This window comes from Ranitomeya variabilis, chromosome 4 (genome assembly GCF_051348905.1).
Source record: "Ranitomeya variabilis isolate aRanVar5 chromosome 4, aRanVar5.hap1, whole genome shotgun sequence".
NCBI classification, from domain to species: Eukaryota; Metazoa; Chordata; class Amphibia; order Anura; family Dendrobatidae; genus Ranitomeya; species Ranitomeya variabilis.
Genome location: NC_135235.1, coordinates 276,662,336 through 276,734,424, shown reverse-complemented (window position 1 = coordinate 276,734,424; position 72,089 = coordinate 276,662,336).

Below are 72,089 nucleotides of genomic sequence, written 5' to 3'. Positions count from 1 at the left end.
TCAACACCCTCCAAAATGGATGCAAGTATTATTAATGCTAGCATTAAATATTTACATTGTGTTGATCCGAAGAAGCTCGTTCTTCAAAGCCGAGCCTGGCGCATTGTTTCTTAACGGGTTCAGTCTTGATGGGTTTAATAATTTAAAATACTGCAAGAGATATTTACTGCAGCTCTGATATATGAGAGTCATAGACTCAGACTCGTGGATGCGTGCTTCCTTCCTGGATTGCCTGTTTAGTCAGTACCGCAGCATGTGTACGCTTTCTGCCAGCAGTAATGATTGACCGACAAATGTCCTTCCTTACCCTTTCTCATGTCCTGGGACGAGTGCTACAAAATATCTGTGTTTATAAAAAAAACATAATTTTGTGATACTATGTCAAAATATTTGTATTCTATAAATGATTTTATAAACACTAGAGTTGACCTAAAGTCTTTCTGTGCTGGCTTTCCCCTAATGCTTTGCAGCTGTCACATGGTATAGCACAGCCAATCAGAAGGGACTTTCATATCCTGTATAAAAGCCCAGACAGGGAATGCAGCGGCGATTTTGTAAAGAATCTGGATAGTGAGAGGACTACACTGCTCATAGCTCAGCAATAGAGATAGGGAGAAAAAGCTATAAAACACTGAGCAAATATTACCAATATTGTGTAACAGGGTGGCAGTGAAAACAGATATTATTTGTTTAACCACAAACACATATGTTGAAGTGCATGACATTTCTGTTTAAACCATGAGACTCCAGACAGGATGGTGTGCTAGTGTGGGCTCAGTCCATATATAATGAAAATCCAAACAACTAGGCACTCATGTAGATGTAAGATAGCTGAAAATGTATTTTAAATCTAAAAATGAGTGTACAACATTTCGATCATTGACTCTGACCTTCATCAGGTACGAAAATGATTTTTGCAGAGAGATGTGTATCAAGCTGTGATGAGAGAAGCGTGGCGGCTGTAGGAAAACCAATAAACATGGAAGGATTGCCTTGTCATACATGGTAATGCCGTAGCCATCACCGCTCTAGCTGGGACTCGCGGATGGCAGTCTGCCCGGGGGTGACCTATTAAGCTTGGTTCATAGAACAAGGCTCCATAGGTTGTACTATAGAATCAGTGGATGTTGTGGGAACGCCATGGACTACGTTAGAGATGCGGGATTAATAAATTGGTCAACGAGGGTCTGTCTCTTGTCTTTATTTATTTAATTCTCTCTTTTTATGTCTTTCAGGATACCATTTGTGGACTACGTCAGAATCCTCTGACTACTTCGGAACACCATGACTTTTTTTTAATTATTATTAATAAATTGGTGAACCAGGGAATTGGGGAGTTTTTTTTTCTATAATATTTTGCTTGTTTTTTTTTATTTTAACTAAATGAGTTAGTAATGGGGGTGTCTGAGTGTCTGATAGACGCCTCCCCATTACTAACCCATGTGCTTGATGCCAGCTGATACTACACAGCTGATATCCACCCAAAAAACTATTACACTGATTGCCAATGCACCAGGGCAATCGGGAAGAGCAAGCAAAGTGACAAAATTGGCAAAACTGCGGGCTGGTATTTTAAGGTAGGAAAGGGGCCAATATCCATGGACCTTACCAGCCTCATAATATCAGCCCCCAGCTGTCTGCTTTACCTTGGCTCATTATCAAAAATAGGAGGGACCCCACATCATTTTTTTTACATTTATTTATTTACTAATACGCTTTTAATAACACGTATTTAACACGTGCTGGCAGGGGGTTGCATAATTTCACGCTCCCATCAGGGCTCATGAAGTGATTGAGAGGAGCGAATGGATTGCCATGACAGCTGGAAGTCTGCTGAAGACCCCTGTGCCTGTCATTACTATCTTCCTGTGAAAGCCAACCAATGGCTGGTGTTCATACGAGATCGCGATTTTAGCTATACATAGCACAAAGGATCGCATGATCGCAGCTTCAAGCCCTAGAAGCGGACTAATAAATACAGTAAAAAGTGAAGAAAAAAGGTTTTAAGAGTATGAAAAAAGTAAAAAACCCACAAAAAAAAATAGAATCACCCCCTTTAGACCCATTAAAAATAAAACAATTAAAAAAATAAAAATACACATATTTGGTACAGCTGCATTCGTAAAAAGTACGATCTATCAAAATATAAAATAAATTACTGTATTTTTCAGACTATAAGACAGACTTTTTTCCTCCAGAAATGTAGAGGAAAATGGGGGGTGCGTCTTATAGTCTGGATGTACGGTGGGGTACGGTGTATAGTCTGGCTGTGGGGAGGTGAGGGAACTGCATCAGCAGAGCAGTGGATCACAGGAGGCTGGAGCTGGTGGCTGCAGCTAACTCCTGTTCCCGCTGCTAAAGAGAAATGAATATTCACTGCATTCCATGCCCATGGGTGTAGAGAGCAATGAATATTCATTTCTCTTTAATAATATTATCTTGGTATGATTTCCTTCAAACCCGGTCCTGGTATGCATGGCCCCATCCTTATAATTGGCCCCCACCCCCATCCCCATCCTGGTATGCATGGCCCCATCAGAAAACATTTTAAAAAACAAACCATTATACTTACCTACTCGGCGCCCCTTTGCAGCGTCCTGCTCCAGTGCCATCAACTGCTTTATGCTTGTAAGCAGCGCATGGCAGGGACATGAAGTGCTTCTCACAAATAGAGGACAGCTGCGGGAATACTCGCTGGGACTGCGCGCGCAAAGAGCAGTGAGAATTCATTACTCTTCAGTAGCGTGTAATGTCAGCCACCAGCTTTCTGCTGCTGGCGGTCACGTTTGCCACTACTTAAGTGAAATGAATATTCATGAATGGGGCCCTGCATACCAGGATAGGGATGGGACCATGCATATTAGGACGAGATAGGGGCCCTGCACATCAGGATAAGGGATGGGGCCATGCATACCAGGACAGGGATGAGGAGCCATGCATACTAGTACGAGATGGGGGGGCCCTGCATACCAGGATGGGGATGGGCCCTGCATACTAGTATAGGGATGAGGGCAATCATTCCTGCCAGTATAGGGATGAGGAATCCATGTATACCAGGATAGGGATGAGGGATCCATGCATATCAGGATAGGGATGAAGGATCAATGCATACCAGGATAGGGATGAGAGGAAGCCATGCATACCAGGGTAGGGATGAGGGGGCCATATATACCAGGATAGGGGATATTAAGTACAGAATTGACCACATTTTTTGCTTCAATTTTTTTCCCTAATTTACTCCTCTAAAACCTAGGTGCGTCTTATGGTCCGGTGAGTCTTATAGTCCGAAAAATACGCTAATTTGATTGGTAAACGATGCAGAGAAAAAAATATAAAAGCCAAAAATACTTTTTTTGGCCACCACAACATTGCCATAAAATGGAATGGTGATCACAACATCATATCTTCCTCTCAATGATTATCAGTAGAAACGTAAAATCAGGGTGAAAATGAATAAGCCCTCACGCAGCCCCATATTCTGAAAAATGAAAATGTCATGGGTCTCAGAAAATGGCAACACAAGCAAAAAAATGTTTTCCTTACAATTTTTTTTTAAAAAATGTCACCACTTAAATAAAAAAAAAACTATACATGTTTGGTGTCTGCGTACTCATACTGACCTGGAGAATTATATTACCAGGTCAGTTTTACCATATAGCGTACATGGTAAATAAATAAAAAACCATAACAATTGTGGAATTGCACTTTTTTTTTTTTTTCAATTTTAACGCACTTGGATTTTTTTCCTGCTTTCTAATGCATCACATGATAAAATAAATGGTGTCATTCAAAAGCACAACTCGCCCCCCCAAAAAAACAAGCCCTCATATGGCTATGAGGACTGAAAAATATAAAAGTTATGGCTCTTGGAGGAAAACGAAAAAATGGAAATCGCAAGGTCGTGTAGGAGTTAAATAAGAAGTCATCTTAAGAGGTCCTTGTCGATTGTCGTTCAACCTCTCATCATAATTAAGATTTGAAGAAATCGGCTCCTTGTCCACAAGCCTTTGCATAAGTATTTGATCGAGAAAACTCTGCTCATTTTTAAGGTCTTTGAAAAATATCAAATGTAAAACATTTCGACAGGATCTGCCATGAATGACTTTAAAGGAAACATCCCTGAACTGTAAGCCTTACTGCACATAGAGAATGCTTTTTTTTAAATTATATTGTATATTATATAACCTACATTTATGGAGACACTTAAAAACTTTTATGGCATTTAATAAGAAATATCTCTGCTAAACTGGAAGGAGAGTAAGATGTGTTTAGCCCCACTCCAACGCTTCTGCATCCTTTATCAAGCTGATAGAGCGGCGTTTATGGAAATTGTGTTTTCCCAAAGATAAACTATTTGCCAGTGTGTTTCCTCCTGATAAAGTATATTCTGCACGATAACTGTAAGTAATGGGACTACATTATCACCCACTCCAGTTGTCTTAATGTCCAGTTCAATGACAAAATTAATATCACTTTGTTTTGCTTGTTAATGGATCTGCCTTTGAATTCACTAAGTTACTAGATGCAAGAATCTCAGCTTCAGATAAACTTCAGGTGCAGAATGGATCGATACTTAAAGGTAAGGTACCGCGTTTGTAGATCATTAATAAATCACTGTAATGTAGCATAACATGCTGCTATAACCAAGTTTTAAATGCATGTGAAACAGATTTTGTGTGTAATATGTGTTTAAAGAAGGAACTGGAGGCTGACATCTTGGTTTTGCAGCAGTAGCAGGGCACTAACAGTGTCATTTTACAGCACCCCATGGACATAGGAGATAATAGACCGGCGCTGACCCTATCTTTAACATTGGAGAGGCGTTAGCAGTGAGCTGGGCATGCCTCTGTGGGCTGCACAATTCACTGCTGTAGGTGTGACTAGCAGCCATTTTATTATAGCCCAGTGCTCTCTGCCCAGCTCCACTAAAGGTACCTTCACACGAAGCGACGCTGCAGCGATAGCGACAACGATGTCGATCGCTGCAGCGTCGCTGTTTGGTCGCTGGAGAGCTGTCACACAGACCGCTCTCCAGCGATCAACTATGCCGAGGTCCCCTGGTAACCAGGGTAAACATCGGGTAACTAAGCGCAGGGCCGCGCTTAGTAACCCGATGTTTACCCTGGTTACCAGCGTAAAATCTAAAAAAACCAAACAGCACATACTTACATTCACGTCCCCCTGCGTCCACTTCCTGACTGACTGAGCGCCGTACAGTGAGAGCAGAGCGGTGACGTCACCGCTGTGCTGCTTTCACTTTCACTTTGCGGCGCTGAGTCAGAGGAGGAAGCAGACTGCAGGGGACGCAATGTGAGTATGTGCTGTTTGTTTTTTTTACATTTTACGCTAGTAACCAGGGTAAACATCGGGTAACTAAGCGCGGCCCTGCGCTTAGTAACCCGATGTTTACCCTGGTTACCAGTGTAAAATATCGCTGGTATCGTTGCTTTTGCTTTCAAACACAACGATACACAGCGATCGGACGACCAAATAAAGTTCTGGACTTTATTCAGCGACCAGCGACATCACAGCAGGATCCTGATCGCTGCTGCGTGTCAAACGAAACGATATCGCTAGCGAGGACGCTGCAACGTCACGGATTGCTAGCGATATCGTTATAATGTCGTTTCGTGTGAAGGTACCTTTACTCTCTATCACAGGAGCTCCATTCACTCCATTAAGCTGCATTCCCAGCCTGCAGATAGAGGTGACGCCTGACACCTCTCTGCCATACAATGCATCTCTCCCCTCCCTCCACAATGCCTGGCCATTCACTGCAGACCTGGAGCTCCTTCTTATCTTACTGAGGGATGAGTCACAGACAGCTCTGCACAGACAATGCTGCTCCATACATACACACCACATAAACTAAGGGTACTGTCACACAGCGCAATTTTGATCGCTACGACGGTACGATTTGTGACGTTCTAGCGATATCGTTACGATATCGCAGTGTCTGACACGCAGCAGCGATCAGGGACCCTGCTGAGAATCGTACGTCGTAGCAGATCGTTTGGAACTTTCTTTCGTCGCTTGATCACCCACTGACATCGCTGGATCGTTGTGTGTGACAGCGATCCAGCGATGTGTTCGCTTGTAACCAGGGTAAACATCGGGTTACTAAGCGCAGGGCCGCGCTTAGTAACCCGATGTTTACCCTGGTTACCAGCGTAAACGTAAAAAAAACAAACAGTACATACTCACATTCCGGTGTCTGTCCTCCGGCGTCTCAGCTTCTCTGCACTGTGAGCGCCAGCCAGCCGGAAAGCGAGCACAGCGGTGACGTCTGACGTCACTGCTCTGCTTTCCGGCTATGGTGCTTACACAGTGCAGAGAAGCTGAGACGCCGGGGGACAGACACCGGAATGTGAGTATGTACTGTTTGTTTTTTTTACGTTTACGCCGGTAACCAGGGTAAACATCGGGTTACTAAGCGCGGCCCTGCGCTTAGTAACCCGATGTTTACCCTGGTTACCCGGGGACTTCGGCATCGCTCCAGCGCCGTGATTGCAACATGTGACCCCAGTCTACGACACTGGAGCGATAATCATACGATCGCTGCGACGTCACGGATCGTGCCGTCGTAGCGATCAAAATGGCACTGTGTGACAGTACCCTAACTGTGCTTCTGATGCAGTAAAGGCCCCGTCACACATAGCGATTTACCAACGATCACGACCAGCGATACGACCTGGCCGTGATCGTTGGTAAGTCGCTGTGTGGTCGCTGGGGAGCTGTCACACAGACAGCTCTCTCCAGCGACCAACGATCAGGGGAACGACTTCGGCATCGTTGAAACTGTCTTCAACGATGCCGAAGTCCCCCTGCAGCACCCGGGTAACCAGGGTAAACATCGGGTTACTAAGCGCAGGGCCGCTTACAAACAGTACATACTCACCATCTGATGTCCGTCAGGTCCCTTGCCGTCTGCTTCCCGCTCTGACTGAGTGCCGCCGTACAGTGAGAGCACAGCACAGCAGTGACGTCACCTCTGCGCTCTGCTCTCACTGTACGGCGGCACTCAGTCAGAGCAGGAAGCAGACGGCAAGGGACCTGACGGACATCAGATGGTGAGTATGTACTGTTTGTTTTTTTTTACATTTACGCTGGTAACCAGGGTAAACATCGGGTTACTAAGCGCGGCCCTGCGCTTAGTAACCCGATGTTTACCCTGGCTACCAGTGAAGACATCGCTGGATCGGTGTCACACACACCGATTCAGCGATGTCAGCGGGACCTCAACGACCAAAAAACGGCCCAGGCCATTCCGACACGACCAGCGATCTCACAGCAGGGGCCTGGTGGCTGGTACGTGTCACACATAGATCGCTACTGAGGTCGCTGTTGCGTCACAAAACTTGTGACTCAGCAGCGATCTCGCTAGCGATCTCGGTAAGTGAGACGGGGCCTTAACTGCTGGTGATAGCAGATCACAGGGCAGTCACACACAAAATGGCTCTGCCCTGTGATGCTGCTCTTCATTCTGCCCCAGGGATGTTAGACCACCCAAAAGGGGAGGGAAATGCTGATGTCAGCAGTTACTGCCCAGATTTTCCAGCTAACAGTAAAGCTGGTAAGTCTCACTATAGCTGCTTGAGGTCTAAAACGGAAAATGCTCCCCCTAGTGGTCAATATATATATTTGTAAGAAAATATATAATATTTTTCATATAGAAATGTTTGCAAACAGTGCAAACATTGCATTAATACATTTTATTTACTATTTTAAGCTTAATTTCACAAAAAAACAAACTACAAGAAAACTGGTGGCACCTTCCCTTTAAAACCACCTTGGTGCATGATTCTGTGTAATGAGACAAGCTGGATTTTGCCTAATTAAAGGGTAAGAGCTATGAAACACATTGAGCTAATTCCTCCACTAAAACCATGCTTATCCATGACCAAGCGCATAGGTACCCTGCGTCTGCTATAGAGCCCAGTGGCGTAACAAAGAGGAAGCTGTGCTCGGGGATCGCAGTCCTGGATGCAATTTCTTAGGGAATAAAAAGAAAGTAACAGTTGGGTCAATAGCTCCAAAGATGAAGATAAATATGGAAGGTAGACACTCAATGTTGAATATAGGTGGGTTCTCCATAGTAGAGTAAATTCCAAAGATGTGAAGAAAATATGACTTCCAATTGCAGGAGATAACATATACCATATTTTTTTATATTGGTACATGTCTGCATGTAGGCCGTTTCAATTTGTGGACCTTGGAAGTGCCATGATATTTTTTTCACAACTAGTGCCAAAGATGGCAGTGCACATGCCCCAGACTTCTGGGCAGGCTCTCTAGGCTTGTGGGCGGGCCCCACTTTGAAGTTTATTAGCGTTGACATGCGCTACTCTGCGATCTCTGACGTACCCGATTTATCTCGGACGCTACAGCATTATATGCAGCAGTATTCAAGCACCTACCTTGGATCTTCACAGCCCTCTCCTTTTACAGACAATAGAAGAATACCGCCATTTTTGCGGTTTGACACATAGCCTCCATGTGTTTGATTCCGTCTACACAGGTAGGCACAGTGTCAACCGTGACTTTAATTTATTTGATCTTTCCTTTTATACACACTATGTTCACATAGCATTGGGTGCCCAGTACTATATAGCGCATGTTTATTGGCTTCATTTCTATGATGTAAAAAAAGTTGGATTTTTTGGTTGACCTCTGACCTGCCAGTCTCCACTCAGGAGGTCCTAAGATGTTCTAGTATTGTGACCAGCAATATATGTCTCAGTGCAGGGACATCACATCATTGTACTACCTATGCCAGCACGGTCTGATAAAGAAATGGATGGCTTGGATTAGGGGAGTATATAATTTTTTTTTCCTGTGAGTGGCCCAATATAGCATTATTAATTTTGATGGGGGCACTCACGGGGCAGAATACATTTTAATGAGGACACTTTGAGGGCATTAGCTGACTTAATGGTGGTGCCTAGGGTCATTATTGCTTGGATAGGAGGAACGATGATCACCTTGTTCCAGGTGCTAGCAGCCCATACTATACCATTAATGGAACGTCTGGAGATAGGGGGCCAAGTTGAAGGTTCACCACTTCACTAGTTTTACCATATGTTCCCATTCCTTAAAGCAGTGTTTCCCAATTCTAGTCCTCAAGAGCCATGAACAGGTCATGTTTTCATTATTTTCTTAGTATTGCACAGATGATAGAAGTATTGCCTGTGTAGGTGATGCAATTATCAACTGTGTAATACTAAGGAAATACTGAAAACATGACCTGTCGATGGCTCTTGAGGACCAGAGTTGGGGAACACTTCCATAGAGTAAGAAATAGTAGATAACAAAGGAAGGAACTATGGAATTTTGGGACAAACAAGCCAGATAGATGGTGTCCCCCAGTACCAAATGGAGATATAAATGTCTGATAGGTTGGAGTGCATTTTGCCACCCATTTGTTAGCCTAGTTCTAATAAGTTTTAAATGTGTCTCTTATTGGTTTTATCGGTAGACCCAAATTTACCTCAGTACTTTTCTGCCAACCTTATAATGTCCTCAATGTCATCCACATTTACCCCTAAACCTTGAGGTGTTGCCAATCACTAAAGTTGATGCCAATTGATTTTCAAGATCTAGTCCTTCGGCCACATCAGTAATCAGTGGCAGCTTGATGGAAGCCCTGAGAACCACCTCCTACATTCCAGTATCCACAGTTCTTTTGATTAGGCGACCTGGCATGAAGTCATTGGTGCAGTGTGATGCACATGTGAAGTCACACAAGCTCAGCTAATCAACAGAAGAGGCTTGGATATCGGGACGTAGGACATAGTCCTCAGGACTCCCGTTCAGCGCTCTCAGATTACAGATGTGTCTAATGGACTGGTGCTGCAGAATGATTTCCACCAACTCTACCGTTCTCCTGCATCTGCACTTCTGCAATGTGTGTTTCTTTAACTACAGGCTAACTTACTGTATTTTTAGTCCATCTGAACCCTTTCTGTTTTTTTTGCCAGAATAAGGAATGACTAACACCAGACACCGGCACAATTTATAGTTTTCTCTTTTGAACAAGTTAAAAGTCTATTGGGTATAATCAATGTGATAACATGACCAAATACTATGTGCAAAAAACACTATAGTATTAAAAATGTATATGATCATGAGTTCCTAAAAGAAAAGCAACGAATAATGAAATAATGAATGGCCTCTTGTGGATTAATTAAACAAAGAATCTTTTATGAACATTGCAGAGAAATCGTGCTATTAAAAGAATTTTCGCAAGACAAACACAGAGTTCATTACACTAAGTGCTCCCCAATTTCAATATACTCTGTGCAGCAATTCAATAGTTACTCCCATGCCATGTCAGCATGGACAGAATTCGGGGAATGTAATATGTAGTCAAATTTGAACCAAACATCTGACATAAAGCTATCTTGTCTGAACGATGTCTTATTTACATATTACTAGTGATGAGCGAACGTGCTGGGATAAGGTGTTATCCTCCATGCTCATGTGCTGAGTGTCTTTGGCATGCTCGAATAATATGTTCTAGTCCCCACGGATGCATGTCTCGTCGCTGTTCGACAGCCGCAACACATGCATGAATTGCCAAACAAACTTGCAATCCCTCCCTGAGGGAGCTCCTCAGCTGCCCTTGGTGGTGGCCAGAAATGTATGTTTTGGGTGAATGAAGGCAAGACATTTTGATATCTGAGTAACCTAGGCATTCACTTTAGTTACTTTTGTGGCCTTTCTGTTTCTTTAATTTGTACCTGTAGAGGACAAGTAGAATTGATTAATCTAAGGGTATGTGCACACGTCAGGATTTCTTGCAGAAATTTCCTGAAGAAAACCGGAAATTTTCTGCAAGAAATCCACATTTTTTTTTTTGCGTTTTTTTCCCGTTTTTTTCCCTTTTTTTTAGCATTTTGCAAGCGAAATTAGCTTGCAGAATGCTAATGTTTTCCAAGCGATCTGTAGCATCGCTTGGAAAAGTGACTGACAGGTTGGTCACACTTGTCAAACATAGTGTTTGACAAGTGTGACCAACTTTTTACTATAGATGCTGCCTAGGCAGCATCAATAGTAAAAGATAGAATGTTTAAAAATAATAAAAAAAAAAAAAAAATGGTTATACTCACCTGCAGACAGCCGATCTCCTCAGCGGCGTCCGTTCCTATAGATGGTGTGTGTGTGCAGGACCTTCGATGACCTCGCGGTCACATGAGCGGTCACATGAGCGGTCACGCGACCAATCACAAGACCGCGACATCATCGCAGGTCCTTCACACACACCATCTATAAGAACGGAAGCGGCAGTGTGCACCGATGAGAGGAGGGAAGACTCCGGGGCCATCAGAGGGTGAGTATATGACTATTTTTTATTTTAATTCTTTTTTTACCAATTATATGATGTCCAGTCCGTGGAGGAGAGTCTCCTCTCCTCCACCCTGGGTATCAACCGCACATGATCTGCTTACTTCCCGCATGGTGGGCACAGCCACATGCGGAAAGTAAGTAAATCAATGCATTCCTAGTTGTGCGGAATCCCCGCAATTCCGCAAATTTAATGAACATGTTGCTTTTTTTTCCGCGATGCGATTTTTTCGCGGAAACAAAATCCAACATTTGCACAAGAAATGCGGAAAACACTGTAAATAATAGGAGGCATATGTAAGCATTTTTTTCGCGTTTTTATCACGTTTTTATAGCGAAAAAACGCGAAAAAAAACGCAAAAAATACTGAACGTGTGCACATGGCCTAAAGGTAATTTTCCTTTTAGCTGTGAAAAGTTGAAATAAAGACATGTCCACACTTACCTTTCTTGAATTTGATTAAAGAGTTTTTCCAGGACAAATTTATCTTTTTACTTTGGGCCTAAAAACTTACAGGAAAGTAGTTGCTAACAACCTGCCTGTTCTGCCCACCACCGATCTCTGTTGGCTCAGAGCAGTCACGGATCTCTGCTGCCAGTGATTCTGCGGATTCCAATGATATCACATCAAAAGATCAGTGGCTCCTCTTCTGCTCTGCTCTTTTGATGTGGCGTCATTGCTGATGTCATGCTGATTGACGGCCAGCTCCCTGCTGCCTATCTGCTGGGAGCTGACCAATTTTCATGATGTCAGCAGTCATGCCCCATCGACTGAGCAACTCAGAAGAGAGAGATACTCTTTTGACATGGAGCAGCAGAATTACCGGCAGGAGCAGTCTGTGTTCACTCCGAAGAAGCGCCAGATAGAAGAAGCAAGTAGTTAGCGGCTACATGCATGTTAGTTCTTAAGTAGTGTTGAGTGAACGTGCTCGGATAAGGAGTTATCTGAGCACACCCAGGTGCTAACAGAGTAACTTCAGCATGCTCAAATACTATGTTTGAGTCGCCACTGCTGGTTGACAGCTGCAACACATGCAGGGATTGCCTAGCAAACAAGCTGCGAGACATGCAGACTTGAACATATTATTTCAGCATGCCAAAGCTACTCTGTTAGCACTTGAGCATGCTCCAATAACATCTTATCCAAGCACATTTGCTCAACACAATAATCTTAAGCCCATAGTAAAAGAAAAAAAATAACCGGAAAACCCCTTAAAGGTGTCATGCCGTTCTGTCTATTTCTTGTTTACGGCATGATAATGCATATGTTTGCTTTAACCCTTTACTCTTTTCCCCCTAATTTGAGCTGGGATACTGTTGGCTGTTACCTGGATGGAGCCTTCTCATTTATCTGCTCTGCTGCGCAGCCATACATGGTGGTTAGGTCTTTTCTGCTGTAGGACCATCCGCATGTGCGGTCCCTGGTTGCTGCTGTGAAGCTGTCCGCGGGTTGTGAGGCCATTTGCAGCTGGTGCATGACTTTCCACGTGGGTCAGTGCATGCAGTTTCAGTCAGGTGCCCTGAGCCTCAGATCCTGCACTGATGGTGCTGTAATGGTTTCTGTTTGTGCTTAGGGCGTGCGCGGCCACACCTCCCCTGCTTTTATCAGGGTGAGGGTGTGTACTTCAAATGCTGTCCCCAGCCAATTGCTGAGGGACAGCTCCTATATAAAATTCCACTGCCCTATGGGCGGGGCCTGAGCTACTCACAAAGCTCCTGAACTTTGCTATGTGTGTTTGTGTTTCTGCACCTCTCCTGTCTATGTTTTGGTACCAAAGTCCTTGCCTTGATTCCTGTTTTGTCCTGTTCTGGCGCCTGTCCTGGAGGCGGTATATTCAGGCCCGAATCCTTGATCCTGTACCTTTCCTGTACCTGAACCTGTCTGAACTGTGTATGCTGTGATTATGTTCCTGGAATCCCTCTGCATCTAGAGCCTCACTCACAGTGACTTTGAGTCTGTTGAAGCCGGTGTTTCTGCTGAGCATCTACTACTCTGTGCTCTGACTACCATGCGGTTTTAACCCCATCTGGCTCACATCCAGTACGGTGGTGCTTGCACCATCATGCTTGAGTTCCTTCCTAGGTCCGATGCCCGGAGTCTGACGACCGCAGTCTGGAACCTAATGACCGCTGCCTGGAGCTTGGAGCCTGATGACTGGTGGTGCCTGTAGGTCGTGTCGGATGTCCGGAACCAAACGACTTCTGTCTAATGTCTGCCGGTGACCCTGGGTCCAGATGTCCTGATGTCCTGTCTGTACCCTGATGTCCTGCCTGTGTCCTGATGACCTTATGGACCCTGATGTTCTCGTGTGTCCTGATGTCTTACCTGCATTCTGATGACCTTGTGTTCCCTGATGTCCTGATGTCCCTCCTGTGTTCGATGTCCTGATGTAACTGATGACCTGGGCTGCCACGCCAGTGTCCCAGCTGATGACCTGGGCTGCCACGCCAGTGTCCCAGATGTCTATCCAGTATTCCTGTGTCCTTATGCCCTGCCTGTGTCCTGATGTCCTGAGGTCTTTCCTGAGTCCTGATGTCCTGATGTCCTCGTGTACCCTGATGTCCTGCCTGGGTCCTGATGTCCCGCCTATGTGTGCCTCGGTGATCCGTTGGTGCCTTGGGGTCCACTGGGTGGTACCCTTGTGGAGGTGTGGAATCGGGAGCCTGACATCGTCATGTTTTGTTTATGTACTGTGTGACTTTACTTTAGTAAACTTTACTTTCTCTATAATATAATAATCTTTATTTTTATATAGCGCTAACATATTCCGCAGCGCTTTACAGTTTGCACACATTATCATCACTGTCCCTGATGGGGCTCACAATCTAAATTCCCTATCAGTATGTTTTTCTATACCTGAAGTTGTGCGGTGTAATCAAGTCCTACATGTCTCGTTCCTTGTCCACATGCTCAGCTGCCACAGAACCCCGGTCTCTGCCCTCCCCTAGTTCGGGTAGGCCCGGGTCCCTATCTGCGGTTTAAAGGGTCCGTATTTCATCCCCGGGGACGCACGCCCTAAGGCTTCTGAGGTTGGTCGGCTTGGGGGCGTCTATGGGCTGGGCCGCATCAGGCGGCTGCAGCTGACCGTGACAGGACTTCAATTTTTCAATATATGAAGTTAAGGTGTTTTTAAAAAAAAAACAATGTCCCCGGGCACAATTATTTTAATCATTCTCCCCTTATCCATGCTGAGTTTCCGCTGCTGCTGTTGTCTGCAACCCTGACATTATGTCGAGAGTGCTGCAGCCAATCACTAAGTTTAGCGGCTCTGAGCAGCTTGTGCTATGTACGCAAGTAGAGCCACTTAGTTCAGTGATTGGCTGCAGCTCTGCGGACAATAACAGGCACCCGGAACTGTAGCATTGGCTCAGCGTTTGCCCCAGGAAGAGTGAGTAGAGCATTTTTATTTTTTTTAAACTGCACCTGTGTATAAGGGTTTTCTGAAAATAATGTAATATGGTATAGGGACATGCTACTAAAATACTTGACAAGCTAAAATTCACATGGCAGCCACACATAGACACATATAGCATAAACATCTCCCAGTAGATTATTGCAAAATCATGTTTTGTTTCCACAGCTTGTCATTTCGCGATGCCCAACTCGAGATATGTTCGGCCAAGCGAAAACAGACATTTATCATTTGCATGAGCTTCTTGACATTTTATTCCTTACTGGTCTATGGGTCATCATGTAACATAGACATAGACTGTACATTCGCCTTGATAACTGAGCGCCCCCGATACATGTAAATTATAGCGGAGAGGCCGGCATGACTTGAGTTGACCAGAGGTTCACTGACTTCTTTGTCTTTGCTGTTGTTTGTCATCTAAAAGTAGTGTTTATTGATGTCACCAAACACAGTAATTTGCATCGGTATTATAATCACAGCGTTACTTCCCAAAGAAAACCCATAAAATCTGCTAAAAAATAAGACAAACCGACAGTAGGTGGCTTTGACAGCGGCAACATAAAGTGCACAAATTATTTGCCGTGAATACATAAAACATACTAATAGCAGGAGACAGCTAGGTACAACTATTGCAAAAGATATTCGGAGCTTGGAGGGTTAATACCACTAAAAGCTAGATATGATATCATTTTTAGGACAGGTAGAATAGATGAGAAATACAGTGACCACTTTACAGTCCGTTCTCTAATAATATATAATTATAGCACTTATCGGCACTCTCATACTGAAATGTCTACTTATTGATTCCTTTTGTAGAGATGGCATACATTTTAGAGTACAGAGCTTTCAATTAAAAACATCTGCTTGATGCCATCGAGGATGGCTGTATGTAACACCCTTAGGACTAATTCCAGGGAGGAAAGAACATAGCCTGCCATTAAATTGCTGCTCTAATTTCTGAGAGTGCTCCCTTTGATATCTGAATATACAGCGATTGTTCAAGTAAAACAACAGCCTCCTCCTAGATGCTCCTCGTTGCTCACACGCGCAAGTTTTAGAACCGTTTCCTATAGAGATAATTCCATCTTTTAAATTTCAAAATCATCAGCTTTGCCAATTTTTGCAAAAATAATTGGATTTGTCATCAATCACGAATACTCCAATTGCCCTGTTACGACATGGGTTACACACTGAGGTCTATTGCGACTGCATTCAACCCCTTTAATACAAACGTAGCCTTTAGACTCACCAGGTGAGGTGGGTTCTCCAAGCCCAACATCTGGTTGGGTACACGGGCCATGGACGTTGGCGCAGCAGATAAACGGGGCAAAGGGCGTACATAGAAATCATGGAGCCCCATAGCAGAAGTTCTAATTGCCTCTACCCAACCAAAAAAAAAAATAATATTTGGCGTAGTCACAGAAGAGCATATGTCACAATTTTGCATACCTTACAAAGTAACTTTCCTACTAATGAAGCCCTAGATTCCCCTTTCATTTCAACCATAAATTATGATGCCAACAAAAATGCCATACAAACACTGTATGATTTCCCTACAATCAATACTTTCACAGTACCCTGCAAGCGCACTGTATGATGACCCTACTGTACCCTACCTCAACTCCCCGGCAAAGTATAGTGCACCAGACAGTATGATCCACCAACTGTGTCCCCCTACACAGCCCTTCATGCAGAATAATGGGCCTACATATAAAGTAATGGCTCCACACCTCACCACACTGTTTTATTGCCTCCATTAGCCCTCCAAACAGTAAAATTGTCCCAACACAGTATGATGGACCCCACACAAACCTTCACACTATATAATTGCTTGCATACAGTATAATGGCACCCACAAAACCCTCTATAAAGTATAAGGGCTCCCACATAGCCCTCCAAACATTATAATGGCCTCCACATAGCCCTTCATATAGTATAATGGGCCCCATAGTCCTCCATAAAGAATACTGCATCTCATAATCCTCCACATAGCAACCTGCATTCAGATGTCAGACAACGAGGATGAATGATGGAGGAGGGATCGTCAGCTGATGCTCCCTCTTTCATCAATACTTTCAACTGTGTTGGCATCCAGGATGCCGATACAGATGAACGTGCGATGGCCGGCAGGGAGGCCCGGTGCTGGAGCTGATGAGCATTTTAGCTGCACATAGCAGGGCTGAAATCCTGCTATGTGTAGCAGAAGCAATCAGAAGATCGAGGATTCTAGTTTCCCATGAAGCCTGTGAAAAATAAAAAAAAGTTTTAAAAAATATTAAAACAATTAAAAATACATAAATGTATAAATAACCCCCCCATTCAAAATAAAACAATAAAAAAATACACATATGTGGTATCGCCGAGTTCAGAATTGCCGGGTCTATCAATATATAAAAATAATTTTTTCCGATCAGTAAACGGCATAGTGATAAAAAATAAAAATGCCAAAATTATGTTTTTTTCGTCTCCATAACATTGCATTAAAAATTAAAATGTAATTAGAGGGAGATCAAAAGATCATATCTACACCAAAATGGTATCAATAAAAATGTCAGATCGGCATGCAAAAAAATAAGCCCTCCCCCAGCCCCAGATCATGAAAAATTGAGACGTTAAAACGGAGATTTTTTTTGAGAAAATTTAGATTTTTTTTCACCACTTAAATAAAAAAGAACCTATGCATATTTGGTATCTACAAACTCGTAATGACCTGGAGAATCATAATGGCAGGTCAGTTATAGCATTTAGTGGACATGCTAAACAAAACAATTGTGGAATTGCACATTTTTGCAATTTCACCACACTTGGAATTTTTTTCCCGTTTTCCAGTACAATACCAAAACTTTGTGATTTTTCTGCAAAGTTAAAAAAGTTATAAGTTAGTGTTACCTAAATGAGAACATCTGATGTTGGTTCCTGGATTTCACTGTATAAAACAATGTCTTTTGATGGTCCTACTAATTATTACTTCTTTATCTAGATTGTTAAACCTTTTCTATTGTTGAACGTGTTTGAAATGTCAAGCCCTGCAAGAAGTTAGATCCATGCTTCGCTTCTCATGTGCTTCTCCACAGCCCCATCACTAATTCTATTTACTCTACTCGTAATGGCAGAGCAAATATATCTAAAATAATAAGGATGTGACAATTTTCCCCATTATACCATTTGCCGGATCAGCTGCACACGATTCTCAGCCTGTACACACAATGACATTGCTCTGAAATAAATCAATTAGGGTCGAGCTGCAGCAGGCCGAGCCTGTAAGCTGTGAAGTGGTTAGTGCACCAATCAATAAGGTGGAACGTATTCAAGAAACTGTGACAAGACTGGGAGGTCCAGAGGTGATCATGACCGATTATAATGCACTGTTAATCATTCTCCTTGGTGTCAATGCTTTACACTAGGGCAAATTGCCTGGAAGAAGATGTTGTTAGCCAGAGAAGCGAGGATCTTAGAAACCGCCATGGGAGGCCTGCAAGAAAAGAAAACGACAGCCCCGTGCTCTAAATTAAAGTCCTAACAGAAGGAAAGTACTAATAGTGTTGTGAATTGTTTGACTTTTACCACTTTGCCATATGATAAGTATCATTATTACCATTGGAAAATTAATTATTAGTCAGAACTTTTCATCCAAATTCTCAAAATGTGTTTAGAACCATCAACCATCATGTTGACCCAATATTTCTTTATTTTTCTTTATTTTACTCACATAGCTCCATTGATTCCACAGAAATTGTCGGCACTGTCCCCGATGAGGCTCTAGATTCCCTATCAGTATGTCTTTGGCATGTGAGAGGAAACTGGGCAATTCAGAGGAAGCCCACGCAAATACGGGGAGAACATTCAAAGTCCTTAGAGATGTTGTCCTTGGTGGGATTTGAACCCAGGACCCCAGAGCTACAAGGCTGCAGTGCCAACTACTGAGCCACCACATAACTGTCAATATCTCTTTATTAAGAGCTTATGTACTATGGTCGCAGCCCATAAGGTTGGTATGTGGCCCGTGGAGAGAGGGGGACAAGATTGGCATCATAGACAGACCAGAGCTTTTACTGGAATAGGTAGGGTGTAGTGATGCACATGTGGAAAAAAGGGAATCCAGCTCCAAGAGATAAAATCACTTAACTTTAATAGTATATTCATATAATAAAGAAATAGGCTAAAAGACATACAAAAGCAGGATATACCAGAAGGAGAGTGCCTGTATAAACTGTACGCGTCTCGAACACACAAGTGCTCTTAGCCTCAGTTAGCTCTGACCAGGCATAGCATCAATTCATACAAAGACATAACAGGTGTCGAAAGAAAAAAAAAACACCACCTTCAACAAATATATGAGACAATGAAATAAATGTTAAAAACTGGAATTTGTCAAGCTAATGTCGATGAAACAAAGAACAGTCAATAATGCAACATGATTTCTTTTTTAAGATTTAAACCTGATGGAACATGTGTATTTAACAAATATATCCAAAATGGTTCTTTATCGCGTAATTTCATCTCTCTGTCCCCACCCCGTGGATCTATATTAATTTGTTCTATTGCGAAAACTTGAAGGAACGTGGTTTGTCTATTGTGAACGGTAACAAAATGAATTGATAAATTAGAAATATTACGTGTAGTTGGTTGTGAAATGTCATATAAATGTTCTCTTATTCTATTTTTTAATTTGCGAATAGTGGAACCGACATATTGGATTTTACATTCTGATCACTCAATAATGCAGACCACATGGTCAGAATTGCAATTCAAAATTTTTGTAATTTTGTAGATTTTTTTCATCTGAAAAAGTCGAAGTTTTTTTAGAATGGAACATGTTTTACATGGATGGAAATTGTCCACACTTGTAAAAACCTGTCATGGTCAACCAATGAGATGGTTTGGAATTCCTGTTTGGATTGTAAAAGCTTGCAGACAAATAACTCCCTAACGTCGGTGCACGTCTAGCCACTATGTTAATGCCATTTTTTAACCCTAGAACGCATACCCATAGAATTCTACACATTCACGCACCTGGGGCCTTTTAGGCCTGTTTACAATTATCATGGAATAACTCAAATAAAAATACTTTTCAAAATTTATTTTACAATTGCAAGGTAAGGATGCATTCCAGCTAGCGCTGCGGTCCGCCAGAAGGGGATCCGTAATGGATCTGACCTCCTGGTGACCCCAGCTAAGGCTGGCGGAATCCGAGAGTTACCAGGAGGTCAGATCCATTATGGATCCCCTTCTGGCGAACCCCAGCGCTACTGGGAACACAGCCTAAGATGTTTATATTTCAAAACATAATTATGTGCATAAAACAACAAAAAAGTAAGTAAACGGGCACGCCAAATATAGGCATTCTATATGCAATTTTTTTATGAAAACATTTTTTGGTTGTAGCAAACTTGGTGCAGGAATATTTATTTGTAACTTTACATATTCCCCCCACAATTCTCGCATATTATTTTTTCGGCTGAATGTTCCTTGCATACATTTTGTCCGCAAGTAGAGCAGAAACGCTCCGATTTTCTTTCCTTCTTTGCTGGACAAATATAGCAGCGCTTTCTTTTTTTTTCTCTTTGCTCTGGATGTTCCAGAAAGCGTATTCCACATCAGATCATTGCCTCCGTAATTTGCCTTGATAAGCAAATCTGTGTATCACATGTAATCCTAGTACAGGCCTAAAAGGCCCCAGGTGCGTGAATATGGGGTAGTCCCAAAAAAAGGTTGTTATACCGAAATGTCTGTAACATAAAAATATATGAATAACTGGAAATTACTAACAACTATATACCTGAGGAATACCTAGATTTTCAAAATTCTAACTAAAGTACTTTTACAGAAAATAGAAAACAAGTAACCTGGCAGGCCTGCGAGGCCCCAGGTATGCGTTCTAGGGTTAAAATACTGTCCATAGCATCATAATTTCTGAGAATATTCAAATTGCGATGTATAATATTTGAAATGGCTTTAGGCCGGCGTCACACTCAGCGTATGAAAATACGGTCCATATTTTACGGCCGTAATATGCAGAAATGTTCCAAAAATAGTGATCCGTATGTCATCCGTAGGCAAGGTGTGTCAACGTATTTTGCGCATGGCATCCTCCGTATGTAATCCGTATGGCATCCGTACTGCAATATTCTCTCGCAGGCTTGCAAAACCGACATCTAATGGATTTATGGGCTCAAATGTTCGTTAAAACATATACAGTATGTATATATATACAGTGCCTACAAGTAGTATTCAACCCCCTGCAAATTTAGCAGGTTTAATAAGATGCAAATAAGTTAGAGCCTTCAAACTTCAAACGAGAGCAGGATTTATTAACAGATGCATAAATCTTACAAACCAAAAAGTTTTGTTGCTCAGTTAAATTTTTATAAATTTTAAACATAAAAGTGTGGGTCAATTATTATTCAACCCCTAGGTTTAATATTTTGTGGAATAACCTTTGTTTGCAATTACAGCTAATAATCGTCTTTTATAAGACCTGATCAGGCCGGCACAGGTCTCTGGAGTTATCTTGGCCCACTCCTCCATGCAGATCTTCTCCAAGTTATCTAGGTTCTTTGGGTGTCTCATGTGGACTTTAATCTTGAGCGCCTTCCACAAGTTTTCAATTGGGTTAAGGTCAGGAGACTGACTAGGCCACTGCAACACCTTGATTTTTTGCCTCTTGAACCAGGCCTTGGTTTTCTTGGCTGTGTGCTTTTGGTCGTTGTCTTGTTGGAAGATGAAATGACGACCCATCTTAAGATCCTTGATGGAGGAGCGGAGGTTCTTGGCCAAAATCTCCAGGTAGGCCGTGCTATCCATCTTCCCATGGATGCGGACCAGATGGCCAGGCCCCTTGGCTGAGAAACAGCCCCACAGCATGATGCTGCCACCACCATGCTTGACTGTATGGATGGTATTCTTGGGGTCGTATGCAGTGCCATCCAGTCTCCAAACGTCACGTGTGTGGTTGGCACCAAAGATCTCGATCTTGGTCTCATCAGACCAGAGAACCTTGAACCAGTCAGTCTCAGAGTCCTCCAAGTGATCATGAGCAAACTTTAGACGAGCCTTGACATGACGCTTTGAAAGTAAAGGTACCTTACGGGCTCATCTGGAACGGAGACCATTGCGGTGGAGTACGTTACTTATGGTATTGACTGAAACCAATGTCCCCACTGCCATGAGATCTTCCCGGAGCTCCTTCCTTGTTGTCCTTGGGTTAGCCTTGACTCTTCGGACAAGCCTGGCCTCGGCACGGGAGGAAACTTTCAAAGGCTGTCCAGGCCGTGGAAGGCTAACAGTAGTTCCATAAGCCTTCCACTTCCGGATGATGCTCCCAACAGTGGAGACAGGTAGGCCCAACTCCTTGGAAAGGGTTTTGTACCCCTTGCCAGCCTTGTGACCCTCCACGATCTTGTCTCTGATGGCCTTGGAATGCTCCTTTGTCTTTCCCATGTTGACCATGTTTGAGTGCTGTTCACAAGTTTGGGGAGGGTCTTAAATAGTCAGAAAAGGCTGGAAAAAGAGATAATTAATCCAAACATGTGAAGCTCATTGTTCTTTGTGCCTGAACTACTTCTTCATACTTTAGGGGAACCAAACAGAATTCTGGTGGGTTGAGGGGTTGAATAATAAATGACCCTCTGAAAAAACTTTTCCCAATTTAAAAAAAAAATAAACAAAGAAATAACATTCTTTTTTGCTGCAGTGCATTTCACACTTCCAGGCTGATCTACAGTCCAAATGTCACAATGCCAAGTTAATTCCAAATGTGTAAACCTGCTAAATCTGCAGGGGGTTGAATACTACTTGTAGGCACTGTATATATATATATATATATATATATATATATATATGTCATTGAGACACACACACACACACATATATATATATATATATATATATATATATATATATATATATATATATATACTGTATTTATATTTAATTCAGCGCGAGATATGGGAAAACCGGTAATTCAATTGCCGGCTTTTTCTTTCTCCTTCCCAAACCCGACATGATATGAGACATGGTTTACATACAGTAAACCATCTCATATCCCCTTTTTTTTGCATATTCCACACTACTAATGTTAGTAGTGTGTATGTGCAAAATTTGGGTGCTGTAGCTTGTAAAATAAAGGGTTAAATGGCGGAAAAAATTGGCGTGGGCTCCTGCGCAATTTTCTCCACCAGAGTGGTAAAGCCAGTGACTGAGGGCAGATATTAATAGCCTAGAGAGGGTCCATGGTTATTGGCCCCCCCTGGCTACAAACATCTGCCCCCAGCCACCCCAGAAAAGGCACATCTGGAAGATGCGCCTATTCTGGCACTTGGCCACTCTCTTCCCACTCCCGTGTAGTGGTGGGATATGGGGTAATGAAGGGTTAATGTCACCTTGCTATTGTAAGGTGACATTAAGCCAGATTAATAATGGAGAGGCATCAATTATGACACCTATCCATTATTAATCCAATAGTACGAAATGGTTAATAAAACACACACACATTATTTAAAAGCATTTTAATGAAATAAAGACACAGGTTGTTGTAATATTTTATTATACTGGTAATCCACCTGAAGACCCTCATTCTGTAGCAAAGGAAAAAATAAAAAAACAACAATATCTCATACCTTCCGTCGCTCAGGTCAAGTCCCACGAAGTAAATCCATCTGAAGGGGTTAAATCATTTTACAGCCAGGAGCTCTGCTAAAGCAGTGCTCGTGCCTGTAAAACCCCAGGGGAATGAATGGAAAGCAGGGTGACCTGTAGTTACCTTGAGTTGCGGTGATGCGCCCTCTGCTGGATGTCCTCATGAACTGGAGCCTGGGAAAAGTTCCCACACTCGAGTTCATATGAGACCATTTAACCCTTTATTTTACAAGCTACAGCGCCCAAATTTTGCACATACACACTACTAACATTTGTAGTGTGGAATATGCAAAAAAAAAGGGATATGAGATGGTTTACTGTATGTAAACCATGTCTCATATCCTGTCGGGTTTGGGAAGGAGAAATGAAAAGCCGGCAATTGAATTACCGGCTTTTCTCTAACACCGCTGCGTATTTCTCGCAAGTCACACTGCTGGTCCATGTGTAATCCGTATTTTTCTCGCCCCATAGACTTTCATTGGCGATTTATTTGCGCAATACGGTGACAATCTCTGCATGCTGCGATTTTCTACGGCCGTACAAGACCGTATATTACAGATGCGTAATATACGGGAGATAGGAGCTGGGCCATAGAGATTCATTGGGCCGTGTGCAATGCGTATTTTACGGACATAGTTATGCGCTCATACATCCGTAAAACTCGCTAGTGTGACACCGGCCTTAAAGTGAGAGCTGCATGTCAGTGCCAGAACAGGTTGTTCTGATGAAGGGATTGCAATGGTATTACAGCCACTGTTCACACGAGGATCAGGATTGATTAGATCCTGTCTAGATCTAGAATCCACAATTTGAAAAGCTCGATTAATAGTCCTGCTGGAATATTTCCTTTTAATGAGATGGCTTTCTATATTGTTCTTTTCAGTTTGAAAAAAAGAAATATCACTACAATTACGCTTTGCTCTTAATGTTTCACCTAGTGGAATTGATTTAATCCCTTTCTGCCAGCTGACGGAATAGTACGTCATCTGGCAGATCCCCTGCTTTGAGGTGGGTTCCGGCGGTGAGCCCACCTCAAAGCCGCGACATGTCAGCTGTTTTGTACAGCTGACATGTGCGTGCAATGAGCGCGAGCGGAATCGCGATCCGCCCGCGCCCATTAACTAGTTAAATGCCGCCGTCAAGCACTGACAGCGGCATTTAACTAGCGCTCCCGGCCACGCGGCTGGAAGTGCTCACACCGCTGACCCCCGTCACATGATATGTGGTCATCGGTGCATTGCCATAACAACCAAAGGTCTCCTTGAGACCTCTATGGTTGTTGATGGTCGATTGCTTTGAGCGCCACCCTGTGGTCGGCGTTCAAAGTACACCTGTACACCTGCATTTCTGCTACATAGAGGTGATCTGTACTTCACCTCTATGTAGCAGAGGCGATCGAGTTGTGCATGCTTCTAGCCTTCCTATAAAATAAATAAAAAATATATAAAAGTTCAAATCACCCCCCTTTCGCCCCAATCAAAATAAAACAATAATAAAAAAAATCAAACATACACATATTTGGTATCGCTGCGTTCAGAATCGCCTGATCTATCAATAAAAACAAAGGATTAACCTGATCGCTAAATGGCGTAGTGAGAAAAAAATCAAAACGCCAAAATTACATTTTTTTGGTCGCTGCGACATTGCATTAAAATGCAATAACGGGCGATCAAAAGAATGTATCTACACCAAAATGGTATCATTAAAAACACCAGCTTGGCACGCAATAAATAAGCCCTCACCTGACCCCAGATCACGAAAATTGGAGACGCTACGGGTATTGGAAAATCGCACAATTTTTTTTTTTTTTTTTTTAGCAAATTTTGGAATTTTTTTTCACCACTTAGATAAAAAATAACCTAGACATGTTAGGTGTCTATGAACTCGTAATGACCTGGTGAATCATAATGGCAGGTTAGTTTTAGAATTTAGTGAATCTAGGAAAAAAGCCAAACAAAAAACAAGTGTGAGATTGCACTTTTTTTGCAATTTCACCTCACTTGGAATTTTTTTCCTGTTTTCTGTTACAGGGCATGGTAAAACCAATGGTATTGTTCAAAAGTACATCTAGTCCCGCAAAAAATAAGCCCTCACATGGCCATATTGACGGAAAAATAAAAAAGATATGGCTCTGGGAAGAGGGGAGCAAAAAACGAAAACTAAAAAATGGAAAAAGCTCCGGGGGTGAAGGGGGTTAATGGTATGGATAGGATGGAAACTACATGCATGCAATATGTTGTTCCCTGCAGTTGATTTGCAATGTGTGCAGCTGGTGATGGCTTGGTGTGTAAATCCCAATAAACAAAGATCAAGAAAATGTATTGACTTTTTGCGGATTTGCGGATGCTAGACAGCCTGAATACATGTGGGGATTTTCTAACAAACAGGCAATCCCCGCATCTATAATTCCTACAGAAAACATGGAGTTCATGTCCAAACCAAGTAATAGAAAATATATTATTATTATTATTATTAAACAATCTTACAAAACATGACATACATATAACATAACAACAGCTTATCTTAGATGGGGTGCATAGAGAGCTTCTGTGTAACAACTATGGACACACAAACACCAAATCAGGACCAGCTGGGCAGGCTGACATCAAAAAGAGTTAAAGCCCATTGAAGCTGTATACTTTAGTAAGAAAGTGCATGGTGCAAAAATTGAAAGTACAAATCCTACAAACAAGAGATCAGACTGGGTAGAGGGGCTCAATCTGGGAGAGTATATAACACTCTATCTGTACCCACCAGCCCAACTTCACTACCCCAACAGCAACTAAAAATGGAGCTCAGACGGCAGCTTGCTTACCCATAAGGCGTGCTTGTGTGGGTCCAGACAGCCCCGATGCGCGTTTCACGTAGGGCTTCCTCGGGGGGCTGTAGCTGTGTGTGACCCCATACGTCCTTAAAAACCATGTGTTACAGGTGCCGGACATCAAGCGCCATTACCGGCGCATGTGCTCTGGGAACCGGCCCGTATGGACGCCACTCCCACAGCTTACCACGTGACGCGGTGGGTCAGAAGGAAATCCCTCATGATGTCAAAGACCAACCATGTAACTGACAGAAGCCGGAGAGATGCATCCCGGGTCCGGCCGCAACGGGCATGCGCTCCCGCTCATGATGCCCCAAAAGGGAAAAGTAAGTCAGAGATAAACAGATAAAAAGTTAATTATATAAGGATTAACCAAAAACCAAACTAATAATGAGTAGATAAATATATATATCGTCCCAGATGGGTCAGTATAATATATCCAGAAATACTGGGTATATAACCCTACTCCTTCTCACCTTAAAGGGACCTACCACCATTAGATTACCTAACATATCCTAATGTCCTTCTATACAGTAACAAGACATAAAAGAATTTTCATTTTCATTCTTATATTCTTTATTGTCTTGTTACTGTATTGAAGTGGGCAAAACAAACAGTTAATTAACATACAAATATCACATAACACAAATAATCAACTACAAAACATTACCATATGTCACGGTTTGCATGCTTATCACATATTCGAAGATTATGGTGCCAAAACATTAGGTGTTTCCATTATTTTGCCCAACCCCTGTATGTTTTATGATAGCTGTATTTGTGTGATTTCAATGAAATGTGAAATTTTTGCAATTTTGGAGACATGACTTGGTTAAATTTTAGATTGCTGTCATCTGAGGGTTGTAACAATTTAGTGTACTGTGCCTCCTAAAGTAATAGGAACCTTAAAGTGTTGGTCTTCTCTTAGAGATGAGGAATTTAATCTACAAGTTTGTGGTAGGGTGTTTAAATGCAGAGCTACGAGGAAGCATGAGAATAATATTTGCTTCGGATAAAGGAAAGCCGAACTACAACTTTATCCATAACTTCCTGTTATTATTCGTTAGTAGTGTTGAGCGATACCGTCCGATACTTGAAAGTATCGGTATCGGAAAGTATCGGCCGATACCGGCAAAATATCGGATCCAATCCGATACCGATACCCGATACCAATACAAGTCAATGGGACTCATGTATCGGACGGTATTCCTGATGGTTCCCAGGGTCTGAAGGAGAGGAAACTCTCCTTCAGGCCCTGGGAACCATATAAATGTGTAAAAGAAAGAATTAAAATAAAAAATATCGCTATACTCACCTCTCCGACGCAGCCGGGACTTCAGCGAGGGAACCGGCAGCGTTGTTTGTTTAAAATTCGCGCTATTACTTGGTTACGTGAATTCCCGGCTTGTGATTGGTCAGGTCGGCCATGTTGCCGGGACGCGGACCAATCACAGCAAGCCGTGACGAAATTACGTCACGGCTTGCTGTGATTGGTCCGCGTCCCGGCAATATGGCCGCCCTGACCAATCACAAGCCGTGACGTCACGGGAGGCTGGACACGCGCTCATTTTAAAATGGGCGCGTGTCCAGCCTCCCGTGACGTCACGGCTTGTGATTGGTTGCGCCGCGGTCAACCAATCACAAGCCGGGAGGCTGGACGCGCTCATTTTAAAATGGGCGCGTGTCCAGCCTCCCGTGACGTCACGGCTTGTGATTGGTTGCGCCGCGGTCAACCAATCACAAGCCGGGAGGCTGGACGCGCTCATTTTAAAATGGGCGCGTGTCCAGCCTCCCGTGACGTCACGGCTTGTGATTGGTTGCGCCGCGGTCAACCAATCACAAGCCGGGAGGCTGGACGCGCTCATTTTAAAATGGGCGCGTGTCCAGCCTCCCGTGACGTCACGGCTTGTGATTGGTCAGGGCGGCCATATTGCCGGGACGCGGACCAATCACAGCAAGCCGTGACGTAATTTCGTCACGGCTTGCTGTGATTGGTCCGCGTCCCGGCAACGTGGCCGACCTGACCAATCACAAGCCGGGAATTCACGTAACCAAGTAATAGCGCGAATTTTAAACAAACAACGCTGCCGGTTCCCTCGCTGAAGTCCCGGCTGCGTCGGAGAGGTGAGTATAGCGATATTTTTTATTTTAATTCTCTCTTTTACACATTTTAACATTAATGTTGTTGCGATACCCGATACCCGATACCACAAGAGTATCGGAATCCCGGTATCGGAATTCCGATACAGCAAGTATCGGCCGATACCCGATACTTGCAGCATCGGAATGCTCAACACTATTCGTTAGTAATGTGGTTGTGTCAAGCGGCACATGTAAATGACCTACTATTCAATATGTGGAATATAAGGCTGTGTGACAACTGATAACTATTTATTACCCAGTGAACTGGTCCCAATACGGTCTAGGTGGGAACATGGGTCCAGGTTAGCAATGGTAGTAGCCAGTAACACGGGGTGCACAGGAGGAGGGAAAAAGCAAACTAAGGGTACTGTCACACAGTGCACTTTTGATCGCTACGACGGTACGATTCGTGACGTTCTAGCGATATCGTTACGATATCGCAGTGTCTGACACGCAGCAGCGATCAGGGATTCTGCTGAGAATCGTACGTCGTAGCAGATCGTTTGGAACTTTCTTTCGTTGCTTGATCACCCGCTGACATCGCTGGATCGTTGTGTGTGACAGCGATCCAGCGATGTGTTCACTTGTAACCAGGGTAAACATCGGGTAACTAAGCGCAGGGCAGCGCTTAGTAACCCGATGTTTACCCTGGTTACCAGCGTAAACGTAAAAAAAACAAACAGTACATACTTACATTCCGGTGTCTGTCCTCCGGCATCTCAGCTTCTCTGCACTGTGAGCGCCTGCCCGCCGGAAAGCGAGCACAGCGGTGACGTCTGACGTCACCGCTGTGCTTTCCGGCTATGGTGCTTACACAGTGGAGAGAAGCAGAACGCCGGGGGACAGACACCGGAATGTAAGTATGTACTGTTTGTTTTTTTTACGTTTATGCTGGTAACCAGGGTAAACATTGGGTTACTAAGCGCGGCCCTGCGCTTAGTAACCCGATGTTTACCCTGGTTACCCGGGGACTTCGGCATCGCTCCAGCGCCGTGATTGCAACGTGTGACCGCAGTCTACGATGCTGGAGCGATAATCATACGATCGCTGCGACGTCACGGATCGTGCCGTCGTAGCGATCAAAATTGCACTGTGTGACAGTACCCTAAGTCTTGAATAGCAATCAAAAGACACAGGTGTGTGTTCTAATGGGCCTCGATAATTTGCTCAGGGAGATCATGTCACACATCTGACAGCCTGCAAAGCCTGACATGGAGCACAACAGAGAGCAGCAGACCAAAGTGAAAGGAGGAGATAACATATCCAGGACAGGTGTGTAACACTAGTAAGTAGAGTTGAGCGACTTTTACTTTTTTAGGATCGAGTCGGGTTTCGCGAAACCCGACATTCTCAAAAGTCGGGTCGGGTGAAATCGGCCAATTATTGCGAAAAGTCGGGGGCCGACCGAAACACGAAACCCAATGCAAGTCAATGGGGAATCAAAGTCGGCAGTGAGTGGAGGGCAGGAAAACACCTACGGTGCCCATTTTAATGCCAAAAAGATCAACTCTTGTTACTTAAGCTTGTCAATCTTAATTTACCTTATAATAGTTAGTCATTGAAAATTGGGGGTCATTTGGCTAAAGTTGTGGGGGGTAGGGCTGGTTCAAGTTTTTCATGGGCCCAGGAAATGCGGACTACTTCACGGCGGTGGAGCAGGGAGAGGTAAGTATTTCAACTTTGCAAGTGCTGTGATCCTGAGCAAGCAGGGGGTCCACTCATTCGCATTGGCACTGGCACAGGGCCCCTCAAAGTATGGCAGTGTGTTTGACGGTGGGTGGCGCCTCCCACCGGCAGAGACACTTTTGCGTACTATGAGGGGCCCTGTGCCAGTGACATTGCCAACAAGTATGCCCCCCACCTGATGAAGGAACCTGCACTTTCATCTGCACCTTCCTCTTTGTCCCCGTGTAAGGTGGTATAGTATGCGGGAAGGGGAACCTGACTTTCAGCAGGGTCAGATTCTGGCTGTGTAGAGTGGAAGGGGAATGTAGTTGTCTGGGTCAATGTACCAGCAGACTCATCTAGCAGTGGCTGGGCAATAGGCAGGATGAGGAGGAAAAACAGAGATAGAGGCCCAATTAATAAAGTAGGCTAAATACAGTTCAAAATTGGTAACAGGACTAAACAGGCGGCATTGCTTTGTTCAGTGGAGGAAAACTGTAATGAGTGGCAGACACAGTTAGTAGGCCAAAGTAATAAAGTGGGCCAAATGCAGTTCAAAATTGGTAACAGGAGTAAACAGGCGGCACTGCTTTGTTCAGTGGAGAACAACAAGCAGCGGCAGACACCGTTAGTAGGCCCAACCAAACAAGTAGGCCAAATGCAGTTTAATATTCAACACAAGACGAAAATTGCGGCTCAGCTTTGTTCAGTGGAGAACAGCAAGGAGCGGCAGACACCGTTAGTAGGCCCAACCAAATAAGTAGGCCAAATGCAGTTTAATATTCGAAACAGGATGAAAATTGTGGCTCAGCTTTGTTCAGTGGAGGAGAAAAGCAAGGAGCGGCAGACACCGTTAGTAGGCCCAACCAAACAAGTAGGCCAAATGCAGTTTAATATTCAAAACAGGATGAAAATTGAGGCTCAGCTTTGTTCAGTGGAGGAGAAAAGCAAGGAGCGGCAGACACCGTTAGTAGGCCCAACCAAACAAGTAGGGCAAATGCAGTTTAATATTTGACATAGGATGAAAATTGCGGCTCAGCTTTGTTCAGTGGAGGAGAAAAGCAAGGAGCGACAGACACAGTTAGTACGCCCAACCAAACAAGTAGGCCAAATGCAGTTTAATATTCGACACAGGATGAAAATTGAAGCTCAGCTTTGTTCAGTGGAGAAAAGCAAGGAGCGGCAGACACCGTTAGTAGGCCCACCCAAACAAGTAGGCCAAATGCAGTTTAATATTCGACACAGGATGAAAATTGCGGCTCAGCTTTGTTTAGTGGAGGAGAAAAGCAAGGAGCGGCAGACACCCTTAGTAGGCCCAACCAAACAAGTAGGCGAAATGTAGTTTAATATTCGAAACAGGATGAAAATTGAGGCTTAGCTTTGTTCAGTGGAAGAGAAAAGCAAGGAGCGGAAGACACCGTTAGTAGGCCCAACCAAACAAGTAGGCCAAATGCAGTTTAATATTCGAAACAGGATGAAAATTGAGGCTTAGCTTTGACCAGTGGAGGAGAAAAGCAAGGAGCGGAAGACACCGTTAGTAGGCCCAACCAAACAAGTAGGCCAAATGCAGTTTAATATTCGAAACAGGATGAAAATTGAGGCTCAGCTTTGTTCAGTGGAGGAGAAAAGCAAGGAGCGGAAGACACCGTTAGTAGGCCCAACCAAACAAGTAGGCCAAATGCAGTTTAATAGTCGAAACAGGAGTAAACTGGCGGCTCAGCTTTGTGCATTGGAGGACAACTGTAATGGGAGGCAGACACAGTTAGGAGGCCCAAATAAGTAGGCTAAATGCAGTTCAAAACTGGTATCAGTAGTACACAGGCAGCATTGGTTTGTTCAGTGGAGGACAACTGTAAAACGTGGCGCAGACAGACTTAGTAGGCCTAAAAAAAAAGTAGGCTAAATGCACTTCGAAATTGGTAACAGGAGTAAACTGGCGGCATTCGTTTGTTCAGTGGATGTCAAGTGTAAGGAGTGGTGCAGACAGACTTAGTAGGCCTAAAATAAAAATGTAGGCTAAATGCACTGCAAAACTGGTAACAGGAGTAAACTGGCGGAATTGGTTTGTTCAGTGGAGGTCAAGTGTAAGGAGTGGCGCAGACAGACTTAGTAGGCCTAAAATAAAAAAGTAGGCTAAATGCACTTCAAAACTGGTAACAGGAGTACACAGGCGGCATAGCTTTGTTCAGTGGAGGATAACTGTAAGGAGTGGCTGACACAGTTAGTAGGCCAAAAAAATAAAGTGAAGTAAATGTCTGCCAAAAAATTGTTCATAAACAGGTGGCATAACTAGGTACAGGGGTGGGCTCCTCTGCTGAGTAGCAGACAGTGGTAGTTGGCGCAAAGTATTAACTGGTCTAAATGGAGGCCAGGGCCCCTGTATATTTTTACTATCATCTATCATTTCAACAAATTTGTATTGGCAGTGCCATTGAAGGATTTATCAGCACAGACTACACTGTGGTGGAGCAGGGAGAGGCAAGTATTGCAAGTGGTAGAGCACTGTTCGAGCTGGGGGGAACACTCTCTCGTGGGCTGCAGTACTGGCACAGGGCCCCTCATATTACGATGGTGTTTCTGATGTTGGTTGTGCACCACCACCGTCAGAGACACTTCATTGTACTATGAGGGACCGTGTGTCAGTGCCGTCGCCCAAGAGTGGGCACACCCACCTGTTCAGGCAAACGCCACTCGCACGGGTGCTTGTGATAGATGGTGACCACGGCCCTGTGGGGGGAGTCAGCCCATTTAGCGAGGTAAAAAAATGGCCTATGGAGGACATTCAGCAGCTGCAAATGGAGGAATTGGAGCAGTCAGTAAGAGGAGGCCAAAAGCAAGACATTTTGTAAGCAAGCTACGTGTCAGCAGGGGAAGGTGGGGCAAAATAATTTGAAATCCATGATTGGTTCATTTTAATGAAGGTTAGATCATCAACATTTTGGGTAGCCAGACGAGTCCTTTTTTTCGGTCAGTATTGAACCAGCAGCACTGAAGACTCTTTCTGATAGCACACTAGCAGCAGGGCAAGCGAGCTCCTGTAATGCATATTCTGCCAATTCAGGCCAGGTGTCTACTTTAGATGCCCAGTAATCAAAGGGGAATGACCTTTTGAGGGAGAACATCGATAAGGGAGGAAAATTAGTTCATAACCATACTGGACAAATGCAGTCTCCTGTCACTTTGAATCGATGCAGCAGTACCTGTCGTGTCTGCGGTCATTGCGAAATCACTCCACAACCTGGTCAAAAAACCCCTCTGTCCAACGCCACTTCTGATTTGTGCACCTCTACCACCTCTGCCATGTTGCCCCCTACAGCTCGTGTGAGAACCATCACTGCCGCTGTGTGCTGGGAATGCCTGAACCAAACGGTCTACAAGAGTTGCTTGTTTGGTAGCCAATATTTGCTCAAGGTTCTCATGTGGCATGATATTTTGTAATTTTCCTTTATATCGTGGATCCAGGAGGCAGGCCAACTAGTAATCGTCATCGGTCATCATTTTAATAATGTGGGGGTCCCTTTTCAGGATACGCAAGGCATACTCAGCCATGTGGGCCAATGTTCCAGGTGTCAATGCACTGCTTGTGCTGGGTTGAGGAGCACTTTCTTGCAAATCAACATCAATTGTGTCCTGCAAAAACCCTGTACCTGACCTTGCAACGCCACCAGTTTCTCTTGCCCCCTGAGAAGCATCCTCCTCCCATAAATATTCATCCCCATCATCCTCCTCCTCCTCCTCTTCGTCCCCCACCTCGTCCAGGAGAGTTCCCTGAGCAGACAATGGTTGACTGTCATCAAGGCTTCCATCCTCCTCGGCTGCAGATGCCTGCTCCTTAATGTGCGTCAAACTTTGCATCAGCAGACACATTAGTGGGATGCTCATGCTTATGATGGCGTCGTCTGCACTTACCAGCCGTGTGCATTCCTCAAAACACTGACGGACTTGACAGAGGTCTTGTAGCTTCGACCACTGCACACCTGACAACTCCATGTCTGCCATCCAACTGCCTGCCCGTATATGTGTATCCTCCCACAAATACATTACAGCACGCCTCTGATCGCACAGCCTCTGAAGCATGTGTAGTGTGGAGTTCCACCTTGTTGCAAAGTTGATTATTAGGCGGTGCTGGGGAAGCTTCAGCGATCGCTGATGGTTCAGCATACGGCTGGAGTGTACGGGCGACCGGCGGATGTGCGAGCAAAGTCTTCGTACCTTCAGGAGCAGGGCTGGTAACCCCGGATAATTTTTCAGGTAGCACTGCACCACCAGGTTCAAGGTGTGAGCCAGGCAAGGTATATGTTTCAGTTCTGAAAGGGCTATGGCAGCCATAAAATTCCTTCCGTTATCACTGACTACCTTGCCTGCCTCAAGATGTACACTGCCCAGCCATGACTGCATTTGTTGCTGCAAGTACTCGGCCAGTACTTCCGCGGTGTGTCTGTTGTCGCCCAAACACTTCATTTCCAACACAGCCTGCTGATGCTTACCACTAGCTGTTCCATAATGGGACACCTCGTGTGCAACACTGGCAGCTGCGGATGGAGTGATTGTGCGATTGCGCTCTGTGGACGAGCTTTCGCTTCTGGAGGAGGAGGTGGAGGGGTGGCGAACGTCTACAGCCAACTGTTTCCTAGACCGTGGGCTAGGCAGAACTGTCCCACTATGGCTGTCCCCAGTGGACCCTGCATCCACCACATTAACCCAGTGCACCGTAATGGACACGTAACGTCCCTGCCCATGCCTTCTGGTCCATGCATCTGTTGTGAGGTGCACCTTTCTACTGACTGATTGCCTCAGTGGATGGACAATGCGGTCTTTGACATGCTGGTCTTTTGTCTTCTCTCAGCGGAACAAATTTTTCCCTGAGAATAAGGCTCCCTATGCCAACTGTACAGTTTCAACAAGGGTAAATGATAGCCCCTAATCACACTGGTACTCATATTACTTGACCATATACTTACTAGTAGGGTTGAGCGAAACGGATCGGACAAATTCAAAAATCGCCGACTTTCGGCAAAGTCGGGTTTCATGAAACTTGACCGGATCCTAGTGTGGGATCGGCCATGCGATCAGCGATCTCCGCGCCAAAGTCACGTTTCATATGACGCTTTCACCGCCATTTTTCAGCCAATGACGGAGGACGCAGAGTGTGGGCAGCGTGATGACATAGGTCTCGGTCCCCACCATCTTAGAGAAGGGCATTACACTGATTGGCTTGCTTTCTGCGGCATCACAGGGGGTATAAAGGGGTGTGTACGCCGACCGCCATCTTACTTCTGCCGGTTTAGCATAGGGATAGGTTGCTGCAGCTTCATCAGAAGAAGTTAGGGAGGGAAGATTAACCCCCAAACCGCTTGTGCTGTAGCGATTTCCACTGTCCAACACCACCTTTTTTTGCAGGGACAGTAGAGGGTATATTTTTGTGCATCAGCTCTGTAGCTTATTAGGCTGCCTTATAAGGCTCCCTGATAGCTGCATTGCTGTTTGCACGCTGCTGTGCAAACTGACTGCTTTTTTAAAAGCAAAAATCCTGTTGCTCCTTTCTGCAGTTATCTTGTTTATTTGTCCACACTTTTGTGTGCAGCAGTCCTTTGTATTGCTGCCATACTTGTCCTGAGATCATTGTAGGGAGATTGAAATTGTACTACAGTCCTTGGATTTTTTCAGATATCTTCCAGCCACTTTCTGCCACTTACATTGTGTTGTATTATACACTGGGCTGCCTGAGTTTAGGTGCAGTCTCCCCCCCAAAAAAAGGAGATTCAAATTGTCCCAAAGTGGATATACGTCAGTTCTGTTAGTTTGTCGTATATCAGCCAGCCACGTTCTGCCACTTACATTGTGTTGTGTTATACACTCGGCTGCCTGAGTTTCGGTGCAGTATCCCCCCAAAAAATGGGAGATTCAAATTGTCACAAAGTGGACATACGTCAGTTCTGTTAGTTTGTCGTATATCAGCCAGCCACGTTCTGCCACTTACATTGTGTTGTGTTATACACTGGGCTGCCTGAGTTTTGGTGCAGTCTCCCCCCCAAAAAAGGGAGATTCAAATTGTCACAAAGTGGATATACGTCAGTTCTGTTAGTTTGTCGTATATCAGCCAGCCACGTTCTGCCACTTACATTGTGTTGTGTTATACACTGGGCCTGAGTTTTGGTGCAGTCTCCCTCCCCAAAAGGGAGATTCAAATTTTCACAAAGTGGATATAAGTCAGTTCTGTTAGTTTGTCGTATATCAGCCAGCCACGTTCTGCCACTTACATTGTGTTGTGTTATACACTGGGCTGCCTGAGTTTTGGTGCAGTCTCCCCCCAAAAAAGGGAGATTCAAATGGTCACAAAGTGGATAAACGTCAGTTCTGTTAGTTTGTCGTATATCAGCCAGCCACGTTCTGCCACTTACATTGTGTTGTGTTATACACTTGGCTGCCTGAGTTTTGGTGCAGTCTACCCCCCAAAAAAGGGAGATTCAAATTGTCAAAAAGTGGATATACGTCAGTTCTGTTAGTTTGTCGTATATCAGCCAGCCACGTTCTGCCACTTACACTGTGTTGTGTTATACACTGGGCCTGAGTTTTGGTGCAGTCTCCCCCCAAAAAAAGGGAGATTCAAATTGTGACAAAGAGGATATAAATCAGTTCTGTTAGTTTGTCGCATATCAGCCAGCCACGTTCTGTCACTTACATTGTGTTGTGTTATACACTGGGCCTGAGTTTTGGTGCAGTCTCCCCCCAAAAAAGGGAGACTCTAATTGTCACAAAGTGGATATACGTCAGTTCTGTTAGTTTGTTGTATATCAGCCAGCCACGTTCAGCCACTTACATTGTGTTGTGTTATACACTGGGCTGCCTGAGTTTTGGTGCAGTCTCCCCCCAAAAAAAGGGAGATTCAAATTGTCACAAAGTGGATATATGTCAGTTCTGTTAGTTTGTCGTAAATCAGCCAGCCACGTTCTGCCACTTACACTGTGTTGTGTTATACACTGAGCCTGAGTTTTGGTGCAGTCTCCCCCCCCAAAAAAGGGAGATTCAAATTGTGACAAAGTGGATATAAGTCAGTTCTGTTAGTTTGTCGTATATCAGCCAGCCACGTTCTGCCACTTACATTGTGTTGTGTTATACACTGGGCTGCCTGAGTTTTGGTGCAGTCTCCCCCCCAAAAAAGGGAGAAATAAATTCTCAAAAAGTTTATATACACCTTCTACCTTGTTTTACAGTACCATATAACGGTTGTTATTTTGGTTAGATTTTCCCAAAAATGAGGAAGTCTGGTGGAAGAGGCCGTGTGCGGTTGTTGCCAGCTGGTACTGATGGTGGTGGTGGTGGTGGTGGTGGAGCATCTGGTGGAAAAGCAAAATAGCAGCTAAGGCTGGAGGTGTTGAGCCAGCGTCATCGTCTGCCTACACAAGGCCTCGAAGGCTCCCTTATCTGGGAGTAGGAAAACAAGTTTTAAAGCCGGAGCAGCAGGAAAAAGTTTTGGCTTTCATTGCTGACTCAGCCTCTAGCTCTTTTGCCTCCTCTTCAGAAAGTTCCAAATTTAAAAGCAGTGAGTTGTCAGTGGATGATCCCGGTCAGGAACAAGTCGCTTCCTTGTGTCCTTCACCCAAACCAAAAGTGAAGGATGCGTCAGGCGACACTACAGGTTACTCCATGGAGCTCTTTATACATACCGTGCCTGGGTTAGAAAAGGAAATTTTTAACAGCCCATTACAAGATGAATCAGACATGGAGTGCACTGATGCACAGCCACAGCTAGATTATTATGCTGTTCCATTGACTCAGATCACTACATTGCCCTCGCAGTGTACTGAGGCAGAATCTGACCCTGATGAGACTATGGTGCTGGTGCCCCGTCCCAAACACTATAGCACCTAACATGGTGGCACAGAGGAAGGTGCACATGACATTGAAGAGGAGGTGATAGATGACCCAGTTGTTGACCCAGATTGGCAGCCATTGGGGGAAGAGGGTGCTGCTGACAGTAGCTCAGAAGCGGAGGTGGATGATCCGCAGCAGCCATCTACATCGCAACAGCTGTCATCTGGCAGGCCCGTACCAGGCCAAAAATGTGTGTCAAAAACAAAAACAGTTTTAGGACAACGTGGCCATCCGGTGAAAGTAGCACAGCGTGCAATGCCTGAAAAGGTATTCGATAGTAGGAAGAGTGCAGTGTGGCAATTTTTTAACCAAGATCCGAATGATCAGTCAAAAGTTATCTATAAGAAATGCTCAAAGACCTTTAGCAGAGGGAAGAATCTTCAAAATTTAAATACAACGTGCATGTGTAGACATTTAACCAGCATGCACTTGCAAGCCTGGACTAACTACCAAACGTCCCGTACCGTTGGTGCACCTGCTCAGAATGAAGGTAGTCAGCAACGCTACATTGCATCCCTCACTTTAAGCCCACTGGTTACGACACCACCAGCAGCAAATGTGGAGATCTAGTGGCAAGGCCAAAGCAGTCAGGGAATCACAAGGTTATTGGTAGGAAACAATGTATGTAGGCCAACATCAAGAATACCATCACCAACCCTCTCTCAATCCGCCATGTCCACCACCACCTCCGCTTGTTCCACCATATGCAGCTCTCCAGTCCAGCTCACCCTACAAGAGACTCTTGTTAGGAAAAGAAAGTACTCATCCTCACATCCGCGTAAACAGGGTTTGAACGCCCATATTGGTAGACTAATCTTGTTAGAGATGATGCCCTACCGGTTGATTGAAAGTGAAGCTTTCAAAGACCTGATGGCCTATGCAGTACCATGCTATGACCTACCCAGTCGGCACTTCTTTGTGAGAAAAGCCATCCCAGCCCTCCACCAGCATGTCAAAGACCGCATTGTCCATGCACTGAGGCAATCAGTCAGTGGAAAGGTGCACCTCAAAACAGATGCATGGACCAGTAGACATGGCCAGGGACGTTACGTGTCCATTACGGCACACTGGGTTAATGTGGTGGATGCAGGGTCCACAGGGGACAGCCATAGCGGGACAGTTCTGCCTAGCCCACGGTCTAGGAAACAGTTGGCCGTAGGCGTTCGCCACCCCTCCTCCTTCTCTTCCTCCTCCTCCTCCTCTTCCTCCTCCTCCTCCTCCAGAAGCGAAAGCTCATCCACAGAGCACAGTAGCATGACCACTCCATCCGCAGCTGCCAGTGTTGCACACGAGGTGTCCCATTATCGAAGAGCTAGTGGTAAGCGTCAGCAGGCTGTGTTACAAATGAAGTGTTTGGGTGAAAACAGACACACTGCAGAAGTACTGGCTGAGTACTTTCAGCAACAAATGCAGTCATGGCTGGGCAGTGTACATCTTGAGGCAGGCAAGGTAGTCAGTGATAACGGAAGGAATTTTATGGCTGCCATAGCCCTTTCAGAGCTGAAACACATACCTTGCCTGGTTCACACCTTGAACCTGGTGGTGCAGTGCTTCCTCAAAATTTATCCGGAGTTACCAGCGCTGCTCCTTAAGGTGCGAAGACTTTGCTCGCACATCCGCCGGTCGCCCATACACTCCAGCCGTATGCAGAACCATCAACGATCGCTGAATCTTCCCCAGCACCACTTAATAATTGACGTTGCAACAAGGTGGAACTCCACACTGCACATGGTTCAGAGGCTGTGCGAACAGAGGCATGCTGTAATTAATTTGTGGGAGGATACACATACACGGGCAGGCACTTGGATGGCAGACATGGAGTTGTCTGGTGTGCAGTGGTCGAAGCTACAAGACCTCTGTCAAGTCCTTCAGTGTTTTGAGGAATGCACACGGCTGGTAAGTGCAGACGACACCATCATAAGCATGAGCATCCCACTATTGCGTCTGCTGATGCAAAGTTTGACCACATTAAGGAGCAGGCGTCTGCAGCCGAGGAGGAGGGAAGCCTTGATGACAGTCAGCCATTGTCTGCTCAGGGAATTCTCCTGGACGAGGTGGCGAAAAAAGAGGAGGAGTAGGAGGATGATGGGGATGAATATTTATGGGAGGAGGATGCTTCTCAGGGGGCAAGAGAAACTGGTGGCGTTGCAAGGTCAGGTACAGGGTTTTTGCAGGACACAAGTGATGTTGATTTGCAAGAAAGTGCTCCTCAACCCAGCACAAGCAGTGAATTAACACCTGGAACATTGGCCCACATGGCTGAGTATGCCTTGCGTATCCTAAAAAGGGACCCCCGCATTATCAAAATTGTGACCGATGACGATTACTGGTTGGTCTGGCTCCTGGATCCACAATATAAAGGAAAATTACAAAATATCGTGCTACATGAGAACCTTGAGCAAATATTGGCTACCAAACAAGCAACTCTTGTAGACCGTTTGGTTCAGGCATTTCCAGCACACAGCAGCGGTGATGGTTCTCACACGAGCCGTAGGGGGCAACATGGCAGATCTGTTAGAGGTGCACAAATCCGAAGTGGCGTTGGACAGAGGGGTTTTATGACCAGGTTGTGGAGTGATTTCGCAATGACTGCTGACACGACAGGTACTGCTGCATCGATTCAAAGTGACAGGAGACAGCATTTCTCCAGTATGGTTACAAACTACTTTTCCTCCCTTATTGATGTTCTCCCTCACAGGTCATTCCCCTTTGATTACTGGGCATCTAAAATAGACACCTGGCCTGAATTGGCAGAATATGCATTACAGGAGCTCGCTTGCCCTGCTGCTAGTGTGCTATCAGAAAGAGTCTTCAGTGCTGCTGGTTCAATACTGACCGAAAAAAGGACACGTCTGGCTACCCAAAATATTGATGATCTAACCTTCATTAAAATGAACGAATCATGATTTCAAATTATTTGGCCCCACCTTCCCCTGCTGACACGTAGCTTGTCTGAAAAATTTCTTGCTTTTGGCCTCCTCTTACTGATTGCTCCAATTCCTCTATTTGCAGCTGCTGAATGTCCACCATAGGCCATTTTTATACCTCCCTAAATGGGCTGACTTGGGCTGACTCCACCCACAGGGCCGTGGTCACCACCTGGCGCAAGCACCCATGTGAGTGGCGTTTGCCTGGACAGGTGGGTGTGCCCACTCTTTGGCGACGGCACTGACACACGGTCCCTCATAGTACAATGAAGTGTCTCTGACGGTGGTGGTGCACAACCAACGTCAGACACACCATCGTAATATGAGGGGCCCTATGCCAGTACCGCCACCCACGAGAGAGTGTCCCCCCCAGCTCAAACAGTGCTCTACCACTTGCAATACTTACCTCTCCCTGCTCCACCACTGTGTAGTCTGGGCTGTTAAATCCTTCAATGGCACTGCCAATACAAATTTGTTGAAATGATAGATGATAGTTAAAATATACAGGGGCCCTGACCTCCATTTAGACCAGTTAATACTTTGCGCCTACTACCACTGTCTGCTACTCAGCAGAGGAGCCCACCCCTGTACCTCGCTATGCCACCTGTTTATTTAAGAATAATTTTTTGCAGACATTTAGCCGACTTTATTATTTGGGCCTACTAACTGTTTCTGCCCCTCATTACAGTTGTCCTCCACTGAACAAAGCAATGCCGCCTGTTTAGTGCTTCTACCAATTTTGAACTGCATTTAGCCCACTTCATTATTTGGGCATACTAACTGTGTCTGCCACTCCTTACAGTTGTCCTCCGCTGAAGAAAGCAATGCCGCCAGTTTAGTCCTGTTACCAATTTTGAACTGCATTTAGCCTACCTAATTATTTGGGCCTACTAACTGTGTCTGCCACTCCTTACAGTTGTCCTCCGCTGAACAAAGCAATGCCACCTGTTTAGTCCTGTTACCAATTTTGAACTGCATTTAGCCCACTTTATTATTTGGGCCTACTAACTGTGTCTGCCACTCCTTACAGTTGTCCTCCGCTGAACAAAGCAATGCCGCCTGTTTAGTCCTGTTACCAATTTTGAAATGCATTTAGTCTACTTTATTATTTGGGCCTACTAACTGTGTTTCCTCCTCATCCTGCCCATTGCCCAGCCACTGCTAGATGAGTCTGCTTGTACATTGACCCAGACCACTACATTCCCCTTGCACTCTACACATCCAGAATCTGACCCTGCTGAAAGTCAGGTTCCCCTTCCCGCATACTATACCACCTTACACAGGGACAAAGAGGAAGGTGCAGATGAAAGTGCAGGTTCCTTCATCAGGTGGGGGGGCATACTCATTAGCGACGTCACTGGCACAGGGCTTCTCATAGTATGCAAAAGTGTCTCTGGCGGTGGGAGGCACCACCCACCATCAAACAGACCGCCGTACTATGAGGGGCCCTGTGCCAGTGCCAATGCCAACGAGTGGGCCCCCCTGCTTGCTCAGGATCACAGCACTTGCAAAGTTGAAATACTTACCTCTCCCTGCTCCACCACCATGAGGTATTCCGCGTTTCCTGGGCCCACGAAAATCTTGAGCCAGCCCTACCCCCCCACAACTTTAGCCAAATGGCCCCCAATTTTCAATGCCTAACTATTATTATAAAGTAAATTAAGATTGACAAGCTTCAGTAATAAGAATTGATGTTTTTGGTATTAAAATGGGCACTGTAGGTGTTTTCCTGTCCTCCACTCTCTGCCGACTTTCATTCCCCATTGACTTGCATTGGGTTTCGTGTTTCAGTCGGCCCCCGACTTTACGCAATAATCGGCCGATTTCACCCAACCCGACTTTTGACAATGTAGGGTTTCACGAAACCCGACTCGATCCGAAAAAAGTAAAAGTCGCTCAACTCTAGTAATCATAGGATTGGGACTTCCCAAACCACGATTGCCATTGACATACAAATTCTGCTTTTAATGACAAGGTCAAAATTCAAGAACAATTTTGGGGAAATGTAAAAACAAATACAATAAGCAAATTAACATTTGGAATAGAATTACCAGAACTTCAGACTTTAGGGGCATCACATAAGGATGTCCTTGGCACAAAAGTGTCAGGAAGCTCCTGGGTTGTTCCTCAAGAGTGTACAACCTAGCTGTCAATGATGCCAGGTGTTTCCATGAATCACGATGTCATGCTGTAGAAGAGTTAGAAATGTTCTATACATTGACAAAGCGTAATTTGCTCAACTCTATAATTGTATATTGCGCACTAAAGATCTGCCGATTCATAAGTGGAATTTATCATTTCCTCTGACATCAAAAAGTTTGTAAAATTTGATGCAAGTGGTATTTTCAGAGGACATGACTGCACTCTCACTAAGACTTGAATAAAGTGTCATTTTTAATTTTGTAGCAGGCACAAAGAACATGTCAAAAATGCATGGAGACACAAGCGACAAGTGACAAGTAGTATTTGCAATGACACCAATATTCTAAAAGTAGGAAGGATTTAGTAAAGACACATGGCTTACTACCGCATAACTAAGTCACTATGATTTATGATAGAAAACTGTCATATGCTGCAGCTAAAATCAACTGTAACTCATGGCTTGGGTAGATTTCATTTGACATCTCAAAAGATGAGCCTTCAAATGCATTTCCTACACATTACTCCAGTGATTAAACAATTGGTGAAAACCAAGCAATGTGTAACTCCTGAGAGTCTGGATTCAGTGAATGACAGTTCTGCCATCCAATCTAGGAATGGGGTGTACTGAGCTGTCAGTATGGTGATGGTCAGCTCAGTCATCCATCTGTCAGTGTCTGGAGTGACATTTTAGCCCTCCAATCAGGACCAGGATGTTGTGCGACTTCATCCATGTGTCTCTTGTCCGGAGTAATTACATGGCTATCTAAGCATCTCTCTGCCTTTGATTGCTGCCAATTGTAGATTTGCTCATGAGGTTTGTGTTTGCTCTGTGCTTCTTGTCTGATATTCTGATCTTTGCTGCCGGACCTAGGATTTTTCTTGACCATCCATTTGTCTAGCCCCTTTGTCGTGATCTGCTACTTTCTTGCAATATTAACCTTGGACTGTTTCCTGACTACGCCTTCACCTCACTCATCTGTTTATGATGTACTCTTTAGGATTTTGACCTCGGTCCTCTTGATTACGCAGCTTCGTGGCTCATCCATGAATAATGACTAACATCACACAATAGCTGCCGGACTCTGCCCTAAGCCCTTAAAAAGGATCTGCCCACACTCCTGACCTGTTTGTTTTAGTAAATACTATTATTTTACATAATATAATAATTCTAGAATATCTTGCGGTAGGCTAAGTATTATGCTGCTCCTCCAGGTCACTACTAGTTGGGGTGTGCGTCACTGACATTCTGACAGCGTCTAATCAGTGCTGACAATCTCGCATTGGGTGGAAATATGTCTCTTTTTACAAGGTTAATGGTCATTAGTGCTTGTCAATTTATTCATATATTTCCAGGAAAAATAAACAAAAAACAGCACAAGACACGGTTATCAGAAACGATGCCCCAGAATTATTTAATTGGCAATTTATTATTCTCTACATGTCCACAATGAGCACATGTCTTACTTATGAATCTCAATATAGCTACAAGACTGGGTTGGCGATGGTCCACCAGTGACCTTGATTCTGAGGACCCACTGCTTATCTACATGCATTATTACCTGACCCTCATTCACAAATTTGACTATGTCTATAATAAAGAGGATTAGTTTGTTAACTGAATGTTGAGTTGCTGCTTTTCTCTGTAAACACTGCATTAAGTCTACTGTGCCAAGCACTGCTCATGTGGGGGCCTACCGGGAATTTACCTGCTCCCCTTTGGGCCAGTCCTTAGCCTGTCTATGAGCCAGGTAAGGCTACTTTCACACTAGCGTTAACTGCATTACGTCGCAAATCTGTTTTTTGCCGAAAAAACGGATGCGTCAAAAAAAGTGAAAAACGTATGCAACGCATACAGCATTTCGACGGATCCGTCGAAAATCCGCTAAACGTTTTCGTCGAAAATACTGGATGCGTTGCATACGTTGCATCCGTTTTTACCATCCGTTGCATCCGTTTTTACGACGGATCCGTTTTTAAAATGGGAGGCTCCCAAATTTGATTGGCTACTGGAAAATATGGAAAACTATATAGTTACTGTTTTTACAGCCCATCTTTGAGGGTTTTAGTTTTGTGGCAGCGATGGAAGGTGTTCTTGTGAGGATTGCTAGTTTGGTTACCGACGTTATCTTTGAGACGAATCGCCTGGATATCATTGTGCGGGAGAAGGAGGCGGCAGCGGAAAGACATAGGATGCTTCTGCAGCAACGGAGACGGAGACGACTGTGGATTCATCCGATTAATGAACTACAGGTTACTCCATGGAGCTCTTTATACATACCGTGCCTGGGTTAGAAAAGGAAATTTTTAACAGCCCATTACAAGATGAATCAGACATGGAGTGCACTGATGCACAGCCACAGCTAGATTATTATGCTGTTCCATTGACTCAGATCACTACATTGCCCTCGCAGTGTACTGAGGCAGAATCTGACCCTGATGAGACTATGGTGCTGGTGCCCCGTCCCAAACACTATAGCACCTAACATGGTGGCACAGAGGAAGGTGCACATGACATTAAAGAGGAGGTGATAGATGACCCAGTTGTTGACCCAGATTGGCAGCCATTGGGGGAAGAGGGTGCTGCTGACAGTAGCTCAGAAGCGGAGGTGGATGATCCGCAGCAGCCATCTACATCGCAACAGCTGTCATCTGGCAGGCCCGTACCAGGCCAAAAATGTGTGTCAAAAACAAAAACAGTTTTAGGACAACGTGGCCATCCGGTGAAAGTAGCACAGCGTGCAATGCCTGAAAAGGTATTCGATAGTAGGAAGAGTGCAGTGTGGCAATTTTTTAACCAAGATCCGAATGATCAGTCAAAAGTTATCTATAAGAAATGCTCAAAGACCTTTAGCAGAGGGAAGAATCTTCAAAATTTAAATACAACGTGCATGTGTAGACATTTAACCAGCATGCACTTGCAAGCCTGGACTAACTACCAAACGTCCCGTACCGTTGGTGCACCTGCTCAGAATGAAGGTAGTCAGCAACGCTACATTGCATCCCTCACTTTAAGCCCACTGGTTACGACACCACCAGCAGCAAATGTGGAGATCTAGTGGCAAGGCCAAAGCAGTCAGGGAATCACAAGGTTATTGGTAGGAAACAATGTATGTAGGCCAACATCAAGAATACCATCACCAACCCTCTCTCAATCCGCCATGTCCACCACCACCTCCGCTTGTTCCACCATATGCAGCTCTCCAGTCCAGCTCACCCTACAAGAGACTCTTGTTAGGAAAAGAAAGTACTCATCCTCACATCCGCGTAAACAGGGTTTGAACGCCCATATTGGTAGACTAATCTTGTTAGAGATGATGCCCTACCGGTTGATTGAAAGTGAAGCTTTCAAAGACCTGATGGCCTATGCAGTACCATGCTATGACCTACCCAGTCGGCACTTCTTTGTGAGAAAAGCCATCCCAGCCCTCCACCAGCATGTCAAAGACCGCATTGTCCATGCACTGAGGCAATCAGTCAGTGGAAAGGTGCACCTCAAAACAGATGCATGGACCAGTAGACATGGCCAGGGACGTTACGTGTCCATTACGGCACACTGGGTTAATGTGGTGGATGCAGGGTCCACAGGGGACAGCCATAGCGGGACAGTTCTGCCTAGCCCACGGTCTAGGAAACAGTTGGCCGTAGGCGTTCGCCACCCCTCCTCCTTCTCTTCCTCCTCCTCCTCCTCTTCCTCCTCCTCCTCCTCCAGAAGCGAAAGCTCATCCACAGAGCACAGTAGCATGACCACTCCATCCGCAGCTGCCAGTGTTGCACACGAGGTGTCCCATTATCGAAGAGCTAGTGGTAAGCGTCAGCAGGCTGTGTTACAAATGAAGTGTTTGGGTGAAAACAGACACACTGCAGAAGTACTGGCTGAGTACTTTCAGCAACAAATGCAGTCATGGCTGGGCAGTGTACATCTTGAGGCAGGCAAGGTAGTCAGTGATAACGGAAGGAATTTTATGGCTGCCATAGCCCTTTCAGAGCTGAAACACATACCTTGCCTGGTTCACACCTTGAACCTGGTGGTGCAGTGCTTCCTCAAAATTTATCCGGAGTTACCAGCGCTGCTCCTTAAGGTGCGAAGACTTTGCTCGCACATCCGCCGGTCGCCCATACACTCCAGCCGTATGCAGAACCATCAACGATCGCTGAATCTTCCCCAGCACCACTTAATAATTGACGTTGCAACAAGGTGGAACTCCACACTGCACATGGTTCAGAGGCTGTGCGAACAGAGGCATGCTGTAATTAATTTGTGGGAGGATACACATACACGGGCAGGCACTTGGATGGCAGACATGGAGTTGTCTGGTGTGCAGTGGTCGAAGCTACAAGACCTCTGTCAAGTCCTTCAGTGTTTTGAGGAATGCACACGGCTGGTAAGTGCAGACGACACCATCATAAGCATGAGCATCCCACTATTGCGTCTGCTGATGCAAAGTTTGACCACATTAAGGAGCAGGCGTCTGCAGCCGAGGAGGAGGGAAGCCTTGATGACAGTCAGCCATTGTCTGCTCAGGGAATTCTCCTGGACGAGGTGGCGAAAAAAGAGGAGGAGTAGGAGGATGATGGGGATGAATATTTATGGGAGGAGGATGCTTCTCAGGGGGCAAGAGAAACTGGTGGCGTTGCAAGGTCAGGTACAGGGTTTTTGCAGGACACAAGTGATGTTGATTTGCAAGAAAGTGCTCCTCAACCCAGCACAAGCAGTGAATTAACACCTGGAACATTGGCCCACATGGCTGAGTATGCCTTGCGTATCCTAAAAAGGGACCCCCGCATTATCAAAATTGTGACCGATGACGATTACTGGTTGGTCTGGCTCCTGGATCCACAATATAAAGGAAAATTACAAAATATCGTGCTACATGAGAACCTTGAGCAAATATTGGCTACCAAACAAGCAACTCTTGTAGACCGTTTGGTTCAGGCATTTCCAGCACACAGCAGCGGTGATGGTTCTCACACGAGCCGTAGGGGGCAACATGGCAGATCTGTTAGAGGTGCACAAATCCGAAGTGGCGTTGGACAGAGGGGTTTTATGACCAGGTTGTGGAGTGATTTCGCAATGACTGCTGACACGACAGGTACTGCTGCATCGATTCAAAGTGACAGGAGACAGCATTTCTCCAGTATGGTTACAAACTACTTTTCCTCCCTTATTGATGTTCTCCCTCACAGGTCATTCCCCTTTGATTACTGGGCATCTAAAATAGACACCTGGCCTGAATTGGCAGAATATGCATTACAGGAGCTCGCTTGCCCTGCTGCTAGTGTGCTATCAGAAAGAGTCTTCAGTGCTGCTGGTTCAATACTGACCGAAAAAAGGACACGTCTGGCTACCCAAAATATTGATGATCTAACCTTCATTAAAATGAACGAATCATGATTTCAAATTATTTGGCCCCACCTTCCCCTGCTGACACGTAGCTTGCCTGAAAAATTTCTTGCTTTTGGCCTCCTCTTACTGATTGCTCCAATTCCTCTATTTGCAGCTGCTGAATGTCCACCATAGGCCATTTTTATACCTCCCTAAATGGGCTGACTTGGGCTGACTCCCCCCACAGGGCCGTGGTCACCACCTGGCGCAAGCACCCATGTGAGTGGCGTTTGCCTGGACAGGTGGGTGTGCCCACTCTTTGGCGACGGCACTGACACACGGTCCCTCATAGTACAATGAAGTGTCTCTGACGGTGGTGGTGCACAACCAACGTCAGACACACCATCGTAATATGAGGGGCCCTATGCCAGTACCGCCACCCACGAGAGAGTGTCCCCCCCAGCTCAAACAGTGCTCTACCACTTGCAATACTTACCTCTCCCTGCTCCACCACTGTGTAGTCTGGGCTGTTAAATCCTTCAATGGCACTGCCAATACAAATTTGTTGAAATGATAGATGATAGTTAAAATATACAGGGGCCCTGACCTCCATTTAGACCAGTTAATACTTTGCGCCTACTACCACTGTCTGCTACTCAGCAGAGGAGCCCACCCCTGTACCTCGCTATGCCACCTGTTTATTTAAGAATAATTTTTTGCAGACATTTAGCCGACTTTATTATTTGGGCCTACTAACTGTTTCTGCCCCTCATTACAGTTGTCCTCCACTGAACAAAGCAATGCCGCCTGTTTAGTGCTTCTACCAATTTTGAACTGCATTTAGCCCACTTCATTATTTGGGCATACTAACTGTGTCTGCCACTCCTTACAGTTGTCCTCCGCTGAAGAAAGCAATGCCGCCAGTTTAGTCCTGTTACCAATTTTGAACTGCATTTAGCCTACCTAATTATTTGGGCCTACTAACTGTGTCTGCCACTCCTTACAGTTGTCCTCCGCTGAACAAAGCAATGCCACCTGTTTAGTCCTGTTACCAATTTTGAACTGCATTTAGCCCACTTTATTATTTGGGCCTACTAACTGTGTCTGCCACTCCTTACAGTTGTCCTCCGCTGAACAAAGCAATGCCGCCTGTTTAGTCCTGTTACCAATTTTGAAATGCATTTAGTCTACTTTATTATTTGGGCCTACTAACTGTGTTTCCTCCTCATCCTGCCCATTGCCCAGCCACTGCTAGATGAGTCTGCTTGTACATTGACCCAGACCACTACATTCCCCTTGCACTCTACACATCCAGAATCTGACCCTGCTGAAAGTCAGGTTCCCCTTCCCGCATACTATACCACCTTACACAGGGACAAAGAGGAAGGTGCAGATGAAAGTGCAGGTTCCTTCATCAGGTGGGGGGGCATACTCATTAGCGACGTCACTGGCACAGGGCTTCTCATAGTATGCAAAAGTGTCTCTGGCGGTGGGAGGCACCACCCACCATCAAACAGACCGCCGTACTATGAGGGGCCCTGTGCCAGTGCCAATGCCAACGAGTGGGCCCCCCTGCTTGCTCAGGATCACAGCACTTGCAAAGTTGAAATACTTACCTCTCCCTGCTCCACCACCATGAGGTATTCCGCGTTTCCTGGGCCCACGAAAATCTTGAGCCAGCCCTACCCCCCCACAACTTTAGCCAAATGGCCCCCAATTTTCAATGCCTAACTATTATTATAAAGTAAATTAAGATTGACAAGCTTCAGTAATAAGAATTGATGTTTTTGGTATTAAAATGGGCACTGTAGGTGTTTTCCTGTCCTCCACTCTCTGCCGACTTTCATTCCCCATTGACTTGCATTGGGTTTCGTGTTTCAGTCGGCCCCCGACTTTACGCAATAATCGGCCGATTTCACCCAACCCGACTTTTGACAATGTAGGGTTTCACGAAACCCGACTCGATCCGAAAAAAGTAAAAGTCGCTCAACTCTAGTAATCATAGGATTGGGACTTCCCAAACCACGATTGCCATTGACATACAAATTCTGCTTTTAATGACAAGGTCAAAATTCAAGAACAATTTTGGGGAAATGTAAAAACAAATACAATAAGCAAATTAACATTTGGAATAGAATTACCAGAACTTCAGACTTTAGGGGCATCACATAAGGATGTCCTTGGCACAAAAGTGTCAGGAAGCTCCTGGGTTGTTCCTCAAGAGTGTACAACCTAGCTGTCAATGATGCCAGGTGTTTCCATGAATCACGATGTCATGCTGTAGAAGAGTTAGAAATGTTCTATACATTGACAAAGCGTAATTTGCTCAACTCTATAATTGTATATTGCGCACTAAAGATCTGCCGATTCATAAGTGGAATTTATCATTTCCTCTGACATCAAAAAGTTTGTAAAATTTGATGCAAGTGGTATTTTCAGAGGACATGACTGCACTCTCACTAAGACTTGAATAAAGTGTCATTTTTAATTTTGTAGCAGGCACAAAGAACATGTCAAAAATGCATGGAGACACAAGCGACAAGTGACAAGTAGTATTTGCAATGACACCAATATTCTAAAAGTAGGAAGGATTTAGTAAAGACACATGGCTTACTACCGCATAACTAAGTCACTATGATTTATGATAGAAAACTGTCATATGCTGCAGCTAAAATCAACTGTAACTCATGGCTTGGGTAGATTTCATTTGACATCTCAAAAGATGAGCCTTCAAATGCATTTCCTACACATTACTCCAGTGATTAAACAATTGGTGAAAACCAAGCAATGTGTAACTCCTGAGAGTCTGGATTCAGTGAATGACAGTTCTGCCATCCAATCTAGGAATGGGGTGTACTGAGCTGTCAGTATGGTGATGGTCAGCTCAGTCATCCATCTGTCAGTGTCTGGAGTGACATTTTAGCCCTCCAATCAGGACCAGGATGTTGTGCGACTTCATCCATGTGTCTCTTGTCCGGAGTAATTACATGGCTATCTAAGCATCTCTCTGCCTTTGATTGCTGCCAATTGTAGATTTGCTCATGAGGTTTGTGTTTGCTCTGTGCTTCTTGTCTGATATTCTGATCTTTGCTGCCGGACCTAGGATTTTTCTTGACCATCCATTTGTCTAGCCCCTTTGTCGTGATCTGCTACTTTCTTGCAATATTAACCTTGGACTGTTTCCTGACTACGCCTTCACCTCACTCATCTGTTTATGATGTACTCTTTAGGATTTTGACCTCGGTCCTCTTGATTACGCAGCTTCGTGGCTCATCCATGAATAATGACTAACATCACACAATAGCTGCCGGACTCTGCCCTAAGCCCTTAAAAAGGATCTGCCCACACTCCTGACCTGTTTGTTTTAGTAAATACTATTATTTTACATAATATAATAATTCTAGAATATCTTGCGGTAGGCTAAGTATTATGCTGCTCCTCCAGGTCACTACTAGTTGGGGTGTGCGTCACTGACATTCTGACAGCGTCTAATCAGTGCTGACAATCTCGCATTGGGTGGAAATATGTCTCTTTTTACAAGGTTAATGGTCATTAGTGCTTGTCAATTTATTCATATATTTCCAGGAAAAATAAACAAAAAACAGCACAAGACACGGTTATCAGAAACGATGCCCCAGAATTATTTAATTGGCAATTTATTATTCTCTACATGTCCACAATGAGCACATGTCTTACTTATGAATCTCAATATAGCTACAAGACTGGGTTGGCGATGGTCCACCAGTGACCTTGATTCTGAGGACCCACTGCTTATCTACATGCATTATTACCTGACCCTCATTCACAAATTTGACTATGTCTATAATAAAGAGGATTAGTTTGTTAACTGAATGTTGAGTTGCTGCTTTTCTCTGTAAACACTGCATTAAGTCTACTGTGCCAAGCACTGCTCATGTGGGGGCCTACCGGGAATTTACCTGCTCCCCTTTGGGCCAGTCCTTAGCCTGTCTATGAGCCAGGTAAGGCTACTTTCACACTAGCGTTAACTGCATTACGTCGCAAATCTGTTTTTTGCCGAAAAAACGGATGCGTCAAAAAAAGTGAAAAACGTATGCAACGCATACAGCATTTCGACGGATCCGTCGAAAATCCGCTAAACGTTTTCGTCGAAAATACTGGATGCGTTGCATACGTTGCATCCGTTTTTACCATCCGTTGCATCCGTTTTTACGACGGATCCGTTTTTAAAATGGGAGGCTCCCAAATTTGATTGGCTACTGGAAAATATGGAAAACTATATAGTTACTGTTTTTACAGCCCATCTTTGAGGGTTTTAGTTTTGTGGCAGCGATGGAAGGTGTTCTTGTGAGGATTGCTAGTTTGGTTACCGACGTTATCTTTGAGACGAATCGCCTGGATATCATTGTGCGGGAGAAGGAGGCGGCAGCGGAAAGACATAGGATGCTTCTGCAGCAACGGAGACGGAGACGACTGTGGATTCATCCGATTAATGAACTACGGATGATGATAAAGGGATCCAAACCCTAACCCTACCCCTAACCTCACACCTAACCGTTTAATGAACATTTTCTGACAGTCATAGTGCCACGTATTTCAGTGCCACGTACTATAAATACTATAACTACGTGGTTATACTGAAAAATCGTCGCATTTACGTGAAATACGTGGCACTTAAATACGTGGAACTTATGTACGTGGCACTTATATACGTGGCACTTAAATACGTGGCACTTAAATACGTGGAACTTAAATACGTGGAACTTATGTACGTGGCACTTATATACGTGGCACTTATATAAGTGGCACTTAAATACGTGTCACTTAAATACGTGGTACTTAAATACGTAGCACTTAAATACGTGGAACTTAAATACGTGGAACTTATGTACGTGGCACTTATATACGTGGCACTTATATACGTGGCACTTAAATACGTGTCACTTAAATACGTGGCACTTATATACGTGGCACTTAAATACGTGTCACTTAAATACGTGGCACTTAAATACGTGGAACTTATGTACGTGGCACTTATATACGTGGCACTTAAATACGTGGCACTTAAATACGTGGAACTTATGTACGTGGAACTTATGTACGTGGCACTTATATACGTGGCACTTAAATACGTGGCACTTAAATACGTGGAACTTAAATACGTGGAACTTATACGTGGCACTTAAATACGTGTCACTTAAATACGTGTCACTTAAATACGTGGCACTTAAGTACGTGGAACTTATGTACGTGGCACTTATATACGTGGCACTTAAATACGTGGCACTTAAATACGTGGCACTTAAATACGTGGCACTTAAATACGTGACACTTATATAAGTGCCACGTATATAAGTGCCACGTATATACGTGGCCATATATGTGGGGTTGAAGGCCCAGGCCAGGTTTATATAGATTTGGGGGTGTCTGGCCAATTGGCAACAAAATCCAGCTTCTGAGCATGCTCAGTGTAAAAAAACGTATTGCAGCGCTGCATTGCGTCGTACGGCGTGTCCCGACGCATCCGTCGCTCATAGGCTTCCATTGTAGCCAACGACGCATGCCGCAGGATGCGTCGCGACACGTTTTTTAGGCGGAGACAAAAAACGCTACAAGCAACGTTTTTTGCCGACGACGTATCGCCAAATTTCGATGCATCCGTCGTACGACGTACATGACGTATGCCAATCCGTCGCAATACGTCGCCAATACAAGTCTATGGGGAAAAAACGCATCCTGCAAACACTTTTGCAGGATGCGTTTTTTCTGAAAAAAGACGTTTTGAGACGGTTTGCAGTTAACGCTAGTGTGAAAGTAGCCTAAGAGTTGCAGCTACATTTCCAATCATAATTATTCAGCCTGCATTGTCGATTTGGTTTGTTCGCAACAGGATCGCGGTGGTTTGTACTGATGAAAAAGTTTCAAACTTCGAAACCAGTTGACTAATACACCACATACTTGGATTTCTGTCTTCTCAACATTCTTAAATTGGCAACACAGTTAAACTAATTTGATTCCAGTTTTTTCAAATTTCCAATACCGTGGGTCTGGAGCAACCAGTGGGTTTTTTAGTGGTTTTGAGTACACAACCTGATCAGGTGAGCATGATTGTCCTACATTCTCCCTACTTTATATCCAGGTAAGACCCTATTGCACTTTTTTGTCCCTCCAGTTTTTTTACTCTCTTGCTATCTCTTTGTACCTTTTCCCTTGTCTCTGCAAGACAATGATTTGCTCTCTTAACTTTCTGGACCACTCTCTTGACAACCCAACGATATTAATGAACCAGACGCTATTCCTTGTGAGGGACAACCTAGGATTCCTCAGGAAGTCTGCCAGAGTCAGTGTCTGGCTATGTGTCATGTTCACAGCAGGTCATAACAGCCAAAAGGGCTCTACGAAGTACCAAAGATGATTGTCACAAGAAAGTGAAAAATTCTGAGATTGCACTAGCCAGTAAAAGTGTCATTTTGGGCTTTATTTGGACTAAACCACTTGAATTTTTTACATTATTCTTATTTGGGTTTTTCTGCAAATGGCAGAAAGTTTTTAAATTTTGCTAATATATCTAATTCGAGAAGCACGTTGGCTCAGTGGTTAGCAATGTGCTATATACAGGGCAGCACGTTGGTTCAGTGGTTAGCAGTGCAGCGCTGGAGTCCTGGGTTCAAATCTCACCAAGGACAATATCTGCAAGGAGTTTGTATGTTCTCCCTGTGTTTGCGTGGGTTTTCTAAGAGTTCTCCGGTTTCCTCCCACATTCCAAAGACATAGTGATAGGGAATCTAGATTGTGAGCCCCAATGGGGACAGTGATGACAATGTCTGTAAAGGGCTGTGAAATTAATGTTGCTATGTAAGAGAGTAAAATCAAATAAAATAAATAAATAATATGTTTTGGGAGAAGCATTATGAATGGCACATGGTAAGCAAAGGACCTAATTATATATTTGTCTTTGTCTCCCATGTTACTCCTTTGAACCTCATGCTATATGAACAGATCAGAAGTGAATCCCCTGATACATTATTTTTAATAATAAATAGGATATTAAATTTAAGAACAGGATAGGGACTTACGCTCCAACATAGGGAATACTGCACAGATTGTTATATCATATTCCCCAACAGTGTAATGGAAAACATCAGCTTTTACACTTCCTTTGAAAAAACACCTTTAATATCTTGAAAACACACAGATCCGTGCAACATGGTCTCGTCATTAACATCCATTCCGGTTCTTCTATCTGCGTTTCCATAGCAATCCAGCTTTTCTCTCCTGCAAACACTCGCTTGTAATACAGTACTGTAATTATTTCCAGTAATTCCTGTGTAATAATACGCTGCGATATAGAACTGTACATTTCACCTCCACGCGCTTCTCTTCCTGGAAACCCATATAATATATCTACCCTTATATTTAATATTAATAACAACAAAGTTTGCTATATGGATTTATAGAAAGTAACATATTTTTATTATTATTTACTTGTATCCTTTTCTAAAAAAAACATTAAAAAACTGCCAATTTGTTGCAAGTTTCAGCTTTTATCCTGCTGGTGTCCACAGTGATCTTTACCCATTAGTGCAGCCAGTGTGCATTATGTGGCCGCCTAACTATTATAATGTTCATGTCATACATATCTGGAAAGCATAGGACCATATACAAGCTCTAGTGCTGAGTTTCAGTTGTTTCTCAGCTAGTGGGTGGAAGCTAGATGCATAGACCTGAGGGATTCCTGCTCTCCTGTCTCTATGTATCACAAATCCAGGACGAGCAAATGGAGGCCATCATGCAGCAAACACTTAGCTGTTAATCTAGTACTGATGTGGAAGAAAACATTTATTATTGAGCACTGACATCATCTGTGTGTATCTCTGCATCTCTCTCTCTCTCTCTCTCTCTCTCTCTCTCTCTCTCTCTCTCTATATATATATATACAGTCATATGAAAAAGTTTGGGCACCCCTATTAATCTTAAGCTTAATGTTTTATAAAAAATGTTTTTTTTGCAACAGCTATTTCAGTTTCATATATGTAATAACTGTTGGACACAGTAATGTTTCTGCCTAGAAATGAGGCTTATTGTACTTACAGAAAATGTGCAATCTGCATTCAAACAAAATTTGACAGGTGCATAAGTATGGGCACCCTTATCATTTTCTTGTTTTAGATACTCCTACCTACTTTTTACTGACTTACTAAAGCACTTTTTTGGTTTTGTAACCTCATTGAGCTTTGAACTTCATAGCTAGGTGTATGCAATCATGAGAAAAGCTACTTAAAGTGGCCACTTGCAAGTTGTTCTCCTGTTTGAATCTCCTCCGAAGAGTGGCATCATGGGCTCCTCAAAACAACTGTCAAATGATCTGAAAACAAAGATTATTCAACATAGTTGTTCAGGGGAAGGATACAAAAAGCTGTCTCAGAGGTTTAACCTGTCAATTTCCACTGTGAGGAACATAGTAAGGAAATGGAAGAACACAGGTACAGTTCTTGTTAAGGACAGAAGTGGCAGGCCAAGAAAAACATCAGAAAGGCAGAGAAGAAGAATGGTGAGATCAGTCAAGGACAATCCTCAGACCATCTCCAGAGAGCTGCAGCAACAACTTGCTGCAGATGGTGTCACTGTGCATCGGTCAACTATACAACGCACTGTGTTTTTTTGCCGCCATGCATAACGCCTTTTTGTATTACCAAACAACTCAATCTTGGTTTCATGAGTCCACAGGACCTTCTTCCAAAAAGAAATTGGCTTCTCCAAATGTGCTTTTGCATACCTCAGCCGACTCTGTTTGTGGCGTGCTTGCAGAAACGGCTTCTTTCGCATCACTTTCCCATACAGCTTCTCCTTGTGCAAAGTGCGTTGTATAGTTGACCGATGCACAGTGACACCATCTGCAGCAAGTTGATGCTGCAGATCTCTGGAGGTGGCCTGAGGATTGTCCTTGACTGATCTCACCATTCTTCTTCTCTGCCTTTCTGATGTTTTTCTTGGCCTGCCACTTCTGTCCTTAACAAGAACTGTACCTGTGTTCTTCCATTTCCTTACTATGTTCCTCACAGTGGAAATTGACAGGTTAAACCTCTGAGACAGCTTTTTGTATCCTTCCCCTGAACAACTATGTTGAATAATCTTTGTTTTCAGATCATTTGACAGTTGTTTTGAGGAGCCCATGATGCCACTCTTTGGAGGAGATTCAAACAGGAGAACAACTTGCAAGTGGCCACTTTAAGTAGCTTTTCTCATGATTGCATACACCTAGCTATGAAGTTCAAAGCTCAATGAGGTTACAAAACCAAAAAAAGTGCTTTAGTAAGTCAGTAAAAAGTAGGTAGGAGTATTTAAAACAAGAAAATGATAAGGGTGCCCATACTTATGCACCTGTCAAATTTTGTTTGAATGCAGATTGCACATTTTCTGTTAGTACAATAAACCTCATTTCAAGGCAGAAACATTACTGTGTCCAACAGTTATTAGATATATGAAACTGAAATAGCTGTTGCAAAAAAAAACATTTTTATAAAACATTAAGCTTAAGATTAATAGGGGTGCCCAAACTTTTTCATATGACTGTATATACCGGTATATATATATTTCTAAAACACCCTTTATTCTCCCTCTTTCTCTCTATTTCCCTTTGTCCCTCTCACTTTCACTCCCTATCCCTTTCCCTCACTCTCATGCTCTCTCTTTCTCTTTCCCTCTCTCTCCCCTTTTCCCTCTTTCTATTTCACTTTCCCTCTCTATCTCTCTTTCCCTCTCTCTCCTTCCCTTTACCCCTCTCTCTTTCCCTCTCCCCCCCTTTCCATCACTCTCTCTCTTTCCTTCTATCCCTCTTTCCTCCTCTTTCTTTCCCCCCTCCCCTTTCCTTCTCTCCCCCTTTCCCTCTCTCTTTCCCTTTCCCTAAATTTCCCTTTCCCTCTCTCCCTATCTCTCACTCCCCCCTTTCCTTCTCTCCCCCTTTCCCTCTCTCTTTCCCCCTCTTTCTCCCTTTCCGCTTTCTGTTTCCCCTCTTTCTCTCTTTCCCTCCCTCCCCCTTCCATCACTCTCTCCCTTTCCCTCTATTCCCATTTCCCTCTCTCTTTCCCTCTCTCTCTTTCTATCTCCCTCTCTCTATTTCACTTTCTTTCTCTCTCTCCCGCTCCCTATTCCCCTTTCTTTCTCTCTCTCCCTCCCTCTATTCCCCTTTCTTTCTCCCTCCCTCTTTCTATTCCCCTTTCTCTCTCTCGATCCCTCTCTCTATTTCCCTTTCCCTCTCCCCCATTTCCCTCTCTCCCCCTTTCCTTCCCTCCTCCTTTCCCTTTCTCTTTCCCTTCCCCTTTCCCTTTCTCTCCCACTTTCCCTCTCTCTGTTTTAATCTCTCCTTCTCATTTTCTCTCTTTCTCTCCCTTTCCTTCTGGAGCGCCCCCAAGGGCGGCGGGGTACTCGGTACTGGTCCTTCAGTTCTCAAGGGGGATGTCATGGTGGCTGACCCGGTCCGTGGCCCTAGGGACGTCCGTTGTAAATGGGGGGAAAGGTCTTTACAGGGATAATGTTCATGACACCACCTGTGGTATTCGGTCAGGGTGACCGACACTGCTTTACGGGGTCCGCTGGGGTGATGTTATGGCAGCTAGATGGTATACCTTCCCACAGGTGAATTATATCCCCAGGGCTTCCCAGAGTGTAGATGGTGGATGGTGTGAGGCGCAGTGAAGAACAAGGACACAAGGTTGCAGTCTCTTTACCTTTTTACTGAAGGCTTCAGCGTCCACAGTCCAGAGCACCAGATCACAGGGCAGACAGAGTCCGGCCGGTCCGAAGGCAAATCCAGAGTCCCCTTATCCAGGTGGAAATCAGTAGCCTTCCTCTAGTGCCTGTGTGTTGTAGTACCTCCCTGAGCATCTCGGTAAGGTCCTCACAACTGTTGTAGATGTTCTAGATATTACGTCTCTTTCTCTGTCCCCCTAATGGTAAGGATAGGACAAACCCGTATGACTGATGGCCTGAGGCTTTTTACAGGGACTCTAGCACGCCCCAGCCCCCACAAGTTGCCACCGTGCCTCCTGGGTATAGGTCGGGCAGGTAACGTGGAATTAGCTGTCCTGCCGGTCTCTGGAGAAAGGCATAGAGAACTGTTGCTCCCTCTGTAATCCGGCTACCGGATCCTGCGCCTCAGAAGGAGGCAGCCTTTGCAGGGCAGAACTCCTTCTGGTTTCCTCTCCTTTTGCTATGACTTCGTTTCTCACCCTCTACGATACAATTCGCTGTTCTTGTCTCTTTCTTAGGGGCTGCCGCACGTCAGGCAGGCGGAGCTCCGTGGCCTTCTGTCTAGGCCTCTGACAGGATCCCACCCCTGTCAGGGACCACCCTGTCAGCAGCTATTAGATGTTCCTCCTTCCCCTCTGTCTGCCTGACAGGTACTGCCTGGGTGAAGCCCAGCTCGCTTCTGACTAACTTCCTATCAAGACCACCAGTTTTACCTAATTGGGAAGAGTGCCCTAATAAATAGGAGCACAGCTCCCCCTGGTGGACTGGATTGTGAAGTGTGTTGTATGGTTTGTGATACCTGGTAAAGAGATCTCCTTTATTGCCTTCAGATGTAACATCACTCCCCCTGTTGGAAGAATGACATTACTGCAACGACCAGGACCCTGGGGAGCTGCACTTCTTTCTCTGTCTCTCTCCCTCTCCCTCTCCTTCCTCTTCTCCATAGACTTGAATTGGCAGTTATAATTTTATCCCTCAGTGACCTGCCAATCAATCTTCTTTTTGAGAAAAATTAATTTTAGCTGTTTTATTTTTATTTATTTTTCTACATTGAATCATAAGCTCAGGAAGTTTAGGAGAAGTGGCTCATAAGTGGAGAAAGCACAATAATTCTCCGATATCACAAATTTTGTTATGTTTGCTTGTAGATTTATTTGCAGCATTGTTATCTTAAAATGATGGGTACTATTAAACCTGAAAAATATTATAAAATAAAAGTACATAATTACCTTTCGCTTTGAAGAACTTTGTGGGAGTAAATTGCTCGGGTTGCTCTATTTCGGAGAATTGGCGAGGCTCAACTCCCAGACTCCCATCCACTTCATCTTTTGTGAAGCTAAGCCATGTCAGATATCCAAACCTTTTGCATACTATCTTTATAATTGCATCTTTGATTGCTCTCCTAACAGCTACAGTACATGATCATTTTCTAAAACCTTATGTTGCTGCTTGTCACATTGTACAAAAAGCAAGACGCCATGGCCTTAAATTACTGAGACTATTACTAATTGCAGTGTGTTTTATAGAATCTTATGAAAAAAAACAGACAGAGGTTTCATATCCCTTCACCTTTTGTACGAGCAAATCTACCAGAAAATCATCATGTGATACTTTACTTTGAGTTTGCATAAAAGTGATTCAGAATTTACATAAATGGAAACACCTGGATAGAGAAATATCACAAAAAATACAATAAATACATTCCATTGCATTGCTGGAGGTATAAACCTTGCTTAGACGTCGATATTTAAGCTTATTGGTTGTATCATGGATTTACGCAGGTGTGAGAACATTAATTTGAGGGTTACCACTAATATCAATCTTTCAGCACAGCATAATAATAAGTCTTGTCACGAGTGAAAGTGGGACCCTGAGCTTGATTTATGGATTAGAGTCAATGGAAGAACCAGAAGACACCAGACAGTAAAACATAACTCATATCCTAAAGAAAAATAGCAAGTTAAAGAGGTTACCCAAGATCAAGGGATTATCCAGGACTTTTTACATTTTTTTTTTCTATGGGGCTAATCACTTATATGCAGGTTGTTGCTAACTATCTGCCCGTTCTACCCTGCAACAATCTCTCCCGGTGCATTCTTTGTGGTGATTCTCCTATTTCCTGTGACGTCACATCGACAGAGCGGTTCCTTCTCTTCCGCTCTGCTCAGTTGACGGAGCGTCACTACCAATGCTAAGTTGATTGACAGCCAGTTTCTCACAATTTTAAGCTGAGCCTTCTGTCAATCCATAAAATGTCAGCAGTGATGCTCTACGACAGAGTAGAGCAGAAGAGAAGTAGCTACTCTGTTAATTTGACATCACAGAAAGCAGGAGCATCACCAGAAGGAGTGGTCCGTGACTTCTATAACCAGGAGAGATCATTCGACAGCAAAATATATAGGTAGTTAGAAACTACCTGCCGATAAGTACTTAGCCCAGTAGAAAATAAAAACTAAGTGCCAGATAATACATTTAAGTTAAAAGCTGCCCTCAAAGAGCAGTAATAATATATACTAACCCTCTGTTCTAGTGCTGCATCCATGAGCGTTACACACTGGGTCTGCGCCACTCAACCTGGTTTACTCAACTCTGGACTTTGCAAATGGCCGGGCGTGTTCTCCTGTGATTGTCTGCCTAGGTCTATATAAGGCCTACCTGTGTCTTGGTGTTGACACTCCTAGTTTCATCTTTGTTCTGTCTTCCTGTGTCCTCCAGTGCTTTCAGTATCTGCTCCACATCCATACCTGTTCCCAGGTATCCAGTCTGCCTGCGGTCACGGTGTTTCCAGTCCTTGTATCCTGCGTGCCCTATCCGTTGCATCAGCACCCGTAACCTGCAAGCCCACTCAGACTAGGGTCTTGGAGGATCCATTTTACTAGGAGAGCCGGAACATTGATGCTCAGTCACTTCAAGCATACTGTTTATATTGGTTGAACAAGTCATATCCAGTATATATCGCACATGACCATTTCAGCCAGAGGCAAAACTATAATTAATAAATTCTAGCGTTTAAAATTGACAAGGTGCCACCATGTGATTCATATTCCATTTTTACCATCTTCCGACCAATTTTAGTTTCTCTACTTTCTTTTTTTCTCCCCTCCATCCAAGATCCATAACGTTTTTATTATTATTATTATTATTATTATTATTATTCCTTGAACATAAGTATGCGTTGTCTTATTTTTTCCTGGACGAGTTGCATTTTTGAATGATACCAATTCATTTTACAATCTAATTTATGGAAAAATGAGAAAAAATTCCAAAGAGCAGTTACATTGTGGAAAAAAAACGCAATTCTGTCATCATTTTTTGGAGTTTTGTTTTTATGGCATTCAGTGTGGCAAAAATAACCCAGTAACATGATTCTCCAAATACAGAAATACCAAACTTGTGTTCTTTTTGTATATTTTAATGATTACAGTGTTTTTGCTTGTGTCACCATTTTCTGAGATCAGTAACTTTTTTTATTTTTCCAGTGAAGGAGTTATGTGAAAGCTTGGTGAACTGCCATTTTTATTGGTATTTTATTGATAAATCAAACTTTTTTTAAAATTTTACTAACAATTTTTACAAAATTATTTTAGCCTTCCTGGAGGGCACATAAACCTTTAATCATTTAATTGCTCATTCTATGTACTGCAATAATAGCGTAGTGCACCATATAGATGAAATTACTTTCTCTGATCTAGCCAAAGTACAACATTTTCTTCACAGGAGAACAAAGATGGAGGGTTTTCTGTGGGCCCCCAACTGCAATGGCAACCCATCAGTTTAGTGATTGATGCTGGAATTTTTTAGAGTTAAACAGCAGTGATCATAACTAGTGATGAGCAAGTGTGCTGGTTACTCTAGTTTTCCGAGCATGCTCGGGTGTTCGCCGAGTATCTTGGGCATTCTCGTACATGATGTTTGTATCCCCACAGCTGCATGATTTGCGGCTGCTAGACAGCCTGAATACATGTGGGGGTTGCCTGTTTGTTAGGAAATCCCCACATGTATTCAGACTGTCTAGCAGCCGCAAATCTACGAGCAGGCCCAAGATACTCGGAGAACACCTACGCATGCTTGGAAAACTCGAGTAACGAGCACACTCGCTCATCACTTATGAGTACTCCTTCCGGTTGCTGCTGCTAGTTGACTCTCGAGCTCGATGTATACACCAGTACTTGACATGCTCTGTACATGTTTGGATGGATTTAATGATCTTTCAATAATGTATAGTTTATATTTAGTGATTAGTGAACGTGCTTGGATAAGGCGTTATCTGCATATGCTCACGAGCTAACCGAGTGACGAAAATCCTTTTTGAGTCCCCGCGGCTGTTTGACAACCGCAACGCATGCAGGGATTATCTGTTTGTTATACAATCAATGCATGTGTTGTGCCTATCGAACAACCGCAGGGACACAAACATTGTTCGAGCATGCGGAAGTCACTCGGTTAGTACTCGAGCACACCTTATACACCTTATCCAAGCACATTCACTCATCACTATTTATATTGCTTTATGAGTTTTGTGTTATCGTAGCAATTTTGTATATAACATTTTAATTCAGGCATTACACTTTATTATTCCGTAGATTGTTTTTGCCATTAGAAACCCTCTGAAAGACTGATACCACCTTTCACCTTGTGCTGATTTAAAGAGCTTGGAAAGGCCATACAATATCCTGAGACTCGTTTCAAAAAATCTATTGAGCTTTCATATCAAAATTAAGGTGAAAACAAGCCCTTGAGGTTGGAACGGCTAAGAGCTCTCAAACTGTACTCCATGTATCGCAAATCATCATGCTGTGGAAAATCATAGGTCTGGATTTAAGTGTCCGGTATTTTTTCCTGCAATCATCTTTCATATAAAAGTGTATCTTACCGTGAATAATATTCTACTTACAGCCACCTGGAGCAAATAATGCGTCAGAAGCAGTCAACGTCTCCAAGTCTCTCATATGTAAATCATGTAAAAAATATATTTTATAGTCCTATTAACTCTTGAGTTTAGTGATAGGCAGCATCTTAAAGCAACCCTCTAGTCAAAAGTGAACATTAGCAATACACAGAAGAGGTGTAGTCAACATTGAATCTGCAAATCTCCTCAAATTCTAATTTGACATTGAGAAGATTTGGTAAAACCCTAATCTGCCCAGAAAGGGTAAACAAACCTCTTACATTCACCTCTAGAGTTGAGCGAATATGTTCAGGTTCCCTCTTATTCAGCAAGCTATAGCGCTCACCTAATAAGCTGCAGACGGTACCGAGCTTCTGCACCTTATTTGGTAAGCGCTATAGCTTGCCGAATAATAGGAACCTGAGTAAATTTGCTCATCTCTATTCACCTTTCCTCTATTCCCATAACTTTCCCGACACTGCTGATCGGTTCCTTTCTCTTTTCTCTTCTCTCGCTAATCCCATATCTTCTCTTTCTGGGCCTCCTTTACTGTCATTCTTCACTTACTCATTGATGGGCATAACACCCCAATTGATGATGACATGAGGCCAAGTGAAGAGCAGTAGTGATGGAGTTCTAGTAATAGAAGAAGCTAGAAGACAGAAGCAAGAAGAGCCAAGTAGGACCAGCGATGGTGGGAGAATTGTGGGGCAGACCAAGGACAGGTGAGTATAAGATATGACCTTCATAATCCAGCAAAATGGAGGCGGGCTAGCCACAATTTTGCTTGAGATTTTAACAAATCAAATCTGACAATTTCATTTTTTAATAAAAATTTTTTAACGAATACTAGCCCATTACAAACTGATTTTCTTATCTCTAGTCAACAGACTTGATGCTCTTCTAAAGTTGATTCCTATGACTGTTCCTCCATTTTTTTAAAACATTCTCCTCTTTTGGTGCTGCTCCAGACTTCAATATGGAGAGTCCTGTAAGAAAGTCCAACACACATCCTATCACCCTACGTTGCCTTCTAATTGGCCAAGCACCTGCATCACTGCTGATGTCATTGGTGCTGGTCCTATTAGTGATTGAAGCGAGGATGTCTCGGACTTTCCCGTACTGTTCACAGCAAAGATTAAGATAGTGTGACCATGTATACAGCAAGGAATGGGGCTCCATAATAAAGGAATGGAGGCAAACTGCACTCTTACACCCACAAATGTGTGATAAATCAATAATTCACAACACTATTGAAGGTGGACCAAAATGTAATATCAGGAACAGGATCCCACCCCCACCTAGCATACACTATTTGCAAGACAGTTGGCTTCCTATCAGTCAGAGATGTTGCTGACCTCCTCGGGGGCCAGAACTTGGTGTGACTGTAACTCAGCACCTCCTGGGACTACACCCCTTAGGAATTTGTAACAATCAACACAAGAAAATAATATATTCTAAATTCAATAAATATATCACAACTACAAAGACTTTGCCACTGTTTCCCCATCATGGTTAATATATCATAAAAGTTAGGTGCAAGCATTTTTTTGCAACAATGCATTTTATAGGTTTAAACCCTACACTAAAGCCATGAATTGGTTTTCAAAGGAGAATATCTACTTAATAATGTACGGGAAATGGCTTAGGGTCACATTTTATCTTATTATGCCTGACCATTATGTTCAACATTTAGTAATAATTGCTATAATTATCGTGTTTGTCATCGTGCCCTATGTTTACTTTCGAAAGGCTAAACCTTCAGCTATGACTAACCTTTCACTTATAGAAAATAGTGAAAAACTCAACAATCGTAATATTAGTCATTTCCGGTATAGATATGTCATTAACTGTAATTTAAAAGGTGTATTAGATGTCTAATAATATACATAAATTTTAAGATACCATAGAAAAAAATAAAAAATAATATAATAATTAATCTAAGAATAAATCATATCTACTCTTAATACTACAATGACAATACATTTATCCGGACCATACTATACACTGCTTATACTTGAAGCGTACTTGTATTTTCAGGTGACTTTTTAGAATAAACTTTGTGCACACCATGTTTCTGGTTATTTTATTAAGTGTATTCTGCATTTTACACCTGGTTTTACCTTTAAAGGCACGCCATATAATATTTCATTATCTCTGAGCTAGTGGGCAGAGACTAGCTGATATGATGCATCCAATACACAGTACAAACAGACAGGAGGTTTCCTGTTCTCCTGTCTTTATGTAGCCCAAGCACAGAAGCAGCAGCACGGAAGATATTATACATCAATACTGAGCAGTGTAGCTGAGAATCCAGCACTGGGATGAGATAAAACACTTACTTGAATACAGGAGCACTTGTAAGTTTGTCTCTTCCTCTCTTTTTCTGTCCAACTTTATCCCCCTTTCTATTGACTTTAGTAAGTAGCTGTATTCTGATGCCACAGTGAGCTCGGAGTCAGTGTTGTCTTTAGCAAGATGGATTTTAGCTATTCTTCAAGATGGATTTTAGCTATTCTTCATTGTAAAAGATGAATTCAAGATGCAAGTGGGCGATGACATGGCTTATAATTGGAGAAAAAAGAATATTTCTCTGATAAGATTTACTGCAAAGTTTGCTATTGATTTATAATAATAATAATTATAATAATAATCTTTATTTATATAGCGCCAATATAGTCCACAGCGCTTGAATCTCCCTTTAAACAGTTTTTCATTTTCCCCTGATTAAAAAAATGGAACTAATGAGCAAACGACTAAAGCTCTGGAAATGTAACTTTGTAGATTGGGTCTTGATTGTTCCCATTTCATAATCGTGGACCTTCTCATAACAAAGTTTCACACAAACTTCTTCTTGTCAGCATACAGGGCGACTAATGATAATGGTTTATTTATTTCTTATTAATCACGATTCCATATAAGATGGTTGTCAAATTTATTCCAGACACTGCGTACTTTGATATCAAAGATATAGTGTCAGTTGCTGAATACAGAAGTGTTTGATGTACCCAGATAATGAATGGAAATGGGTGTTCTGTTCATTTATACAGAGTCTTAATGTATTATTTAGAGGTATTTTTAAAACGTCTTCTTCATACATCAATTTGGTTATTTTTTCCCGTATAAGTAAATGTGTTTGCTGACTTTTTTTTAACAGTTTCAGAGATTAATGCAGCCAACAAGTATTATCTGAGAGCTCATTAGTCCTTTAATTAAGATTGATCTATTTAAAATACTGGATCGCAGGGTGCTGGAACTTCTAGCTGTTTGGGAACATGGTAGCAAGAGTTTCTATTAATACTCACCTGTCCCAACTGAAGCAATGAATGCTGGACCATCTTCCCGCCTCAGCTGGTGCTATCACCTCTACTTATTTCTCTCTTCCAGGTCACTTACCGCAACTCTGGTGGTGATTATTTAGTTTGTCGGGGACCATTTAACTGCCTTATCTATGCTGTTCTGTGATTCTAGTACCATTACTCTAAGTAGTGCCAAATCAACTATGCTACATTGCTGTGATAGTTCTACTACATTGAGCATTTCACTGCAAACTCATCTTTGCTACACCAACCCCTCTTCGTCAAATCTACTGCATTACTGTAACATCTCTGCTACATTGAGCCTTTGTTACAAACTCAAAGGGACCCTAGTCCCTCAACACTGTGTCAACTCTGCAACATCACTGTTCCAGCTTCGTCTTGCTGCATTGGGTCTCCATGTAAACTTAGCTCTGCTGCATCAGATCCTCTTCACTGAGTCAGCTTAGCTCAATCCAGCTTTGCTAAACTGAGCCTCTGCTGCAAGCTCGGATCTGCTAGATTGGGTTCTCATCCCTCAATTAACTCTGCTACATTACTGTTCCTGATTTGTCTTGCTGCATTGGGTCTCCATGTAAACTTAGCTCTGCTACATCAGATCCTCTTCACTGAGTCAGCTTAGCTAAATCCAGCTTTGCTAAACTGAGCCTCTGCTGCAAGCTCGGATGTGCTAGATTGGGTTCTCGTCCCTCAATTAACTCTGCTACATTACTGTTCCTGCTTCATCTTGCTGCATTAGGTCTCCATATAAACTTATCTCTGCTACATCAGATCCTCTTCACTGAGTCAGCTTAGCTCAATCCAGCTTTGTTAAACTGAGCCTCTGCTGCAAGCTCGGATCTGCTAGATTGGGTTCTCATCCCTCAATTAACTCTGCTACATTACTGTTCCTGATTTGTCTTGCTGCATTGGGTCTCCATGTAAACTTAGCTCTGCTACATCAGATCCTCTTCACTGAGTCAGTTTAGCTAAATCCTGCTTTGCTAAACTGAGCCTCTGCTGCAAGCTCGGATGTGCTAGATTGGGTTCTTGTCCCTCAATTAACTCTGCTACTTTACTGTTCCTGCTTCATCTTGCTGCATTGGGTCTCCATGTAAACTTAGCTCTGCTACATCAGATCCTCTTCACTGAGTCAGCATAGCTCAATCTTTTTACCAGTTCTGCTAAACTGAGCCACTGCTGCAAGCTTGGATCTGCTGGATTGGTTTATCTTCCCTCAATTAGCTCTGCCACATCACTGTTTCAGCTCTGCTGCTGTTGTCCCTATTCACCTACTTTAGATGCTCTTGTTCCAGCTGTGCCAACTCTTACTCCATTGTTCTAACTATGCACCATTTCTACACCTGTTTGTATGGCCGTATAGATGCTTATCCAGACCAAAGGCTTTGAGGATCCACTTTTCCAAATGAAATGTTACAGCTTTTTTCTCCTCCGATGGGGAAATAAGGAAATACACAGCTCCCCATTAAATTAGTGAGCTGTCCTTGTGATAGATTGTGTTGGGTCCTCCAGAAAAACTTACGCTCTACTATCTTGAATCACTTGTTTATCTTCATCAGAGAATTTGATCATTTATTGTACGAGTAAAAAAAATCTCTTTATTTTCATTGCTCTGTTGCTGCTTTGGGTTTGCCATCTGATAGACCAATCATTCCAATCATTGCAGTAACACGCTAGGCTTCCTCAACAATTTACTATCTCAGTATAGATATAATTCTACAAAAATATGTTACAAAATAGGGGTTTTATTGACTTAACCATTCTGGGGGGGTTTGCCTCCATTTTGCAAATTTCCCCATCAATGTTGCACTTGCTTGTTGTTATGTGCGTGAAGGCAGGGTTGAACCCCCGTATTGTGTTATGTTATGCCATTATATCACTGACATTTTTCTCCTGTTTTTTGATTCTCAGTCCATATTTAGCGGTGACACATTTTATCAGTTTTTTTTCTAATCAAAGATTTCATGTCACCTGCTGAATACAGACGCGTTTGATGTATACAGATAATGAATGAAAATAGGGGTTTATTTATAGGGAGAGCCTTAATGTATTATTAAAAGGTATTTTAAAATGTCTTCACATATCCATCTGATCATTTTCAATCACATAACTAAATAGGTTTGCGCTGACATTTTTAACAGTTTCAGTGTTTAATACATCTGAGAACTCATTAGTCAAAGGATTAATCCCTCTTTTAATTGTTGAGTTAAAAATAAGCTGATTTCTGGGTATTTGGCTACTGGCAATTACCTGTAATCTTTTCGTAACACAATTGTAAGTGTTCACTTGCCCTACAGCTCCAGGGGAAATAAAGTGTTACACAGTTCACATTGGGAGCAATGAGTGGTCCTTGTAATGGACAGATGTGTTGGGTCCTCCAGAATAGGTTAAACTCTTTAAAGCCGTTCTCCACGTTTGCCAATAAATAAGAGTCATGAATATGATACTTCTCCTGTTTACTGGTATTACTTATAGTTCATAATGTTTTTCCATAACTAGAAAACCTATTTAATTAATACAAATATTTGTGTTCATTACATTATTCTGAAAAGCTTGCACAAAAGTGAAGATGTACCCCTTTTACATTTCACAGGTATTACACACATCTTATGGCCTGGGCTATGCTCTCTACACCATGAGCTTCTAAACTTTGTTTTGCTCCAAATTAGGCATAGAAAGGAGCCCATCATGCTCCTGTGTTGAGCTTCCTAGTCCTATATAAAGCCTCTCAGGACACACATCTTTATCTTGTATTAAAGCTTTTAGTTTTTCTGTGCACAGTTTTCTGTCTGCGGTCTTCCAGGACCTCTGCTACTTATCCACCTTTAGATTACAGGATGTCTCCTGTCTACCTACTGCTTCCAATACCTCTGCTTCCTGTATGCTGTCTCCCGGACATCTCCAGTATTCCTGCGGCTTCCAATACATCTACTACTTGTTGCCAGTATTCCTGGACCTCTGCAACGTGTCCACCTGTGGTATCCAGAATATCTCCTGTCCACCTGCGGCTTCCAGTACTCCTACTACCTGTCTGTGGTCTCTTGGATATATTCGGTCTTCCTACGAGTTCCAGTACCTCTGCCACTTGCTTCCTGTCTTGCAGGACCTCTGCTTTGTGCCAAGCTGCAGCTTCCGGGATGTCTCCTGTCTGCCTTCGGCTTCCAGTACCTCAACTACCTGTCAATGTGTGGTTTCCAGTACCTCTGCTAATGGCCTTCTGTCTGCTATCTTTCTCCTGTTTGCCACACCTGTCTGCTGAACTAACGCTCAGGGCCTCTGTGCCCACTTGGACCCTAGGCTTAGAGGATTCCCCTGACTTAGTGAGCCCCTGAAAACCAGGTTGTTCTCATCTGCAAGATACAACATAAATGCCTGATAAATGTGAGATCTACCACTAGAACGCTAACCTACCTTGGGAACAGAAGCCATTCGACTCCCTCCTCTGCATTGTCTAAGTTAGTGAAGAGGTTGCTATGTATGCATAGTCCTTTCCATTTACTTGTATGGAGTTTCCAAAACTCTTGTAAAGTCAATAGAGAGATATGCATGTTGTTCAATTTTAGAGTTGCTGAGATTCGGCTCACAGGACTCAGTCCACAGTCTGAATCAGTAATCTCTGGTACTGGAGTAGTACTGTGAAGTCTTTCTCAAGATGCAAGTGTATCATTCATTTATAATGCTTGCTTATGTGGAGCCAAAATATCCTGCAAATGAACCTCATTTGTCTTCTATTCTTGATTTTCAAGGATAGAACTTTATATTAAGCTATTCACATGTCTGTGTTCATAAAAAAAATCATAGAGACGTGTTCGTTTTTGAGTCTCAGATTAAAATTACCCATAAAAATCACTGACGGTATTCATTGTCATGTGCATGCTCACCGTGATTAACATTGTAACGTCTGGCAGAAGCTTTACAATTTATTTTGTCATATGAAAAAATCACTAATTAAACACTGATGGTAAAAACTGACCCAACTCTGATGAAAATTGAATCCAAAATGCTGATGAAAAAGGGTCCATGTTTTTATATATTAGAGAAATAACTGATGTATGAATTAGGCCATATAGATACTTTCCCAAGTTGGTCTCACAATCTAAATTCCCTATTAGTATGTGTCTTAAATGTAAGAGAGAAACCACACAAACTCTGCACAAATTATTTCCGTTGAGCCACATTGTTATGTAATGGGGTACTGTAATGGGGTATTCCAAAATTCCCACTGCAATTTTTGGCTGATAGAGGTTGCCCAGAACCTAAAAAATATATGATACTTTTTATAACTTACTTATATACAGTTGTTCAATTATGCTTGGTCCCCTGATTGTCAGCTCCAGTCATGACACCTCTACTTACATTCAATAAAACTTTGCATGTTGGCATCTGATCAAAGCTGTGTGTGAAGGGGTCTTTATGAGAGTCCTCATTGGTGGAGACCATACAGTTATCATTAAATATCTCTGGAACTCTTTGCCAGATATATTAGGAAAAAAATATACGGAATATTCATGGGAGCAACGGGAATAAAATAAGAGCAGAAATTGGTCAATTTTGACAAGTCCTAGTTAATAGATTACCAGTTGGGATGAGCAGACCAGTGGAAGTTCGAGTTCAAGTACCTGACCTGAACTTCAGTCCAAAGTTCTGTTCAGGTACCATAACTGTACCCGAACTTGAACCAGAACTCAAACCTTATTGAAAACAATAAGAACCCAAACTATGGACCAGGAAAACTTGTCTCTCTTTCTCTCTCTCATCGCGGACGTCCCCCGGAAACAACGAACATTAAAAAGAACTTCTGGGAGAAGTCCATGATCAGAGTTTAGCACCGGACGCTAAGTTTCCAGTAGGAAATGCCGAACTTTTAAG